At 44.4% G+C, this 63,387-nt stretch overlaps 2 protein-coding genes across 2 annotated transcripts; both read right to left on the bottom strand.

Moving 5' to 3' along the window:
- Positions 1–6,556: 6,556 nt before the first annotated feature.
- On the bottom strand, positions 6,557–49,019 carry syde2 (synapse defective 1, Rho GTPase, homolog 2 (C. elegans)). Its single transcript, XM_079267543.1, has 8 exons — positions 46,937–49,019; positions 40,693–40,985; positions 40,009–40,411; positions 29,169–30,310; positions 22,878–23,004; positions 14,113–14,294; positions 13,389–13,620; positions 6,557–10,360 (listed from the first exon to the last, which is right to left on the bottom strand). Exons 1-8 carry the CDS (start codon positions 48,981–48,983, stop codon positions 9,660–9,662), a joined length of 5,127 nt encoding a protein of 1,708 aa, XP_079123669.1. The 5' UTR covers positions 48,984–49,019; the 3' UTR covers positions 6,557–9,659.
- A 3,254-nt stretch (positions 49,020–52,273) lies between these two features.
- On the bottom strand, positions 52,274–60,510 carry LOC306776057 (dynein axonemal intermediate chain 3-like; the record flags this gene model as incomplete). Its single annotated transcript, XM_079266642.1, has 14 exons — positions 52,274–52,282; positions 52,376–52,462; positions 52,646–52,735; positions 54,569–54,681; positions 55,163–55,359; positions 55,803–55,919; positions 56,040–56,221; positions 56,864–56,968; positions 57,561–57,745; positions 58,244–58,451; positions 58,696–58,826; positions 59,211–59,271; positions 59,353–59,471; positions 60,456–60,510. The coding sequence occupies 14 exons, from the start codon at positions 60,508–60,510 to the stop codon at positions 52,274–52,276; spliced, it is 1,659 nt and encodes a 552-aa protein (XP_079122768.1).
- Between the last annotated feature and the right edge of the window lie 2,877 nt (positions 60,511–63,387).

Raw genomic sequence — 63,387 nt, 5'->3', positions numbered from 1 at the left:
TTTTGCCAGGTTTTCACACTGTGTCTGATGTGCCTCAAAAGGAAAGGGAGAGGATTGAGAGGACAGATGAAGAACTTCAATACATGTGGTTGAACGCTGGGTGAGAGAGTGAGAAAGAAGAAAAAGAAGATGGCAAGACATGGAAAACAGAGTTGTTCCCCTCAAGTGAATTGAGCTGTGGTCGACTTCAATCTGGCCATGACTCATTCACGTGGACGGTCCTGTCACGGAGGGGGTGGAGGAGGGTTGATGTGAGGGTGCACAGAGGCAGGCGTCCATATGGCCCCTGAGCCACCAACAAGGCCGGGGTGACAAAGGCAAGGCAAGTTTATTTGTATAGCACATTTCAACAATAAGGTAATTCAAAGTGCTTCACATGAAACCATTAAAAGCATGAAGGCAAAAGTAAAGGAGATTTAAAACATACATTGAAACAATAATCGATGTCTCACTGAGACATTACGCTGCACGCAATCAACCATACACTGCCGCAATTCTGCAATTACTCACACACAAACCACGTCTGGAGAAGATCTCTGCCGATCTGCGTTTTATAGACAAAAGGGGCCTCTGCACTCCAGTCGTCCCCTCAAACCTCTGGGAATTCTGTTTTGCAGTCCCTCTCTCCTCTGCGGAGCCTCTCACTTTCTCCCAGGCCAGCTCAGGAATGTGCCTTCTGCAAACCAACACCCACACACACACATACACAGGGAGTGTCCTCACCTTTGCTGGTTAGTTATTATTGTAATGAATGAAGTAAGCTTGCTAGCAACTTAAACACCCGAGGCATTTGAAGTTCCACATACATATGCAGAGACATTTGCAGGTTAAGCTCTGCTGATTAGCACTCACACCTCTTTAATGTCTTGGACAATATGCAACAGCACATTACCCAATACACAATACCCCCCAGCAATGAAGGGTATTCATGATGATGTCAGATTTTCCTCAGTTGATTTCTTCATCTAAATCCAAGAGATTACCTCAACACAAAAATAAATCTTTAACTAAGGGGGGGTGGGGGGGGGGGGGGGGGGGGGTCTATATGGGATAGATTGCCAGCAGTCCAATTTTTATCACCAGTTCTTCAAAGTTTTAAGCCAAATCCTGGGAAACAATGTGAGCAGATGCTGGGCAGGAGGGTCTGTAAATCTGGCCTGGCGAATTAAGCCATCGCCTTGGCATTGTTCTGGCTGGCCTCTCAGCTGCTCCTGCTGGGGAGGGTGTTAGGTGGGATGGGGTGGAGCGAGGGTCTGCTGTATAAATCTCCCAACAAGGGGGCACCCTGCACATTTCACACGTAGTCATCCAAGTCGGACCCCAGCTGCAGACGGAGAGATACAAGTCACACAAACACACAACGTCACAGGTCCTGCAGGAGAAGGAACAGGTTGTTGCCTCTGAGACAACAGTATTGCTCAGACATGTTTCTTCCTGTCTTGTCCATCAGAACAGCACATTTGCATCTCGTTAAAAAACAAACAAAACAACATTTCCTTTAACCTTAAAGCAGCCGCTGAGTTGCTAAAATGATTCCCAGTTAAATCGCTGCAAAGCGTAAAAGTCGTTTCTCTTTAAAACCTCTGAGAGGCTGTTGGTAGGTTTCATTAGTTGACCCTTGACCTCATAAGATATCAGGTGACCAGGGCACTGCTGTGGAATGTTCCCTTTTGACTCCTTTTCATTTTCTAATTTCAAAGCTCTCAACTGTTTGGATTCTTGTCATTGTTACCAGCCCCAACCCAACGTGCAGTTGAGAGCTCTGAAAAAAGCTAAAAGTACACCTTGAGTCAAGTCAGAAAAAGGACTTTCAGGCTCATTACAGTATCAACGTCCCTCACTATTTTTTTTACTACAATCTAGTAATGCATTCTTATTATTCTTTTAAATCTTTCCACTTTTAGTCATTATTATACTGCCCTTGTTTACATGTTCTCTTGTAAAGTGCCTCAGTTATTCTGAGTATTTACTTCCTCCCAGGCAGGAGAGTCTCACTCAAGCATGCGGTATGCTGAGCAGCATGAAGGCTTGATGCTCTGCCGCTTGATCTACTTCAAAAGAAGGTACTTCAGTGAGGAAATATCCACAATATTTCTACCAGAGGAATTCAGGTACAGATGCACATTGAGAAGTTTTTCATACGGTATCTTGGCACAAACCCAGACCAGGATGGTCCCTTCTGAGTGGGATCTGTCATCTAAACTATCACTCCATCAGAGCAAACACATGGAAAAACCTGAAGGTCTTTCCTATTGAAACTTCAAAGTATTTTTGCACATTCTGCCATCAGTGATTACAACAGACATACATAATGATTGAAAGATACTTTAACAGAACTTTGCTTCAATTCAATTAAGTACATTTGTTTGCAGGACACTCACAAAATAAGCCTCAGTACAAATTGTTGTGACATTTGAGAGGGAATTTTTGGAATAGTTCCACATATTGGGAAGTCTGCTTATTTGCCTTCTTGCGAGGAGATTAATACCACTCGTATGAAGCTACCACCAGCATCAGGTTAGCTTAGCTTGGCATAAAGACAGAAACACAGAACCGAGTCGCAAGTAGTCCGACACATAATGCCTATGTCATTTTTACACTTCAGATTTTGTATGGTACATATAAAGTGTAAATTAGTTTGTGTCCGAAATGCTAGTGGGTGAATATCGCCAGCTTTGGACAGAGCCAGGCTAGCTGTTTCCTCCTGTTTGCAGTCTTTGTGCTAAGCTATGCTAAATGGCCGCTGGCTGTATAGCTTCATATTCATCCTACAGATATAAGAGCGGTATTGATCTTCTCATCTACCTCTCAGCAAGAATCCAAATCATAAGCGTAGTACCCCTAAATGTGTAAGAAAAGAGGCTATCCTAGCTAGTAGTTAGCATCAGGGAGACTTCTCAAGCAGCAGGCAAACTAAGTTTTACTGTTGACAGCTGAAGAGTGCTCTGCTGACAAGAGGCAGGCGATAGCATACACTAAAATACCAACTGTGTCTCTCCACTTCCCCTGCAGAGAACAACGTTATCAGCGTGCTTCATTTCAGCATGATGTTGGAGGATGAATCACTACAAAAGGTGTGCCACCTGCAAGTTTATCAAACCACGGAGGCCTAAATCTTCTCATTGAGCCCGACCACAGCTGCTGTCAAGGCTTCTTTTCAGTCTCACCTTTCACATTTTTCTCTCCTATCAAGCGGAGCAAACCCTCACCCTCATCCTGTCCTCACGCTGAAAGGAGATTGCTCTCGTCTGGAGGCGCAGGAGGGGGATAGGTGATGAGCAGCTTACCTCTTGGAGGGATTAGCCTTATTAAAATGAAATAGTCTAGTCCTGACTGACAGAGCAATGGAGGTGGAGGAGGGAAGATTCAGGGAGGACAGAGGAGAGGGCCTACGTTGTGTGAGGCCCGGCCCCTGAGGATCTGAAGCACCGCTCCTCTGTGTTCTCCTTTCCTCCATTCCTCACTTTCACCTCTCTCCACATCTTCTCTCCCCCCCCCCCCCCATTTTGCCTCTGGTCCGCTCTCTCATAATCACCGCGGTCCAGAACAGGCGGATCTGTCAGCGGTGCGTCAAGAGATCTGCCCCAAGGCCCTCAGATGAGCTGCCAAGTACAGGGGCCGGACCGTAGGGGAATGAAAGACCCCCAAAAAAACACAGCAGAAAGGCTGGGACCTTGGTAAAATGTGTTGAATAGCCCTCCTAGTGAAGGGCACTGCATGTATGGAATGTGTGCCCAGGATCACAGGTTCCCAGCAATTACCCAGGCTTAGCTCGCCCAGGTTAAGGAGTGAATGGGTAGTATGTGTAGGAGAACATTAACCGGCCCGAGCCTCTCACAACACATCCAATGAAAGATGTACAAAAGGAGTGAACGTGCTGAATATGACTTTGTAATTTGTACCTAATGACATGTAGTCGGTGGTAATCCCTGTCATGCACGTAAAGCCACGCTTGAATCAGAGGCCCAGAGTGCACGCCATGGTTGTGTCATGTGCCGAGACTCATTGAGACACAATATGAGTCTCATGTTGGCCTGAGCACAGGATACATTTCTTCATCTAACGAAGAAAGTTTTCAACCCACCGAAAAATTATTGGAAGTGTGTTAGGCTGTGCAGCTAGATGTAGTAGGGTAGTAGAGAAAGCAGACTTCTTTGGATATATCAGTACATACATTCGTCAAATATTAATTACAGTTGAGCGACACAGTCCTAGTTGAAAGAAAGTCCACCACTGTCATAGGACCATTGTCAACATCCATTACAAACAATCAAACTCTGGAGACTTATAGGAGATCAACGAACAGCAGAGGCCGATCAGGAGGAAGGTGGTGAAAGGCAGAAGGTGTTTTCAATCGACTCATCAACCCAAAGGCCTATAGAAGGGAATCTGAATAAACACATTAACAATGCATGTAAATGCTTCCACACACATGCACGTCCTTTGTTCAAATTATGAATATATTCTTTTACACTTTGTCATCTTCCGGAATATGAAATAAATGGATCATTTATTTCATATCTGAGGAGCCCTCTTGTTCGGTGTGAGTGTTTGGTTGCTTTGAGACTGTTCACCTTGGCTACACACACCTGATACCACTTCTCGGTAAACTTGGAGCCGAGAGAGCAGAATTTGGCACTGTTCTTGTTTCCATAGGATGTTATTACTGCAGCAGACTGCGTGTTGACTGTCTGAAATACTGTAGGTAGTTGTGTACGACCAACTGCTGTACTTTAAAGCCACATGGATTTTAAATGTCTGCTACGTCTCATCTTGGATAACACACTACACTGAAAAAACAACTAAATCAAGTGTGTTTTTGTGGTGTGCTGGTTGACTTGCAGCCATGATACTGACTCAAAGAAGGTCAGCAGAGATTAAGGGAGCAGGGGAGCGAATAAGAAGAAGGGGAGAAAAGGTCTTGTTTCACATGCAGGTGGCTGTCAAGGATGTTTACCTGAAGACACCCATATCTCTTGTAGCTCCCGGATTAGAAATGAACAAAAGTTTAGTTCAGTTCAGACAGACGGCCTGATATCAAGTGGCTCCCCTGACTATCCAAACAGGCGCCGCTGTTATTATGTCTACCTCAGTCTTCATATGGGATTCCACTCTTGCTTTTAAAAGTACTTTTAAAACAGGCACCTGAGTCCCCCCCCCCCCCCCCCCCCCACAGATATTTAAGGATGGAATTCAGAATGTAAGAAACGAATATTCCATGTTTTTTAAAATCCTTTTTCGTCATCAAAAGACCCCAAAATAACGTTTTACTCACAGGGACATCATTCTGTGTGTTTAAAATGATATACATTTAAAACAGTCACTTAAATATTTGGCTCCATCGCCACAAAATTCCAGTCTGAATGTTTATGAGGGTTTAATGCTGACAGATGCTTTTTTCATGACTTCAGTGGGGATATAAAACAGGGCTTCAGGGTGCGGACAGGTATGTGTACATTCTGTACCCTAGAGCTTTCTCATACCTGTTCAAGGCAGCCATAAAAATGTGATATGAACCTACAGTCGCGACATCAAACAAGGCTTAAAACCATTTAGTGCTGAAAGGCCCACGGCTGCTCTGACTTCTCACGCTAGCTGCCAGAGATATGTATCACCTCAGCTGGAGCCGCATGGGCGGTTTTCATGGTCGTTATTTTAGATCTCATTTAGGAAAAAAACATAAAATGACATTTAACTGTTTCAGCACACTGCTTTGGAGCCTACCTGTGGTACATTTTGTTCTAAGTTTATATGCTTCTTGTCATGTTTTTTTCTCTTTCTGGGAGCCACAGTGAAAGTGCAACCTTCACTGACGGCTAAATGCAGCTGCATTCTGGGAATGTCCCTGAAGCTGGAAGTCGTTCTGGGAGATTCCCACAAGCCAGCAAGGGCAATTCCCCGACTTATTTATCCGTTCTCTGCTGAGGCTGGGTTACCATGCTCCCACAGCAAAGAGATGAATCTACAAAAAATAACAGAGTCCACTTTCATGAAGGGTCAGATTTTTCAACTGCGTTTCAATCAAAACAAAGATGGTGTTTAGAATAGTTTGGGAAAATGTGGCTGCAGTCATGATGTAGAGTCATTTAAACAAGAGTGATGTGATCTACATTTTTTTCTTTCTTTTATAACCCATTGCCAGAAGACGTTTTTATGAATGAATTCAGGCTCGTCTATGTTTGTAGGGAGATGTTAACTGTGCCTTAAACTGTACTATTCTGACTGTCAACCCAAGGTGTTTTGGGATTTCTCAGCGGACATGTTTTTTTGCTTTGTATACATCTCTGCATAATCAGATGTGTTAAATACTCTTCCAGTTCAAGCAGAGCTTTAGGTCAAGTGATTGTTTAATTCTGGGAAATAGTCATTCAAGGTGTAGTAGAAACTAGGAAATGTCACAGAGATGAAAGCTCAATTACATCCTTTGCAGATTATAGCTGAATCAAATGATGGACTGTGTACCAGTATATCTGCCAAAAGAAAGAGTCACAGTCCACATGTAAATGTAAAATAATATACTTTATTATGATCATACATTTCTCAGGATCAATACAAAATGCTTTTTTTGTATTGTTTAGTGATGCTTTCTATGTGACTCTCTCTCCAAAGGACAAACGGGACGAGACAGAAAAATGAACAAGATGTAACACAAACAATAGAAATGATGCAGCTGTTTGCTGATATGTTCTGTGAGAAGTTGGGAGCTAAGAGGACACTAAAGCAGACGGGAAGAGTACCTAATGTGTTGCCACTGCAAAGGAAAAACAATCTAAATGAGACCAAACTGCAGGTGATGCTCTCCCACATTGGTTTTATACTGCAATGGGGCCCTGGTTGTTTTTGTGTTGCCAGTACAGACAGATGGTTGGACAGGAACTCTGCTGAAACTCACTTTCACCAGACCGACTACAGCAGCAGCCACAGCTTCACCAATATGAAGCAGCAGGACTGTTAACAGACACCATGCTGGGGGTGTGGGATGTGGAAGAACAGCACAAAACAAAATTAAAAATATATAAATACAAAAGCAAACCTTACATCACCTGTCCATCTTCTCTTCAAGCCCAATATATGCGTCTCTTTCTTAAAACAAGTGTTCGATTTTGCAACTGGGTTTCACAATTGAAACTGTTTCATGCAACATATCTTTTCCATTTGTTTCAAGAAAAAAAAAAATGAAAACAAGACTGATGACAATTTGAGTTAAACAGTTTTTGATAGTGGAAATAAATGGCCATATTCTAAGATAACACTGAATATAATGTATAACATGGATGTTTCGCAAACCACATCACAGTCAGCATTCAAGTCCTCTGGAGAAAAGCTTGACCAGCGCAGTCATCTGTGTATTGAGGAACAGGGTGACGAACAAACGAGCATACATTACAAAATAACTCTTTTTACACATAAATATCAAATACAAAGGCTTTTGAGAAACAGCCTTGTTTGTGTCAGTAAAGCTTTTGACCATGCAACGTTCAGTACCTTAAAAAACACCAATAATCATCATGAACACACAGCTTAGTCCACCACAGACACAAAACAATGTCAAATATATACACAATACAATAAAAATATCACTTTTTTTCTGCAAGAGCACGATTTTATCATATATTTTACAGCTAAAGTTGTACCATTAGTCCAGCACATTAAGATGTGTACAGGGAGCTTGAAGGGAGTAAAAGCGACTAGTTCTACAACACTACGAGGTCATCAGAAGTATTTAAATACGCCATTGAAATAGAAGCTGTAAAAAATAATATACTCCGAATACATTTCTATAATTATATACACATACAGGTTAAATACTGATCATTCTGAATCCCTGGATTGCTAATAACGTCCTTTGTCGATTTAGGCAGCTAGCTAAGTCGTACGAACTGAAGCCCTCCGCCAACAGCTTTCACCGCTGCTTTGAAGTTGTGCTTCACATTTCAGCTTTGTGTAATTCACTGTTTTTGCCAAAAAGATGGGAGAAGCAGAAGGTCTACTGGTTGGTGGTATTTAAAGGAATAATTCCACATTTTGAGAAATGTAGCTTATTTGCTTTTTCTGCAGAGCGGTAGAAGATTGATAAATGAGCTAATCTAAGAATAGTGTAAAGACTCTGTGCAAACACAGGGATTAAACAACAAAGGGTTGTTGTTTCCCCCTGAACCCAGTCTTTACGCTAAGCTCGGCTAATGATCTGATATTTAGCATACAGACACGACAGGTCATCAATCTTCTAATCTAACTAACTCTCAGTAAGAAAGTGAAAAAGCTAATTTACCAAAATGTTGGAGTATTCTGTTATGCCAAAAGTAAATATGATGCCACATGAAACCCATTTTCTCCGTTTTAGTTGCCTGCTTATGATCAAACACATCTCTTCTGTTCAGAGATAGAGTTTTATTGTAGACCTTTACATGGGCGTCAACACATCTTGCACAATACAGAACGTAAATAAATGTATTTATTACTTATTTATCCTTTAACAGGAGGTTTCTCCCGTACCTCAGTCCACAGTCCATTCTACTGCATGAGCTATAATGACAATCTACACTCCTGCCTGCCTTATAAGTGCATTATTGTTGTACAACATTTAGTGTTTCATACCTCAATAGAAAAGCTCTCTGCTGCCTTAAAAAAAAAAAAAGGAAATCCACCCTCAAACAGAATGCACACAGGTTCCTCCTATGATCTTGGTTTGCATTGCTAAACACTGTGTTTACGTGCTCAAAAATACAAATACAATTGTTCTGGTCAATAACAGCAGGGTTCAATGAAACAGGGGAGCAGTTTTCATCCATAAGTGATAGAGGCCCTGTCCATGTCTGGAGAACCACCTTTTCCTTTATTAATCTAATTAACGAATGACAAACGTTTCTTGGAATCCAATTCTTAATTGAAAGGCCGAATGCATCCCAGATGTTTTTGCCTACCTCTGCTTAGTTGTGGAAGTGTCCAATGGCTTCAGAAGCCAGCCATCAAAATACTTATAAGGGAAACTCTGGAAGCACTGGGATGTTTTGAAAATGTTCAACGTTAAATGAAGTATATCAGGAATTTTGCCCTTAAAATGTTGACATCAGTATCGCTTAAATGATTACATGAGTACAGCCCCATAGTACCCTGTGTGGATTCGTACCTGCTAAAAAACACAACACAGTGCAGCCTTTGTCTGTGTAAAAACATATCTTCATAACATCACAGAGGTTATCAACACTGTATCGAGATCACACGAGGGAATGCATCGTATTTCAGGGTGGATTTTCCTCTTGACGTACCACCTTCACACAATTAAGGCACCGTTTAAACCCCTGAGGGGTCAATGGGTTCTTCTAATAAGAAGAGAAGCAACAATAACAACATGGAACACAGAACCGGACTGAAACAAACACACAACATGAAGTAAAACAGTCGACAAAATAACAATAAAATAAAAACACTGCGGAATGTCTATGGGTAAATTACAAACGCCAGAAGTGCCCCGTTGCATTTCTTCTCACCTCGTCCTTTAGGTTTGTACAGAAGCACCGCGCCGACATCACAGGACCTCCATGGAAACACTGTGGCTGTATCCCGAAGCACCTTGAACGGTAAAGAAGGTCTCTCCAAACACCATCAGTCCTTACGAGTGCGCGAGTGGATATCTGTGTGTGTCACTGTCGTAGGAGTCAGTATCCAACGTTGAGCTTGTTCTTGTTGAGCTCTCGCTCCAGGTTTCCTATGAGAGTGTCGATGCTCTCCTGCAGGTCTCTGAGGTTGACCCTGTTGCTCAGCACGGGGCTGATATCCTGGATCTTCATGTAAGCCTGGTAGGTGTGCTCTTTGGGCAGACAAGGGGGCAGGATGTGGACGCACATCCTCTCCTCCTCCTTGTCCTCTAATGGCTGCCCATTGCTCGTATCACTCTCTACTTGCTTCTCCTCCTCCTCCTCCACCTCCTCCTCCTCCTCATATTCCTCCTCTCTCTGAGGCTGCTCCTGCTCGGCAGGATCAGACTCAGGGCTTGTGACCATCTGCCCGTCATCTTCCTCTGCGTCCTCAGGCTTCTCCTGCACCTCGTCAGCTGCCTCTGTGTCCTCGGAGGCCACGTCGTCATAGTCCGCCTCCTCTTTGTTGGGAGGCAGCAGAATTTCACAAGGGAAGTAGCTCTCGCCGCAGTCGCTCCAGTCGCCAGCGTAGCGGTTGCTGGGGCTGTCCAAGCGGCCCGGTTTGGGCCGCAGAACACCCGCCATCTCCGCTTCAGAGAGGTTCAGGACCTGAGGGCGCTCTTTTCTCCGCCGTATGGGAGGAGCTGACAGCAGGCCAGGTGAGGCCGGAGCCAAACAGGCTGCAGGGGGCTGAAAGCAGGACCGGCCATGTGGGTCCACAACTGGAGGAGAAGACAGGAAGAGAGACGTAAGACAGGCAGAGGAATTCAATGTATAGAGGCCGTGTGAACTAATATCCTTAAAGGAACGGTTCTACATTTTGGGAAATATACTCGTTTGATTTCTTGCCAAGAGTTAAATTGGAAGATCAAAATCATTCTATCCATCCAGCAGCTGGTTAGCTTAGCTTAGCATAAAGACTGGAAACAGTGGGGGACAGCAAGAGGTGCTAGGCAGCTTTTATTTACCTTTGGAAAGAATATTTCCCAAAATGATGAAATATTTGTTTAAAGGGTTAGTTCACCCAAAGTATCAGGGAAAAAAACATTTGATCATATACCCCTCGTGGTGTCTAGCCATGCAGATATTTTTGGTTTCATTTGTTTTGCGATAACAGTCATTAGCTTTTTTTTTATCGCCACCCCAATTTTCAAACCCAATACTATCAGCAGAGCAAAATATCACTCAGAGTAAGTGACAAAATACTACTTTTGTAATTTGCGTGAAGTGACCCTTTAAGTCCTGTTCCGCAACGTCATTGTCAAAATGACATTTAAAAAAAACATGCCATGAAAACAACAAGTCTTTTTTTGTACAATAACTGAGACCACAGGTTTATGAAATGAACCTCTATCTTTGAAACAAAGATATCTGGATAAGCCGGCAATAAGTTCATTAAGTTGCGGGAGCCCTGACACAATAATGTGAACATGCCATGCTCAAAGTCAGACAAACATGCTGAAGTCACACCACCACACTCTGTGACTGTGATGCCATCCGTCTGTGCTATTTTCTATCAACTGTTGACTAAACCCAAACTTAAAAATGAACTAAACTGAAACCCTGTTTGGACATTATGAAAGAACCATCTGACTGTGCCACGAAAGGGAACAGCGAGCACTCCACCACAACCAGCACAGTCCGGTTACCTGTCTGTGTTTATCTCTGTGTGCCTACACTTGTTGACACCGCTAGCTCTCCCTTACTGGATTGAAAGGAACAAAACAAAAGCAAAAAAAGCGTTAAAAGTTATGGCTGTAAGTCATGTACAAGAGGTACAATACACAATACGCAAATGTATTTCATCTAGAGGTGTATGAAAAAGGTTTAAAATGTTATCTTTACAAAGACATGAGGACTTGTGAAGCATGTTGACTGCATTTCATTCAGCAGGACGGGTTGCCGATACAGTAGTGTTTATGTGCAGCCTTGCAACTCTCCTGAGCCTAAAGACTCAAGCAAGTATCACCTAAAACAAACAGAAATGATCCTCGTGTTATATGACTCACTGATGACCAGATTTAAGTTATTAGCTGTCAGCAGAAGAAATGGAAGGCAGGAATCAGACAAAAACACCGCTCCTCATGTTAAAAAAGGCTAAAAGTAATAATAACACAAACAAATCCCCACAGACAGACAGTCTCCTCTTCTGTCGGTGTAACCATCTGCTCACAGGTACAGAAAATACATAATTCACACCGAACACACAACACCCCCTCAGCCTCTTCAACACACATACGCTCATGCTCTCTCACGCTACCTGGAAATAGTGTCACTAGTGACAGAAGTCCTTGCATTTGCCCAAAGACATGCACGCTTGAGCAACAATGCCTTGGAGGGTCAGGTATGCGTGTGTGACAGGCTTGAAGAGGCGGCTGAAAATATCCCATAATGATTGTGAAATGTTAGGGTGACGCTTCAGGGGCTGAGGGCTAAGGTTAAGCCTGGAATGTCTTTAATTACAGTCCCGGCGTCCTACGCTCTGAGCTGGGAGAAGCAGACAGAATGGAGATGTTACTGAGGGTGTGAACAAAGGCTTGAACCTGGACTGTCACGGTTATTACAGATCATTATAGGCACTAACTGCGTGACATCAGCTGCTGACAGGAGTGCAGAAGAAGTGCAGGCTTAAAAACTATTTTTCTTTAGACCACTTGAACCCATCTTCTTCCTCCATTGGGAGGATAGAACATAGGATATGTGCACTTGTACTTCACCAGACTATGCCAGCAATTATGGGATTCACAAATGCTGACTTATTCAGTTGGTGTGCTCTCTTTTTCTGTGTGTTTCTTCCACAGTTGATGTAAAAGGAGGGTGGAGGGTGCTCCACTTCAGCAGTTTACACAGAATTTGTTCAGTGTGGGAGTCTGAGGATGCATTTAAATCCAGAGGCCAGACCAGACACAGAGTCACTTCTTCTTTGGACATCAATCAGCAGTTCTGGTTAAAGCTGCAGGTTACAGGGAAGAGCTCTGAGGATTTGAATTTTCCACAGTAGCTGAGATTTTAACTGCACCGCAACGGCCATTGAATGGCTCACACATTGATTAGAGATGCGATGAACACAATGTTTAAAAAAATGGAACGCAGAGGGTTGAGAAATATTAAATTAGTTGCCGTGACCTCCCGCACGCCTGGAGCTCTTTTCTTGATGCCCTTCTGAATCATTTTTTTTGTCGCTTCATATCTCACACTGAGCAGACAGCTGCAGCTGGCAGAGAGCAGCTGTGCAGGCAGACAGATGACCTGTGTGTGTGTGTGTGTGTGTGTGTGTGAGGCTGGTACTGGGTCTCTGTCCTTGGTTGGTGGTTTCTCTTAAGACAGGGTGCCACGCCTCAAAAGTTTGGTTTACATTGGGGCTTACTGGCTTGGCTCTGATTGGCTCAGTCTGCCACGATGAAGCACTCTGTGGAGAGCTTCATCTCTGAGGAGCAAACAGATGGTGGCCAATGGCTATCAGCTGTATTTGTGCCACTGGTGGAAAACCTCAAGCATCAAAGCAACCGAGCCCTTTAACAATCCTTTGTAGAGCTGAACCGCAGAGCTGGCACTGATTCATATAATACCCTTAAGCAGGCGGGGCAAGAGGCTGTGTTTACAGACTCACTGACGTTTGTCTGATGTATACTACCTGCTTGTAAAAACAGAACGTGTTTCAAACCGAAATACCTTGTAGAAGTGTATTTAACGTAACAAAATATTGTCCAAAAATGACAACATTTATTCACAAATCTAACCATCGCTCACCAGGCCAGAGCTGCAGCAGGTAGTGCAGGACTTCGATGTGCTTTTTGAAGTGCAGCGCGCTGGCCAGCTCCTCTGAGTCGATGAAGACTCGGTTGGTGTGGCAGGACGCATCCTGGCGCTGGCTGAGCAGCACCGGGCCGAAACACACCGCCAGGTTCTGGCACGTCATCTTGTTCACTTCCTGGCAGGACGCTACCAGCTTCAGGTGGTCAAGAAGCGTCTGCAGTGTCATCTGATACACACACACACACACACACACACACACACACGTGCAAAAACAGACAAATACGGCCGTGTTATTATTGTGATTAGTAGTTGCAGTCGTACAACTGGCAGCAGCAGAGCTACACTGCAAAATCCACTTCATCAAGCTATTTGTAGCATTACTGTGTGTATGTATTGTTTATGTCAGCAGATAAATAACAGGACATTGCAGTAAAGATATGTTTGAGGTAGCTTCGAAACTCTCACCATTACATAGTTTATCCTTGGTCACAATAGGATCCTCGTTAAAAATGCTGTTTGTGTGTTATGCAAAAAAAGGAATATTGGTTGATTTATCATTATTGGATTCTTAAACTCTAAATTATCGACATTGGTATCTGCCTCACGAAGACTTATGTTTTCATTTTGAGTCATTTATGATTAATCTGAAAATAGTTAGCAGTTGGCAGGCTTGTGGACTGTTCTCCCCCGATGTAAAAAAAGAGTTTGTCTTCCTCACCCTCTCCACGTCTGGCAGGTTGTCCAGCAGGCCGACGGTGTGCTCCGTGTCGGCCTGGTCGTTCTCGCAGCCCGCGGCTCCTATCCGCAGAGGCCTCGTGGCCATGGACTCCAACACCGCCTCGTACAGCTGCTTGGTGATCAGAGGGTAGGGCAGCTCTCGCAAGTAGTCCTTCAGTACTCCTGAAAGGTTGGAGAGAGAGAGAGAATACAGCGTGAGGAAAATGTGTCGGTGAGTAAATAAATTAGTTCTTTGCATCATAGCTGGGGGGGTCATTCATTTTCCCCACGCTTGAACTGAGAACACGGGCAGCTTTAACACCTGACAAATCACGAACAAGCTATCTTTAAAAAGCTTTTATTTCCCCTCTCTTTCAAACCACTGAACCTGGCACACTCTCTTGGCTGCAAATTGAGGTCCCAGTGTTCCCTCGGGTGATACTATGGCATCTGCTGAGATGCCTGATTGGAGTGTGGGGGGTGGTGGGGGGGGGGGGGGGGGGGCTGATGTCTGTGATGGCGCGTTCACACCTGTGACTCCTGCCTCTCCTAGGTTAGACAAAAGCTACGGGAAAACTTGAAACTCACGCTGTCTGTCTCCACTAAGCCCCTGAAATATCGCTGGCACGTCTTTTCATCAAAGGTAAAGGGGGGGGGGATAAATATGGGAATAAGAAAGGCTCATGGCAGCGTGACAGCTCTTTTGTGGTGAGTGTCTGCGTGAAGCTGTATCAGTTTTCAGAGACGGCTGGGGGCTGTGTAATCAGCAATGTTGGTTATGCTCCAAAGTAATACAGACGAATGTCTCTATGATGTTTCATAAGACCTCTGGGTTACTGTCACCACAATGATAAAATGACCAGCAAACAAAGCACACTGTTGATCAAACCTTTTAGAAATGCAAAGGACACACTTGACCAATCACCTTTTGTTGTCCCAAATACAACTTTAAAAGCGTACGCCACTGATGCAGCGTTGTTTGTTCACAAAGAAAGGTTTGACAGACTTGATGTCTGCCAATTAAAGGCAGACAATGAGCTACAAACGGATGGATGGCTGTGAGCCCGTTAACGCTGATCCCTTGTGATGTGACAAGGGACGGTCGTCAGCATGATGAAGCTCACCTGGGCCTTCCAGGCTATAAAAGCTGGTCCAGATGGTCGTTGTCTCTCTCCGTTGCTACAGCTGACTTCCACCATGCATTACAATCTTTTTGGTTTTTGCACCTTCAACACCTCCACAGCGCACACATGCACTGCTTCCATCACTGACTTTGCGCACTCCATTTTGTGTTTACCTTAGTTTAATAAGTTATGTTTGGTTTTAAGTGTAACCTTGCGTGGAATCCCTCCTTGTCACATTCCCTGAGCCAGTGTGAGACAAATGTGAAATACTTTACTCGACACACTATATCACTGCAACCACACTGAATCTATATTTGCACAGTGCACCATAAACCCAACACACATTTTGTTCTGCAATGCTACTGCTGCTACAAACACTTGATGCTTGAACAACATTTCATAAGCAACAGTCCAAAGATTTCCTGTCCTAGCTGTCTGCACCTTTGGACCCTGGCAACTCGTCCCAAAAGGTTTATTCTCCGCTGAGATGCCAGCGATTGCTGCTTTCCTACTCAACACTTGTGCCAACATGTTTATCATATAATGTCTTGGCTGTATTTGACACTATGAGAATGCTGTGATGCTGCAGAGGCGTACGGCTGTTTCATTGCTCTGCTGCGGATCTGCTTGTGGCCGATGTTTTGGTGTGTTGCTGGGCTGCTCATTTCTGCTCTTTAAGCTTCTTCCTTCCATGTGTGAAATCCTTGCATTGCTCAATTGTAGATCGAGTTTGGCACAAACATTATGATGCACCCCTTCTGTTTATTTATGCAGCGGTGAAATATGAATTTTCAGATTGTGGTGCAATGTGTTTTATGAGCTGAATAGGTTTTTTGCCGTAGGTTCTTGCATTGTTTTGGAGGTTGGATAGGCTTCCTACAAACACGGATCTCTGATTGTGGCTATGATTGTATATCAGCTTGAAGGATGTAAGCATGAAAACCCATTCACAATTGTTTCCCTGCATCCCAAAGCAGCGTCACAATCCCTTGGGCTTTTGCAACTGATTCTGATTCGGATGCTGTAAATAGGAGCTCCTACTTTATCACTTCTACATCGCTGGATTTCCTCCCATACACCCGACGTGGGTTGCCTCTTGCCTTTTATTTACAGCAAACTGCAGTAAGATTCACGGTAAATCTGCTGGCATCCCCTTTAGGCCCAGTAAGGAGAATGGAGGGCACAATTTAACATGCTCACTGTTTAATCCCAGTAAGTCCCCGCTCTGCTCTTTAAGGGAGCCTGAGGCTTAAAGCTTTGCAGTCTATTCCTAACTGGCATCGTGGGTCCATCACACAACAATCGAATAATTCGGATTGACAAATGTCTTAAAAAGGAACCTTGCATTTCTTTGTTTTTAGGTGATGACACACTTCAATTTCCCATTTTCCTTTCCAACAGCTACATGGACATACAAGCTTTTGGATAAAGGATTAGAGGGTGAAAGGAGGATCTAAATTCAGCTCAGTGTTACTTACCCTTACTCTTAAGTCTCAGATTAGCATGAGGTTCAGTATCTGCAGTGACATTCAGCAGAAACAAAACCCAACACTCATTGAGAGAATAAACTACTGGAAACTTTAAGTGTTGCATTTATTGGTCAAACCACTCATCAAGCACAATACCACAACAGGTTTCACAAGAAATTCAAAAGGTATAAAAAAAACTAAATGATTTGAATTCTCGTTAGCACTTATTTCTTTTCTTTCAAAAGTTAATCCACACTACTTCCTCCTTTTTATATGTATATTTCTGTTTAATATGACATTAAACAGTTTTGGAAGATCATGGTCATTGGTCCAGATATCTATGGTCTCCAGAGGACAAATCGTGACAAACATTTAGCTTTGGCCAATATGCTCAAACTGATGACCAAATACCTGCAAAATGAATGATATTACCAACAACTTCCGCCGTGCTAAGTGCTAAATATCAAATCAAATGCTAACACGCCAAACAAAGCTGGTGAACGTGGTAAACATTATGCCTGCTGCACATTGGCACGTTAGCGTTGTAAGCGTGCCGTCATTAGCATTTAGCTCCGTGCTGTAGACTCTTGTTCCACATGTTATGCTATTTTAGCTGTAATTTGTATAATTTATTGAATGTGTTTCATACAGTTGGACTTTTTTGCCTATTGCACTGTTTGTCTATTTCACTTCTGGTGACAAGCATTATAAATGAGCTTAGACTGTAAATGCTGACTATGATATGTTGAATTAGATTTGTTTTGGTGATTATCCAATGCTGTGAATCTGTCCCCACTAGAACAATAAATGCTTGAAAAATAATAGATATTGTACTGTTTGTGCCAGCTACCATAATAACAGAAAAACAGCAACTTTGCTATCTTGCTTTTGAAGCCCATCCACAACTCTTTCTTCTTAACTCGAGACTCATCACTACCACACACACACACACACACACACACACACACACACACACACACACACACACACACACACACACACACACACACACACACACACACACACACACACACACACACACACACACACACACACGGCTCTGAAGAAAAAAACAACTCATACCCATACAAGCACACAGGCGCACCATGTCAGCACCCCCCCCCCCCCCCCCCCCACCCCCGCCCCCACCCCCGACCAACGCGTTGACAGCTATAGGTCAGCGGAGTCAGACTTTAACGCGACTTCGGGAAAACATTCAAACTTCATGAAATGTCCCTGCTCTTGAAGGTGTCCCCTGAGCCCGGCTGATCTGTGGCGACATGTTTCCACGTTTGTTTTTTAGTTCTTATTCACTTCAGTTATCAGTTATCTTCATCGGGTTTGGTATGAAATCTGGTATGAGCAGAACGCGATAAGGACCCATGAACACACTCCCTCTCCTTAATGCTCCTCTACACATGCTGATTTCCAAATCTGATTACGCAGGAATGCTTTATGAACATCCTCCGGCTTCCTGTTGTCAATCTTTGCTGAGACTTTACTGAGATAATGATAATCAGCGCTTTTCATCGCAGGAACAACACAGACTGCCTGGAAGCTAAAATGAGCCATATGTTTCCACCCGTATCTCTGAACAGCAAGGCTTCTTTTGTTTTGTGTCGAAAATGAAAGACCCTTTGACCTTCACTTTGCTGTGAGGCAGATCATCTAGACACAACAACAGCAGGACCGGTTTGCGTTCGTGCTGCTTTCCTTCACAGCCAAGCCGACAACAAGCACAGCCTGAGAGTCTTGCTCTCTCACATTTAGACTGTTGGGGCTTTGGCTTGAAACCAGCAGAGATATGAACTACAGATACATATACCTCCACCCACACGCTTGGCGGATTAACACCAAACTGAAATGAGTGCTGAAATCAATAGCAGCTCCTTCAAAACATGCAATTAAAGCTACAGATTATAGTAGCAAAAAGTATTTTGATGTAAATTTGTGTGATTTTTTTTCTAATCAATTCAGACTTTCAATGTTCCAAATGTGCCACCAAACACTACAAGGCACACAATGCACTGGGGCACGGCTCTACCTTTGACCTCTTGTTCAAACAAAGCGGAAGGTCACTCCTCTTGTCAGTGCTGCAGTCAACGCCTCGCCTGGAGAACAAATGGGAGTTTGTTCTCCGTCCTGCCCGCCCCCCCCCCTGCTGTCCTGCACGCCCCCACAGCACTAGGGGGGGGGGGGGGGGGGGCAGAGGAGATGTGTGATGTGTGTGTGTGTGTGTGTGTGTGTGTGTGTGTCTGAGGTTTCTTCAACTTTTTCCGTAACCCCTAAAACCCAAGAGCAGCAAACCCCATTCCTGAATCTGGAAACAGCGGCGCTCTCATGCTACATGTGGATTCATCAGAAATATGTCTTAATGATTACCGACCGCATTGTAAGAGCTCTTCTGACACACACACAGGCCTGCAGCTCTTTGTGAAGTGGTTGCCTGCTTCCCCGGCCGGCCCAAGGTTCAGCTAATCCCCCATGCGTGAGCCAAATACCATCTGTGTTTGTTCGGCAACAAAGGGGGCACTTGTTAATGACTTTCCATGTCTTCACTGGTGTACTGCCGAGGGTGGGGGGGGGGGGGGGTCGAGAAATAGGCTATGGAAATGACGAGTCAGGCGAGGCAAATTAAAAGACCTCAAACAAGGATGAATAACTGGGCTGAGCTGTCAACCAGCCGGGCTTGGGACAGACGACAGATATCCGGACAAGTTTGCCATCATTGGATCACTTCAGAAGCTTTGTTTCCACACAAAGGCCAAAACAGGTTGAGCTGAGGGTTTAATCATTAGTTACGGTCGCTACAGTGGCCTTTCTCACAGTGATTCATTGTGTATTTGTTTTTTCCAACCAGGGTGACATGTAAGGAGGCGTGAATTCTAAAATATATTGTTTTCATTTTGTGGTTATGCTCTGCTTGTTATTATTTTTTTGTCATACTCTGCTTATGCTGAGTGACATTTGACGTCATACAGCCTTAGATTTTACCGACTGACCTCCATCCCCACTCCAAACTGGTGTGTGAAGCCTTCCTCACTGGGTAGAAAAACATCATCTGATAGTTTGAGTAAGTGAACTATTTGACAACACAAAGGCCGACTGAAAAGTGCAAAGATCCTGCTCCAATTAAACTTCTCCTACAGTATTAATAAGGGACACATGGGCATACTGAGTGTAGATTAAAGTGGCTGAAAATAAGAATAATCACTTCAAATGCCTATTTAATTAAATAGTTCAATATTTAGGGATATACACAAATTAGCTTGCTGAAAGTTAGATGAGAAGATCAGTATCACTCTCATACAGTCAATTTGAAGCTATCACCAACAGTGTATAGCTTAGCTTAGCATAAAGACTTGAAACGGGGGGAAACAGCTAGCCTAGCTCTGTCAGAAGGTACAAATAAATCCACTTCCTGTAAAGCTTGCTCATTAACACGATGTATCAATTTGTTTAATCCGTACAAAATAAAAAATTTAAAACCAACAAATTGAAGAGATATAGGGTTATAGGATTATTAAAGTTGTAGGTGTCCAATATGTGATACATACAGTGTAGGTACATTAAAGTAATTAAGAAAAATAAACAGCGTTTTCAACGCTTATTTAAATAAAAGTAGAGAACTGAACCACGACTCTGGTGAATTGTTCGATGATTGCCAGGAATCTATAGAGGCTGTGAATCCCTCTGGTCCACCACCACATCACAACATACTGCAGCTCAGACTCTTTCTATGGCCTCGAAAGTGTCGCACATGGACAGATCAACTACAGAGCAGAAAGACTATTTACAGAGCACAAACTGCTGAAGATAATACTGTTTGTCTTGATTTCAAACAGCATGGTGCTCTTGTTGATAACAGCTCTCTGGTTCTTTTGAGTGAACTGTGATTTGAAAGAATTGAGGGCCGCGCACTGAGCATGTTTTGCAAGCTTTGGATTGAACTCTTGATCTCTCGATAATCCCTTTCACTACCTCCGCTTTTAAATTAGCCGTGTGACACGCCAGGCCTCTTAGCTCATCCGTTTGCTGTTCGCTCATTAGCCCCGAGCCTGACTCGGCACTGCAGAGACTCCCTTTTAATCCACAAATTCAGCCTTTAAATGTATAAGACGTAGAGTATAAAACACGAGGTGACATTTCACTTCAGTTATGAATTCAAATTAGGAGCATTTCTTGTAACATGAGGAGATTACGTTTAGAAACAGTGGCAAGAAAAAGTAGAATACGGTCAGTCAAGTTTCAGGACGGTATGTTTTAAGATTAAACCCATGATTATGTCCCAGATGAACATTTTTGCAACACACACACACACACACACACACACACACACACACCATAAACCCCTCATCTGCCTCCCCTCCCCCACTTCTCTGCCCTCTCCCACTCACTCAGGCCCATCTGCAACAGCAACTCGCTTGGTGAAGCAAATTTAGGCAGCGAGTAAAAACCAACAATCCACGCTGGTGCTGGCCCTTTTTTCCTAACCCGCTCAACTGTTAACTGTGTTCTTTGGCCTGCCATGCAAATGCATGTGGATCAAAGCAGGCATGATAGGACGACGCCTATACGGGGCCTCTTCCCAAAACCAACAGCAGCTCCTACAGTGGCCAGGGGCTCCATTGGTCTTCCTCTTTTTGTGGGAGAAACAAAAATCATTTTCTACAACTTTGCCCGCCCCCCCTCATGTGTCGCACTGCTGCAATCATTACTCAATCCAATGACAAGGCTGTTTTTGTAAGCTTAAGACTTTGTGAGTTGTGCTATAACTCACTGTTATATCCATTATATATTTCACAGCGTCGGAGTGGAAGGAGAATGCAACTCACAGGAATCTGAGTGGCATTTCAATTACTGACTAAATAACAAATTGAGAGGAATCAGATTTTCATCACTACATGTGGAGCAATAAAACATCTTTCAAACTTCCATCATCAACCAGACTGAGTGCTTTGTATTTACTAAAACGTGTCCTATAATGGACAATACAGAGCATGTCTCAACCACAAACCTGAAGGAGAAAGAATGACCTGAATGTACAGCATGGTTTGATTTGTGTGTGTGTGTGTGTGTGTGTGTGTGTGTGTGTGTGTGTGTGTGTGTGTGTGTGTGTGTGTGTGTGTGTGTGTACCCTTGCCCCAGGCACCGGCTGACTGCTGGAATGCTTTTACTACAAACAGCAGACTCACACACGTACACATGTGCTGACCTATCTGCAGAGGACATGCCGGTTCAGACATGTTCACTGGGGCAAGGACCGGATCAATAAATCCAGCCTCCATTTAAGTCATGACCTTTTTGTTTTATTATTAATGTCGATTAGCAATAAAGCCTCAATCTCCTAATTAAGTGACTAAGTCAGTGTGTTTTTCACATCTATTTTTATATTCTTATTGTTAGGTTTTTCCATCTTGTGCAAAGCATTTTGTAACTTTTGCCAAAAACGGTGCTGTATGAATTAAGTTTCAATACTCTCATAACGGCAAAAGTCTACAATAGAGTGCACAACGCTCTGACAGGTGTATGATCTTGCGGTTTAACAATGTTTGATAATATACAATAAAATAAATATGTTTGACACGTTACTCATAAGATTGTGACATTTTCCACGGAAAAAATGTTTCACAAAATGTTTCAACTGTCACAAATTCTTCTCTTCTTGCGTTGCACGACAGAACCGACAACACGTCAAAGTGATCACAACCAGAGCTAAACCGATGAAGTAATTCATTGATTATGTGATTGTGAAGTATTTTAAGTATTTTCAGTATTGCTTAAGTAATTTTCAAATAAACAAATGTGAGTATTTGCTGCTTGTCTTCTTTTGAAGGGTAAAAGAAGACACCATTTGGGTTCAAACGTTTCTTCAGGATAAAAACAAACGGTTAGGTTCATTTGGGCTCTTGGACATTGTGATGGACATTTCACTAGTTTTTGACATTTAAAAAAAATCAATGGTATAAGCGGTAATTGAAATAGATTTCAACTGGAATCACATGTTTCATGGGTAGCCTGAGTGTATTTTGGGATATCACAATGAAGTACAGTCAAGAGGGTAGATCAGAGGGACACCAACACTCTTTGGGAAAGCCACCCAGTTAAATAATTATACTCAGTGTGTGTGGTGACCCTGTGCTTATGCGCTCTGTCACCAGCGACCTATTTACCTGTGATGACGTTAACGTCGGGATAGGTGTTTTCACACAGCTCCACGCCACAGCTGTCTCTCTCAAACGCCTCTCGCAGCTCCTTCTTCACGGCTGCAGATCCACATAGACGGTAGAGACCCACCACCTAACAAAACGCACATGGACACACACGTAGGTCAAGTCAACAAAGCATTTAAAAGAGAGGCATTTTTACAACAATATCGATCAAGTCTGCACTCAAAAAATGTGCTGGACAGAAGCCAAAACTTTGGTCTGTTTTACAAAAAGGTAGATTTAGATTATTATGTATTTTTGATTGGATGCTGGAGGTCCAGCACCACACCAGCACCAGTATTCACTCTTTACTTATTTTTACCAAACACACCTTGTATTCACCCTTCATCTGCTTACTATTGTAATCATATTTCTCCATATCTCAATTCTGCCTCAAACTAACTCAGTAATGCAGTTACACAGAGACGTTAGCTAACATTAACCACCATAAGCTACTAGTCACGTAAGGCGGTCGTGGAAAAGTTCCAGAGAAGATTGAAAGGAGCAACAGTTTGTTTTTGTTGATTATGAATTCTACTTCTCAATTGTAAGATGAAGATCTGATTATTTCATATTTCAAATGATATGTAGTCTTACTTTAAAATGCTGCTGTGCATTATTTGCAATACATCTGTGCGTTCCATCACTTGGTTTATTTGAAAATGACTAAAAGAAGGAATGTGCTGTGTTTTGCCAATCTACACTCAAGAGATGTGATGATATTGTCACATCTTTATGAGCATTAAAGATGGACCCGCTACGCAGTAAACCATCAGTGTTTCTTTATCTAAGCCTCCACAGTGTGACCTACAGGAACTCTGTAAATAACTGCTTTGATGTTTTCCAGTCAGGCTTTCGACAGCACCACAGCACTGAAACTGCTCTTGTTAAGGTTTTCAACGACATCCACTTAAACATAGACAATGGCAGAAGTTCAGTCTTAGTGTCACTAGATCTCAGTGCTGCATTCGACACGGTCGACCATGCCATACTCCTAGAAAGACAAAAAATCTGGGTGGGACTCTCTGGCACAGCACTTAACTGGTTTGAATCCTACTTGAAGGGCCGAGAATACTTTGTGTCTGTAGCTGATTACACATCAGAGCTGACTAAAATGACATGTGGTGTTCCCCAAGGTTCAATACTGGGGCCTCTTTTGTTCAACATCTACATGCTTCCACTAGCTCAGATTATGGAAAACAACAAAGTGTGTTATCATAATTGTGCAGACATCACACAAATCTACATAACTATGTCACCAGGGGACTATAATCCCATACAAGGGCTGGGTAACTGCATTGAACAAATCAACAACTGGATGTGCCAGAATTTCCTTCAATTAAACAAAGATAAAACAGAAGTAATTGTTTTTGGTACCAAGGATGAACAATTGAAAATCACCGCTCAGCTTCAGTCACTGATGTTAAAACCCACAAACCAAGCCAGAAATCTAGGTGTAGTTATGGATTCAGACCTCAACCTGAACAGCCATATCAAGACAATTACAAAATCAGCCTACTATCACCTGAAGAATATATCAAGGATTAGAGGACTTATGTCTCAACAGGATTTGGAAAAACCTGTCCACGCATTTATCTTCAGCAGACTGGACTACTGTAACGGTGTGTTTACAGGTCTCTGTAAAAAATCCGTCAGAAAGCTGCAGCTGATTCAGAACGCTGCAGCTCGAGTCCTCACTAAGACCAGGAGGGTGGACCACATCACTCCAGTTCTGATGTCTTTGCACTGGCTTCCTGTCCAACAAAGAATTGACTTTAAAATCCTGCTGTTGGTTTACAAAGCACTGAATGGTTTAGGGCCAAAATACATCTCTGATCTGCTGCTACCTTATGAACCATCCCGACCCCTCAGGTCGCCTGGGACCGGTCTACTTTCTGTTCCCAGAGTCAGAACTAAACATGGAGAAGCAGCGTTCAGTTTTTCTGCTCCACATATCTGGAACAAAGTCCCAGAAAGCTGCAGGTCTGCTGAGACCCTCAGCTCATTTAAATCAAGATTGAAGACCTTTCTGTTTGCTGCTGCCTTTAATTGAACCACATTCAATTTATATATTAATCAATTTCCTGCATTTCTGCATTTTATTTCTTACACTGTTTCTTTAATTGTTCTTAAATCTCCTTTTCTTTTGCCTTATGTTTTGATGCTTTTAATGGTTTTATGTGAAGCACTTTGAATTACCTTGTTGTTGAAATGTGCTATACAAATAAACTTGCCTTGCCTTGCCTTGAACAACTTCCTCCAGACGCTGACATTTGATAGGTGAAACTCGGCACCGATGGTCTCCTTGTTATGTTGGGATTAGGCCCGGCTACAGACATACCATACTTCCTCCTACATGTGTCTGTCTGGTATGTTGCATAGCAGAGCAACTGGTGTGGTTGCCCTGGTAATGTGTTAAGTCAGTGGGCTGTGAATGGCGGGTCGGGTCCAGTTGCACACAAATACACACACACACGCTGCTGGCCCTTCCGGGCTCCAGCGTAGGAGCACTATAAACTGTTTCCCCACCAGCTCTCTGTCGAGTCCAGCAGTGTTTTCTGAACCTCACACGAGAGGCAGAGAGGCGCTAAGATTAGGCGGGGACTTGCCTTTGTGTGAGGGTAAACAGAAGTCACTGGGCACAATGAACAACAAGTCCATTGAGAAAAAAACAAAACAGTCTCTCTTTGGATCAGAGTGCAGGCGGAGAACAGCTGTTAGCAAAAAGAGGACTTGCACTTATGCACTGCGGCTGCCACCGGGCAACACGACAGGCGGCACCAGCCAAGACCTACGTGCCGGATAAGGCAGACACAATGACCACGAAACCAAATGAGTTCCCCCGACAGGAATGTCCTCAGTGACTATGGGGTCAGTTCTTTTTTTCTTTTTTGATCTGGGATTAGCTTAAAGACTTTATAGAGACATCAAAGGAAAGTACATTTGAACATATTTAATGCTCTTGAGTGTTAGACCAATTAGTCCACCGAGTTGTTGACTTCCTCTAAAGAGGACTTCTCTTTGATCACCTTTCTAATCAACACTAGCAGGGAAATAATGATCTGTTATCAACTTCAAAACTTCCCACATATGTACGTAAACATGTGATAGGAGAGCAGACATGCATATGAGCAGTCCACGACTACACAAACACAATAAGAACAATGTCATCGTCGATTAATCTACCAATTGTTTTCTCAATTAATCGATACATTTTTTGGTCAATAAAATGCCATGTTTCAAATGTCTAGTTTTATCGAAGCATCAGTCTGAAACCCAAAGATATTCAGGTTACTATCCCACAACACAAAGAAAAACGCAGAGTTGATTCGATTCTTAATCACACATTGATCCATTTCTCCTCTTCTTTTGGACGCATAAACACAAAATATGTTCATCAAACCACAAAATACTTTGAATTATCCCTTTTGTGTCAGGTCAGATCAGTATATAAACATGTGTTCTCTTGTAAGAATATCCAGTGAACCAGGGGGAATTAAAGGGGAGCCACAACTAAGCGTCTTGTACTTTTTAACGATGTTTAGCACTATTGAGCTGTACTATCAAATCAGAACAGCATCAGATTTTATATCATTTATATAGTTTTAATCTACATAATAGTCAGATGCCACATACAGCCCAAATATGGCTGCAGTCCTGTCACGTTTGAAAAGAGCCATTTCAGAATATTTACGTAACAGAGACTTGTGTTTGTAAGCCCAAAAGCCATTCCTTTACTGATTCAATGTCTGACAATGGCTTCAGTTTGGAGGTCATGTATGGTAGTGTGTGGGTTTCTGGGATAGATCCTCTTTTTAATGGGTCCTGAGTGCTCACATGCATAACTCCAGTCTCTCACACAGGCATTATGTGCGGTCTTTTCAAAACACCCACAATCATCCAGCGTCTTAAAAGCCCTTAGGACACTGATTTCTAAGAGACTCTGAAAAAGAGTCCCCATCAAACATCCACATAATCATTTGTAAAGGCACACCGCTGCACGCCTGGCCGTGCGGGCTTTAGTGACACAACCTGCAAATTCCTGTGGGATCTGGTGTCGACCCGGTCCTAACCTCTGTCTGCCTGCAACCTGGGGGAGCCCTCACACTCGATCTCACACACTGATAGTCTGTACAAAGTCTACTCTGCAGAGAGTGGTTAGAAGAAGCACTGCGAGGGACAGGGGGCAGGCAGTGTCAGATACTGAGTAACAAAAAAAACAAAAAAAAGGAGGCAGAGGGAGAAACTGAGGCCAACAAGGAGAGACAAAAACAGATGGGAATCACTATATGGCAACACTAATCAGCATGTATTACACAAACAGAAGAAATCTGAGCTAACAGGTTGAAAACAATTGGTTCAGGAGAGCAACAGCTGGGCTGTGAAGAGAGCATTCTGGGGATTTTGCACTTCCATAGCAGGTATCTTTCCTTCTTTTCAATTGGAATATGAAAGGTCTTCGTGACATTCATGCAATGATTGGATAAAACTTCTGAAGGGAAATGTGGCTCAACCTAAACAATTCAACTGACAACTAATGGTACTCATACTAGGCCTGAAAGCCCCCTTTACTATTCATAAAGACAAGTCAACACTGCACTTATGTCTCGTACGGTGTTGAAATGATAAGTTGATGAAATCTTTCATCAAACACAAAGGCCAAACTGGTTCCAGCTTCTATTATTGGATAGATAATATATTTGAGTTTTGAACTCTTCCTCAGACAGAACAGACTATTTGGAGAGGTCGAAATGGGCTCTGGGACATGTGATGGGCATTGTTTAGCTTTGGCGATTAATGGAATAATAAATAAATAATCATCATATCAATTTAAAAAAATTGTAACTACTTGTGATTGACAAAACAAGAAGTCTGAAGTCACTTTTTTCTGACATTTTACAGACCAAAATGATTTAGTCTATAAAAAGTTTAAACAACTATAAATAACTACTCAATAGATGAACGGATGATAAAAACAATCACTAGTCGGTACTCTAGTCTCATGCAGTACCAACTATGCCATACAAGCTCATTACCTACCAACATGAAAGAAATGTAAAGAGACCTGAACTTTTAACTTGATATCAATGAATAACATCATTTGTTGTTACTACTCCTGCTAGAAGCCCGGCATGCTGCACTGGTGGCCGAAGGCGGGGTCTGATTTGACAGACAGGCTCTTTGTAGAGGCCTAATGTTTGTCTGCCGGCCCCAGGCACCCGCTTCCCCTTGGCATGCCCCCCTAGAGTGATCAGTCAGGAGCAGTGGCCAGACACTTTTACTGCCGCTGTCTCAGCTCTAATTAAGAGAAACGCCGCCGCCTCTCCCTTGACTTCAAAGACCACATGAAATGGGGGGGGGGGGCAAAACAAGAGATGATCACATGATCCAGGGGAACACTCCACCATCAACACCACTTCCACATCAGTCTCTTAAGTCTGAGTTTTTCTCCTCTATGAATAAAAGTGGCAGCCCCCCCCCAGGAAGTGCAAGACATCTCTTGTGTCCATTCTGCTCAGGCCAGTCGTCCAGCATTATAACTGGAGCACACTGAGCTAGAAGGATGCTATGAATGTGGGATTATTTCTCTCTCTATTCTCTCACACATCCCATACAGACATGCATGATATAATTGTATCCTACCAGCCTTCTTTTAAAACGAATCCACGTCTGTTTTCAATTGACAGAATAGGATTCGAATGGCTTACATGTACTGTGTATAGGATTTGCAAATTTTCTCCAGTTATATTTCATTGTAAGTTTGACATCTTTGGGTTTTGGACTGCTGTCACTTTGAGCTCTGGGAAATTATTTTCAATAAATGAATTACTATTCTCTGTGACGGTAATCAAGAAACAATCAGAAGATGAGATGATAATGAAAATAATCATATTTTGCTAGAATCATTGGTCAATTCATCAATCGAGTGAAAAACAATCAGCAAATTTGACAACTAATCAATCATTTATAGAGCAAAAAATGTTCTCTGCATGCATTTCCGAATATGGTTGGGTTTTTATACGGTTAGTCATAAATACAACTAGGAATTTGAAGATAATACGTTGGACATTTGTCACTCATTTCTGGCATTTTGTATCAATCGATTCATCACAGATAGAACAGATTGATGAATAAGGGAAACAAAAGCTGGTGAACATAGCTTGTCACGGTGTCACCTGATTGACTTGTTTATCTTTCTTTAACCATTTTTACTCTAAAAGCCAAACTCTTCGTTCGAACCGCACGCAGACTCACCTGGCAGCCTCTCTTCTCGATCTCATTGATGCACTTGCTTATAAGCAGCGGCACCATCAGTCCCGTGTTCTCCCTCTCCACCACCCGCCACGCCTCCACACCAAACACCTGTGGCTCCCTGTCTCCGTCTGGCCCACCATCCAGCGAGTTCTGCCACTGCTCCATCAGGGTCAGCTTGACGTAGATCAGGCCCCGCGGCTCCAGCTTCACCGCCAGCTGGTGGCAGCGAGTCACCCGGAAGAGCGCGGGCAGAACCACCGTGCCGTGGCAGCAGACGCGGTTGCGTCTTGGCATGGGCTCCCAGCTGAACACCACCAGCTTCAAGTGCTGGGCGTTCTCCAGCTCGATGTTGAAGGTGTGGTCCATATCTAGGAAGGTAGTTCGGCATGTGAGGAGGGCAGTTCGTGCTTTATTAACGGAGTCCACTTGGATGGCGCAGTAGACGTCTCTGGAGTCAATGCGTGGAGGTTTGAGGTCCTCAGCGCCATAAAAGTGCAGGCTCATCAGTCCGGAGATGTACTGGCTGCACTTGGGCTGCTCTGTGAAGCTGTAATGGCGGAAAGCATCGATGTCCAGCTCCGTGCCATTGAGTTTAGAGCTTCCGCCTGCTCCCTCCATCTCCTTGCCTTTCCCTCCCTTCACCTCTGCAGAGCCGTGCTTCCCAGATTTGGCCACAAGCTCAGGTGAGTCCCCATCACTGAGGTAGCCACCTTTACTGGCGGACTTTGAGCTGCCGCTGCTTTTCTTCTTGCTGAAGCTGTGCTGTGTGGACACACTGCTGTCCAGGTGGTAGCGTGAGATCACGTTACGGCTTGCCTGCCCACCCCCAGATGCAGCTAATCTAGGAGGGCCTGAGGAATGGGGGATGGCCTCCAACCCACGCATGTTGTTTCGGGGAGAATGGGCTCTGGGCTCTAAATGACTGCTTCCGTTGCCGTTGTTGCCGTTGCTGCTACTCGGGGTCCCCTTGATGCTGAGTTTCCGGCTAAGCTCCGGGAGTTTCTTCATCTTCATGGAGATCTTCCTCACGGTACGCGGGGACTTGATCTTGTCTGGGAAGGACCAGTTGATGGAGCTGCTTTTCTTCGCTGGGTTTGGGCTGGAGGGAGGGGAGCTGACAGCATTGGGCAGGTCAGGACCATCTAGAGAGGAAAAAACAGGGCAAGAGAAAAACGGATTAAAAGCAGAGCCTGGCGTATTTTGAATTCAGATTATTCTTTGGTTGACACTTTATGGAAACATTTTCACAGAAAAATTCTGTGGCAGGAAAAATATTTAGAAAGACATTTTTTGGATTACTTTTTGGAACAAATGGGTACGACCAGTCACAAGTTCTTACGTCTCTGTAATCACTGGTTTCACCAGACGAGCCACCTCACTTCCATGATTACAAGCAACTGTTCAAATGTCCATTGAAGACAGACAGGAAAGAAAAATACTAAAACCAAAAGCAAAGTGTGCATGAGGCATGACTTACAGTCCCTCAGATAAGCACTACACCTTCATGGCACATCATCAAGGGATTTGGTTTACATGCAATCGAGTAATCCAGCGACACAGACACACAACAGGCAGCGCTTCATAAACACTTTGTCACGCTATAATACAGTTAAAGTCCATATATGTAAACCTAGACAGTGATTTGGATAGTTAACGGTTTTCAAAGATGTAATTGTTCACAAAGAGTTTCCATGAGGCCCCTTTGGTTTAAGTGGGCTTCATTCAATCAAACACCAGGGAAATTGAAGTGGAATGTCATTAGCTGCAGCTCCAAGAATAACAGTGGTCTACAAGAAGGGAAAGGTCTGTCTAGAGACACCAACTGCTCCAGGGCTGAGCTAGAGTTACTCAGTCATCATTCAAGTGGAAATAAATCCATTTGGATTGGACCTTGTAGGCTGTTCTCGCCTAACTAGATGTCGACAACATGAAATGTTAGGGTCTAGAGTTCTACGCAGGAGTAACAGCCACTGTTTCGTCTACAGGACTGAGCTGTGACTCCAAACAGATTGCTTACCCAACAGGAGCCTTTCTGTGGCTGGGCTATTAATCATAGAATGTTGGAAGCTGCTATACTCAACAATTCAATTGAATAATGTCAATGAATTATCATAGTCTGCTGTTCCCCTCAGCTCCAAAGAGTATTTTAGTGTCTTTCAGTTGATTGTTTTGGTTTTAAGGACTGCAACCATCACGACCCATCCAACCAATTTCCACATTCTAATAATCTATCTGGCAAGAAAAATAGGAAGAGTTGGCATGGAGCCATTTGAGTAATTAAAGTGGAATTTGTCAAAATATGAGCATCCTGCTATTTGACCAACGGGAAGCTTGAGCCGATCTCAAACAGAAAAACAGCTGCTTTCTGCACTCAGCACCCTTTTGATAAGATTTCCTCCCTGGTTAACCACGTTATACGTCACTGCATGGGTCCATTGGAGATTAAGGCTGCACTACATGTCTCTGCAGGACGGGTTTACCTTCCGTACGCCTTGTGGGTAGTGCCTTTAGATCTGGCCTAGATGGTATACAAGACACTAATTCCAGGGCCTGATGACACATTTAGACATTTACTTTGATGATCATATAATCCATGATTTTGGATTGCTCATTTCAAATGTTTTTGTTGTTCTCATCGGCGAATTACTTTCTCTGAATAAACCTGAGAAGCAATAGAGCAATTCTGTCAGAGAGAAACAAAGAGATACAAAGTTGAAAGAAGAGAGGGAGAGATAAAGAGAGAGCTTGACCCTGCCAACATCACCAGCTCTATTTTCAGAGGGGACCTGCTGTGCTATTCTGGGGCGAGGGCCCACAAGTGAAAAGAGGGAGGCAGAGGAGGTCCAACAGGATGGAGAGAAGGGTAAGATGGGGGCAGGAGCAGGGTAGGGTGTAGCCGGCAGATGGGGGACAAAGGCGCCCCTTGTCCAGGCACTCTGAGGTCTGGATGGTCGACTGGAAGGCTGGCAAGCTGGCTGGTGAATGTACAAATGAACACGGCTGTTCTCTCACATTCCTCACCAAACCATGTTTAGCCTCCTTTTCCCCCCTGGCTGAGTAGCCTTCCCTGTCACAGCTTCTTGCCAATAATAGACACAGAGGCGCTCTGAGAAGGGAGAACATGGGTGGAGGGCACTGGAGGTGCAAATTCGCCAACATCATCTGGGGTGGGGTCGGGTACGCTACGAAACTGTAATGTATCAAAACTGTTCAAAGCGTTCAAATGTGGTTGTATAGTAGTAGGATGCCATAGCTTATTTATAGTAATGACACTCCTGTCTCTAGTTTAAACTGGTTATAATTCATTCATATGAAATCACTACAAGTCAGAGCAGAGAAATGGTATCATTCACCGATGTTCAATGGAATTTGATCATGTTGGTATGATCCTACAGCCATCGTTTTACAATCATTATGTGGTCCAAATGAATGTCTCAGAGCAAATCATGATCAAAAAGTGACAAAAGGAGTTTGGAGCACAGTTCATTGCGCTGAACATAAAATGTATTACCTTCCATATGCTTTTGCGTGTATTTGCCATACTGTGATTATGGTACGATAATGTGCGAAATTTATGCTAATACAATACTTTTAGTTTTCAATGCCAAAACAATACTTGTTAGTCGTGTTAAATAAAGACGTATTTTAGTCTTAAGTCTCTAATTATCTGAGTGAAGAATAAATAAAACAATTGTAGGAGCATGACCAACTATTATGGACCAACAATTAGTCCATCACACCTCATACTTTGAATATCAATTTCAGAAAAATACTATCATCTTATTTAACTGATTTCAATCAAACTGCTGGATCATACCTTTAATAATGCTGATGCAGCACACAGAAAATAAAACATCAATGTCCATTTACTTGATTATGTAATACTCTCAAATACTCTCATCTCACATAACCTGAAAGCCTTTAAGAGTGAGAATCAAAACAACTGCCATCGGTGTCCTGCTGTTGTGCAATTGAATTGACAATCAACATGAACTGGGGCAACGTCCACTGGCCCATGTAATGCAGATCAGTTCACGACTGTTGCATGGTTAATGACTGTGGCCACACACACACACACACACACATGCAGCTGTGTCCTCTGTAGCCTTTGGCCGTGTGGCAGCAGCCAGAAGAGTAACGTGACACCTCACTAGCTGAGGTTCAGGGGCGATGGTTTGACACCCAACCCTCCAGGGCCATGTTCCAGGGTCAAAGGGCAAAGGGTCTGCATTTCTCTGGGTGACACCTGAGCCGGGTAACTATGTGCACCCCCATCGCATTAAGACGCACATGCACTCACCATATTACTGTAACACAAAGAGAGAGTGCATGTCAATATGCATGCATCCAGACAAACACACACATGCCCTCGATGACCCTGCAGCCCTCCCTCAGGCACCCGGCCACTGACACCTCTTAACAAAGCCCAGGAATTTATGACGAGGGCTTCGCACAACGCTGGCACCAAACAGGTGCAGGAGAAGGGTGGGTGTGTGTGTGTGTGTGTGCGTGCGTGCGTGCGTGCATGCGTATGTATGTATGTATGTATGTATGTATGTGTGTGTGTGTGTGTGTGCGTGTGAGGGACAACCTGATCATTATCAAATAGCGCTGGTATTTGTATCGTCCATCGTGAGCCAAATTGCCCCTCTAGCCAACGGCAAGATGTAAATACTACTCGGATAATGGGAAATTTCCTCCTGTGATACAATATTAGGGACCTTGCCAACAACAATGTGTGTTTGTGTGTGAGAGAAAGAGACACACACACTGAGCATACTCTGATAAGCCTTGGAGGGAGACAATAATCTGCTGTCCCTGATTACCCCTGTAAAACCACTTGTATTCACTTGAGTGTGTGTGTGCGTACCAGCATGTACACCAAATGTGTGTGTTAAATGTAAAATCAGAAAAGACCAGGGTGTGCTGACAAACAAGGAGAGTGTAAATAAAGCGGTGAATGGCATACTTGTCCTGTAGTTTCTTCACTCGGTGACCGTGGCCAGGCTCTGTGCTGCTTCCTCTCCTTTTGGCTCTAAATCATTCAGTGCTGGAAGGCCTTTCAGGGGCCGCGGGAGCCCGGCCGTTTCATTACAATGGTTACAAAACCCCTGCTAATATATCCAAGCATGCCGGCCCTCTCACTAGCACAACATGGCCCCCTGCCAAAGTAGCCCTCACGTAGCCTAGCTCGCCTGTCACTGCAGGCATTCCTGCTCTGCTGTAGCTCAACCGACAGAGTGGCTGCTGATTCTGGACAACCTGCAGCCACACCGGCCTCGCTGCACTGCCACGATCTGAACAACAAGGCACTAACAGCTACGTGATGAGTGTTGGCGACTGACTTATCTTACCTCAAAACAAACCACATTTCAGCACTCAGCATTTCGTGGAGATACAATCTTAATTGAATGGTTTTACGAGTGGAATTTATTGTTGCTGGCACAAAGAGGCAGAGAGACACGATACCTTATCGGATAAAATAACAGCAGTGCGAAAACAACAATTAATCAAAAATAGTTTTTGACAAAGGATTAAAGGGTTTCTGTAGTGTTTAATAATGGAGGCACCCCACCGCATCTGAATCAACGATTGTGATCATTTACCTCGACTACACTGTTGTTGGTTCCAGACCTTCAAATGTGAGGATTTGCTACTTTTTATCAAAGTGAATTGAACATCTTTTGGTTTTGTCAGTCCAGAAACTGGCAACATCATTTTGGGCTCTCATGGGAAATTGTTGTGGGCATTCTTTTTACTTTTTTCCCCTGTTTTATTGAAAACAAAAAATTCAGAAGATGAATCAATAATGACAATAGTAAGTTGCAGCCTTATACTGATAGTGGTTGGGGGTTATAAACACCCCAAGAAAACCTCTCATTAAATACACGGTCAAGATCAGATTCTACTAAACTACAGATGCTATGGAGACAGAGCACAATTAAGTCCCGCCCACAACAGAGGGGGAGAACACTTCATCGCTCTCCATTGACTTCATATTGTGTGAAGGTGCCACACAACAGAGAAAATGCCTTAAAAGCTGCTGTGTGGTGGGATGCAATACCAACAGGGTTAAGAACCCAGAATTTAGGTTTTATCTGCCGAACCAAAAAACATGAGTATACAAACAATAGGTAGTTACGTAGTTATTTCGGAGTCCCTTTTGTCGGTTTATTTTCCGTTGAATCACAGCCAAATCAGTTTATGTTGTGTTCCTACAGCTGTAGTAAACAGCGACCCGGCGGCGCGTTGGACGCGATTTTGCAGTGCGTCAAAAAATCAACGCGACCGGTGTGAACGCAGAATCAGTATGCCTAATGCTGCGTTCACACCAGTCGCGTAGCGCCGGAGAGGGGGCGTGGTTTATCGACTGGAAGCCGTTTACACACACGCATGTATACACATAGTTTGGTCCGGTCTCTGTTGATATGAGGTATCGTAGAGCTCTGGGTGAACACAGACGGCTACAGGATTTATTTCCTGATTCAACAACGGCAGGAAGCCAGTGATGACAGGGGGAGCAACTCAACGCTGATAGGCTATCGCGCCACAGCGTCACGCGATTATGTCGCTGAAGTTGAAAAATTTCAACTCGCGCGTTGCAGATTTTGCGGCGTCCACCGCGCCGCAATAACGCGTCCAACGCGCCATCGCAAAATCGCAGCGCGCCAGTCTCATCGCGTCTGTGCATAGACTTTGTATGTAATCTCGACGTGCGTCAAAAAATAAACGCGACCGGTGTGAACGCAGCATTACACTAAAGCCTTTTGACAGTATGCAACTTGTGTTACAGTGGAATGTGGATAAATCAGATTATGCAGTATTATGTTTGCAAGTGCCATAGCTAACTACAGTAGCTAACGCATAGCTACCTTTAGCTTGCTAATAGCTAACCTTATAATCTTTACCATTATTTGGCATGCTTAAATCTGGTGTTCTTAGCTAGCTACAGGCTTTTTGTTAGTGTTTCAGCCCTTGGTTGCATATTGTGGTGCCGATTGTTTCGTGTTTTTCAGAATTTGACGTGTTCGCTTTCTCTATTGTGATCCCCAATGCATACATGACCAATTAAGGAAGGATTATGCATTAGTGTACAGAGATAAAAATCCTTCACTCATCAAAACAGAGACCAGAACAGTTTTCTCCAGCTGCTCTGGTAGTGAAATGAACAGACCAGAAAGAAAGAGCCATGAGAAAACTATGTGGCCCGAACTTCACATCTCGCGCCAAGCTCAGGAATCTGCTCTGGTTTTGAAGTGCTGCTCTCACAATGTTGCCCCTCCGAGTTGTTCTTCCTCCAAACCCAACCGTGCAACCGTGCAATCGTCAGCAGAGATTAGATTCCACGTTTGCGCTCAGAGGCTTGAACTCTCATGTAACTTTAGCAGGCCGGGCCAACTCTCAAACGCAGCAGGCAGCGTGACCAAAACAACCCCCAGAAATAGCTCTGATCCCATTCTGAGCACCGGCCAAGTCAGATTCCCCAAACAGGCGCTACAGAACAAGAGATTGGGAACACACCATGCTCACCACCCCCCAAAGTCCATCAATCATTATTCTCCATACAAATAGAGCATTCAGATGGACAAAAGTCAGTCAATAGGCAGCACACGAGGAGTCTGGAGTGTATCCGGTGAGGGTAAAAGAACCAGCCAGCCGGACAGAGGAAAGCCATAGTGGCAGAGAGTCATCTACATCTGCACTGCTTCATTAATTCAGCAGGCGCTCCTATTCGTGCTCAATCAACGAAAGGCCTGTCAAATCTTTATCCCTGCACATAGAGTGGAGTCTGTAAGGGCTCATATCATTTGTGAATAAAAGATTAAAAGATGGGACTAAAATAGTGGCGTTCAACACTGTGGCTGCACTCCTTGTGTTCTGTACTTAAAGCTTACATCAAAGGTAATTATTCCCGACGAGGCATCGGTACATTTCCCAAAATGTGGTGAGGCAACACGTGATGCGGTATCCTAAACATTCAGTAGATGCGGTAAAGATATGGCTCACTGTGGTGTAACAATGATGCTTCCACCAGCAAACGCATGTGTTTACTGAGGTTTAGCTTGGTACAGCATTTCCTAATCTGCTATTTCGGTACACGCATATATAAAGCTTTGAAATACTGTTGTATCATGATTTTCTTTGGCCTAAAAAAATTGATTTATTATCCACCAGCCAGAACCTGGCAAAGCATCTTTCTGAACAATAACCCTCCAATTATTTATTTGTATTAAATGTAAATCTTTTTTTTTTAAGGCTTAAAACAAACTTTCCTGTGAGCGAACAGCTCATCAGCTATTTCAGTGAGCTGAAGCCGTAAAGGTCCAATTTATCTGACAAATCAGTGGAAAATATACAAAATGTTGTCTCCTAAAAAATAGGCCCAGCTTGACCCTGTACTGTGGAGATGGGACACTGAATGAAGGGTGGAGTGAGCACCCACAGCAGGCTGTTGTCCTTTTCACTCCCAAAACCATCCTCCAAGCCTCCCAACCCAGAGTGGAGGAGGAGCGCAACGTCATTCTGCAACCAATACAAACTGAGTTAAGAGCAACCACAACACACACACACACACACACACACACACACACACACACACACACACACACACACACACACACACACACACACACACACACACACACACACACACACACACACACACACACACACACACACACACACACACACACACACACACACACACTTCTGTAGGTACAGGAGGCTTCTAACTAAAGCAATATTTTAGCTTCCTACCTTTTCTTTTGATTTGGCCCACTGCACCCACAACACACACAAACAAACAACAACCAGTAATGACGGTTTCCTCCTTGATGACGCGTCGCCGGGCTTGTTGCTCTTTTTAGTTGCAGCGATGTGTGGGATGGCGTCGCCAAACCCACAGGAATCAATTGCAAAGTCAACAGGCAGCAGAGAGGGAGGCAGTTCCGGAGCGGGAGGGAGAAGAAAAAAACCACTTCTGCTCCCGCTTGTCATTTTCACAGCGACCGCTCAGAGCACCAGTAAACCCACACTATCACAGAACTGCTACACTCATTAAACAGAAGCTTATTGCAGAATGTAAATGAGGTGAAGGTCTTTGAATGGTAGCACGTTGATGGAAAATTAATCACTTTTAAAAGGTAGACAGCTCAGTGAACATTAAAAAAAGCCTTTCTTTCCACAGAAGCTCAGAACTAAATTTCTTCTCCGTTAAAACTGCTGAGCAAGCAATGCAAGCCTCCAATTATGTCCACTCATCTGCTTACCCGACATAAAAAAAGGCCCTGATGACACCAGCTAATTTCACCTGTTCTGCATATTAGGACTGTAACATTAAAAAGGTGTAGGCAGAAATAGCCTAAATATAATTAGCTCCATGCGCTTTGATTCGTGCCTTTCCTGTGCCGGAACACCGAGACTAATTCGGGACTGGTTCAATCCTAATCCTACACGGAGAGTCTCTCAGGACGGAGAGTTTTGCTGAGCCCCACGTGATGTCACAGAGAGAGCCAGGGAGTTTGATGCCAGTCAATGAGGATCAAGGAATTTAACAAGCCAATCTAACCTGTGTCCTTGTACCGGGCAGATTTATTCTGGGAGATAATTCAACACCTCAAGAGGCTAGGAACTTTCCACTCTGTCAGATAAACCGTTTCTTTACATGTATGTGTATATATATGTCCGCATATGTACGGAAAACCGAAGCCTACATTATATTCTTTTATTGGTAGGAACAGGTTTCAATGACTTGTGGTTTCAACTTTTAAAACGGTTGTATTTCACAGGGGAAAAAAAAGACATTTCTGAGCTCATTTCATGCTCTATTCCTGCAGTAAACTGTGGCTGTGAAGACTAAAAGCTTAAGTGTTACTTCAGCCTCTCTTTGTGCTCCTACAACTGGAAATGGCTGTTGCGTGCCACAGAAAAGTGTTGTCAAAAGTTGTAATTATAGGCTCAGCTCAAGATGTGCCAATTGGTTCAAACTACCATGTTGCCACATCAGAGAGAACAAAAAGTCGGAAGTTAGAAAAAAGCAGACCGAGCTTATTAAGGGACAGGGAGCCGTGTGCTGGCTGTCATCATTACGCCGTCGCTGTAGACCAGAGTTGTCAACAATCTCCAGCACACAAGTAAAACAATTAACTTGTCTTAATTCTGCAGGTCTTTAATCTGTATTTTTGCTTCATCCGCATACACAATAACAGCAGTGTTAATGAGCAAGCTTTCAAGGCGAGAGTTCTTTAAAGAACCTTTAAGAACCATCAATTTACGACGTTCACAGTCCTTTGTGTGAGCTGCAGTCACAAGCAAGTAAATGGATATTCTTTCCTCTGAGGAATGCTTGTTGAATTACTCCTGGCCAATGTCTGTCTGAGTTTAACGAATGAGGAACACTGATATGGAGTGATATGATTCGACAGCCAAAGCTCCTTTCTGCTCCTATCAAACAGAGCAGAACAAGAAAAAGAACTAGGAGCTAGGATGGCTACATTTGTATTTTAAACTCAGCAATGCTCTATTTTTGGTGCCGTACCGTCCCAAACGTAACACTTAAATACTTTATATGATTCTAAATAGAGCTGTAGTAAACCAGGAATTACTTGCAGCTAAATAAGTCTGTTGATTGGAAACGATTTCAACAGCTGTAATTTCTGCTCACGGTGTGGGCAACCACAAAGATCTGAGCGACTGTCTGAGAGACAAAACGAATTGGCCCTCGAGCAGTGGCCCAAAGTACTGCGAGGGAAAGACAGAATGAAAAAGTCGACAAAAGCAGGGAGGGAAGGAAAGTAAGAATGAGTGGAGGTGTGCATGTGTCTTTTTTTGTGTGCCATACCTGTAGCTCTGCTGGTGGAAGGCCCCCCCTCCTCCGGTGGTTTGCACGCGAGCATCTGTCTGTGCAGATGTAGTGCCTCTGTGGAATGTACAGCGTTCCCCTGACTCCCATCTCCTGAACCACCACCGCCGAGGCTTTCCCCGAACGCCTCCGGCCCGACGGTGGCGCTGCCGCTCCCCGGGTTCTTGCCGCCATGACCCGCATCCCCTCCCCTGCTGGGCCTCCTCTGGGACTCTGCACCGGGGGGAACCCGCAATCGAAAGGAGGGTCGCCGAGACATCTCCAGTTCATCATCCTCAGGGATCGGGTTGTACCAGATCTCTCCTTCATCGTCCGCGTCATTCTCCTCGGCTGGGTCCACGCTCCGAGGGTGAGGAGACACCTTGGCCTGACCGACGCTGATCTAAACCGAGACAGCAGTTTCCTGTTAAACTTTTGTTGTTATATTTACAAAGGGAACCGTGGACTTTTGAGGAAAAGACATGATGTCACCTGAACTGAAACATTCAGCAACCACTGTCCCAAGTCACGTTTCTGTCTTTACGAGATTTAGATGAGACGCTCGACACCACTCTCATGTTTGTATGCTAAATATCAACCGACACATGACGCCACGCAACACAAAGAAAGCAAATGTGCATATTTCCCAAATCTCGTGCAAACACAGAGACCCTTGAAGCTGACCTGAGGCAGGTGCAGGCGGGCTGGCCGTGATGAAGCTCCCCCCGAGTGTCTCAGGTGGTCTGGAGAGGGACTGGGAGGAGGTGGCGGCTGATGGCAGCCCTCCTCCTCAGCTCCCAGCATTCCCTGCAGCTCGTCCTTGGTGCAGGGATTCTTCGCGAGGGAGCTCTGCTGCAGCCAGTTGCGCTTCTTGGAGACAGTGATGGTGGTGAGCGGTGGCCGCCATGACAAAGACTCACTGGCCCTGCCCACCTCACGGCCATTAGCACAGGGGGATTGGACATTCTCAATGAAAGCTGAGGGCGTGATGGAAAGAGAAAGAGTGAGAGTTACAACTTCTTGGCATAAACAAAACGCAACTAATCATCTTCATGATTTAAGTCATTATTGAAGTGATGTTGACGGCTGAATCGGATGTTTATTGTCAGACTATTCATGTTCTGTCAAGTTGAAGAAAACATCTGCATCAAGAAACCACAGGTGTGGAAACGCTTAATAATGTGATGAGGTTTGATAGTTTTCCTCTCTCATCCCTTCTCTCATTCCTGTCTGTCAGTCTCTGAGTGTGTGTGTGTGTGTGTGTGTGTGACGGGCAGAGCGAGGTGCTGAGGGCAGGGTCCTGCTCTGACATGTACAGCAGTGCTCGAGTAAAAGACTGTTTTGATCCTCAGCGGCTCCCAGACGAGCCCCTCCACATGCTATAATGACAACTTCTCCTTTCCTCAAGGAAATGCATTTTCATGCGCGCCAAGCTACAGCCACCAAATTACAGACTTGGGGAATATTTTCACTTTACAAAATCGAAATCTAACAGAGGGCCTGTATGTGCATGAGTAGCTGTGCTGCTAAAAAAAAAAAAAAAAAAAAAAAAGTGAATGAGTCAGAAAAAAACTACGATGCGTTTGTATTATCAATCCAGAGCAGTCCAATGGAAGAGAACTGAAGTACATAAAAAAGTCACATGGTTTCAAAGTACATACCGTAACTCCAACTCAGTCGATTGAAACAAAGGTTGTTTTTTTTTGTTTTTTGCTTGGTTGCTTTTATTGACGAAGCCCTGAAAGCGGCAGGGAGAGAGCAGAGGGCTCCACTGGGATTTAATTTTCTCTGGAAGTCAACCAGTCTCTCTGAAATCTGCTTCCCTGTGATCTACACGGCTTGACCAAAAATGAACTGTCACAAACTTGTGGATGGGGAAGAATAAATAAGTTGTAGGAAAAAGGTAGAGAAGAACATTTTGGGAAAAGATTTTTAAAAACCAAAGACGGATCCAAAAACTGCAGACTCTCCTGCTAACGCTCGATCTGGTAAGGCAAGACTGAAGAGAGGCGAGATGGTTACACATGGAGTTGTTGTCAGCATGCCATCGTCTTTCAGGGGTCTTTCATAACGGGAAGAGGAAGCGTGTTCTGACACGAGCAGCATTCCAGACCACAGCTCCAGATTTACAGCCTCGCCGCTGTCTCCTTCCACTGTCGCACTCTGCTTCACGGGAGTTACACCTTCCCCACAGCAACACAGACAGGACACTGGTTTTGACTTAATGAGTTAGAATTTTAGCCATTTTCACTGGTGTCACATGTCAAACCATCACAAGTCATGTCCGGCTCCTCTCAACTTCTCACGTCAAGTATGTCAGCATTTCCCCCTTAACTGCTTTTGATACCAAAAGCCATCTATGATTGATTCATCATTAAACGATAATGGAATCTCTGAGTCTGCTGTTCTTTTAAATAATATTTAATGTACAATAATATACAGTTAGCAAGGGGAGCAGTTTTTACAAGATAAGCTAAAGAAGTTCATTGAAATACTAAACTAAAAAGACATTTTCTTCGACACTTTGAGGCAAAACGCAAAGAACTAACTCGGAGCATTTAAGAGAGTTTCACACCTTTAACAAAGAAATTGGATGGGGGATGGGGAACAATGAGGAAATGGTGTTCGTATCAGCTACAAGAATTAGCCGATCGATTAATCGTTTATTGTTTCAGTGAAATGACTTACGATTTGGGTTTCTCCGTCTTATTTTTTGTCGATTGTAAACTAAAAATGGAGTTTTGCACCCAACAAGCCATTTAAAGACCTCATCCCGGGCTTTAGGAAATTGGGGTCTGTATTCGTCACAATATTTTGGCATTTTAAAGAACAAACAACTAATAGATTAATTGAGAAAGTAACCTGCAGATTAACTGATTATGAAAATGATCAGCTGATTCTATGAAGTTAAACTTTCATTTATGCCAATTAGTATGTTACCACATATAACAAGACAGCTTTCCAAGGAAGTAAAAGAAAGAAAACAGCTCCTTCTCCCGTTGGTTGTTGATTTGGCAGGAGAGGCCGATGACCATCACAAGATCCTACACTGAACCCTGATCGGCACAAAGCAAAGAAAAAGAGAAGAGAAATTTCCATAACGGAGCAAACACCGCCTGGCTCCCTGTGCAGCGATGGCATGAAGGCGATGTGTTCAGGGCACACACACACCCCTGACCTGAAGGTAGCAGATGGCCAGAGCACATAATACAAGGGTGCATGTCCGTGTGAGAACATAAAGAGTAAAAGAGAGGGAGAGGTGGCCGGGGAGGAGTGGTATGGGTTTGTCTGAGGTGCCGAAAGGAATGCAAACACATAAAGAGAAAGCGTATTTCCTGGTTGTGCTGGTATGGACCCGTGCCACATGAGCCTGACAGTAAACCCAATTATATTCATGTCTTAATCTTCTGAATCTTTCTCTGCTCTAAGACAAAACATTGATCCACTTTCCCAGAGGCTTTTCCTTTATTTCCTGAATTCCATCTCTTTTGATAAGTGCAAAGCACACACCAGCTAGTTTTCTCCTTCATAGACAACACTTTGTTGTGAGTTTCAGGCCCCCCCCCCCCCTTCAGAGGGAATCTTTTGCAGTGTGCCATGCATTCCTGTTGACGCTCATTCATATGGTAATGAGGATCCTCAGTGTAGATTTTTCGTTTTACACCCATGCAGGGCTGAGATCGTCCAGGGTTGCATCACATGTCAACACTTGCGTCCCGCTGAGGCATCCTGGCAGCACAGCCTGCTGACGCGTATTGCCACTTCCTACTCAAATTCTTTTCAATATTGCTTCAATAGGCTCTTCAACACAGCGCTGTGCAGGAGCTCCAGATAAAATGTTGCCACCTATTAAATACAATCCAAGGATAATCAATCATGTAAAGTCGTTAGTTTGCCCCACACTCTTTGCAGACACCATCATGTGACCTTTTCATATAATAAACCATCCTGGTATGAACCCTGGTGCCTCAAATGTCTCCTTCATCACCTGATGTGTCTTTAGGGCTACCATTCTGCATAAATCTGTCAGAGCACAGACGCTCCAGACAAAACCAATTTATGTAGAAAAAGAAAACTGACAACTCTGAAGCTCAGTAACAAGGTTTCTGGCACAACGCAGAAAACCAAATGCCACATCGTTCTGACATGACTTGACAGCAGTCAAGGAGGATCATATTACACCTGAACTTTCGACTCATTATAACTTTGAATCCACTAAGCAAGCAAGGATTAATGTAATCAAAATGTTAAGCGATACTGCACTCTGCCTAATCTTTGCGTCATATTTTGGCAAATGTGCATGTTTACTCGCTGTGATTTTGACACTTGAGACCTCTCTCGTGTCTGTAGGGGTAATATGAGGCGACAGCCAGAGGCCGGTTAGCTTAGCTTAGCACAAAGACGACTCTAAACAGTGGGAAACAGCTCGCCTAGGACTGTCCAAAGAAACAAAATCAGACTACCAGCTCTCGCTGATTAACATCTCATTACTTTAACTTATGTCTGCTGCCAATAGTTTAACATCTAACTCTATGACATTATGGGAGATAAGCTGAATTGGTTTCTGGTAAACTATTTCTTTAAAAGCTGTTGTGGGGGAGTTACAAAAAAAAGCTTTTCACTCTTTTTCTGTCTCTGCCTCCCAGGAGAGGATCTCACACTCCTCTGTTTGTGGTGTCTATGGCTCAGTCTCAACGTCGGCTTTGACTGACACACCACTCCTGAGTTCAGATCTGGCCAAAACATGAAGCCTGGATACTGCCTGCCTGCCGGGCAAGCCAAACCCCTGCCACAGCACTGCACAGCACAACACAACTATAAATCCTCCAACTGCAACTACAAACATGCATGTACACACCGGAGATGTGCATATGCATGCTCATGTGCACAATATCACTCACCCACACATATACATAAAAAGTGACACACACACACACACAGCTGTGGGTGATAATCGACTTTTTTCTTTTCACACAGCAATTAAAGGACAAGTCAGAACAGAAATAAATTAGCTGCAGTCTAATTCAGCCAATGTTGTTGTCCTATGACTTCATAGTGAAGTTTCATTTCCAAGTAGCACTCAGGCGGAGGAACAGGTCTATTTTTAGAAAGCCAGAATTATATAAATATTTGCATTCAGAATAAAGCCATAAACTCAATAAAGAGTTTCAAGCCAAGACAAGCAATTCACTGGAGGCTTTGAGAGCTTTGGCATTTCTTTTTTTTCTTCTTTTTAAATGGCTCTTTGTGAGGTGCTGAGAGGCCCACAGTGGCAAGATAAGCCCAGAGCTGACCTTAATAAATGCTTAATCGCCCTTCATTTTGTTCATTCTTGGCAAGGAATTAAGTGACACAACGCAAACAAGTTAAACAACGGGAATGGCATCCTAAATATTCCATCCAGAGTCTCTTTAGAATGCAAGTTACCAGGGAGCTGTCCGGTGCAAACGACTGGGGAGGAAGGCAACATGACAGCCCAACCCCCCCCCCCTACAAACACACAAATGTGTGTGTGTGTGTGTGTGTGGCCTTGATACCACTACCACAGAGAATAACTGCAGTGGCTTCTCCACTGCTTTGGATTCCTCTGGCCACAGCTGTGGAAAAGTTCAGTGGGGACAGGGAAGGGAAAGCTAAGCAAAATGGGGAAAAAATGAGAATTAAGTGGGGGAAAGAGGCCTTGGAAACTAATACCAAGAAGTGCCCCGACTTTATTTGAACTACAACACAGCAGAGGAAAGAGTTTGAGTCGTAAAAGATGGAGCTATGTTCGGGCCAACTGTGGCTGGAAGTCAAACACTGGCATTCCGCACAGCAGCCTCAGAGATCACACTCTATTTCTAGCAGCACAGCACACTGACAAGTCAACAACCGCCATCGATTCACTCTGGAAAACGCTGTCCGAACAACACACACACACACACACACACGCACACTGGCACTCACAAACACGCACACATACAACGCCATGAGCGGTAGAACAAAAAGGTGGTGACATGTCTTTGATCCACACTAGTCCGTTCCCACATCGTGTGCAACAAATGTCAATACAACGTTTTCCACTCAGACAGTGTCCGAATCCTGTGATGAAACGAGCAAACGGCCCTGTTCACAGTCAGTTCGGGGCAGCGTGGACAAAAGGAGCAACGCATGGAGTAAATCCATGCACTACACAGTGAAGTGGTGACTAAATGTATATGCAGCATGTGCACCCCTTGTAATGTATTGCAGGTTACCGTCACTGCAAGGCAGTGTAAAGCATCAAATGATGTAAACGCAATTAAATGTGTGTATAATAAGTTGGTCATTCGTGTCAACATGGATAAGAAGTACCGGGCAAACTCCATCTTGCAGAGGGAAATTTGGTGATATTGCCGACTCTGTAAAGCGTCAACGGTTTCATGACGCAGATGTTTTCTTTCACCACATCACAAAAACATCAGAAAATCATTTGGAATTTTTCGTACAAGTCATTCACATACACATAAACCAACCAACACCATGAAAGACACCACTGCACAGGAGAGAGAGAGAGAGAGAGAGAGAGAGAGAGAGAGAGAGAGAGAGAGAGAGAGAGAGAGAGAGAGAGAGAGAGAGAGAGAGAGAGAGAGAGAGAGAGAGAGAGAGAGAGAGTTAGTTGTCACTGAACTACACTGTGATGTGCGATTAATTTAGTGTTAAAATGCACCTAAATTAGTGTGAAGGACAGAACCCGCCACCGGTTAGAGAATCTTGAAAGGGAAAGCAAAGAGGTCTGAGGTGTCTCGTCCCTTTGCTTTGCATCCAGAAGAAGAAGTGCAGGGTGAACCGCCACCAGAGTTTACTATGAGTGGAGGAGGATGACAATAATCAGACGGGAGGAAGGAGGGAGAGGTCTCTGATTTAGAGGATCCACGGGAGTTGAGGCCACTCCGTGTAGCCTTCCTACCTGGCTGCTGGTGCTGTGGGGACTTGGCCTTGACAGATTTAACCCCTCGGCTGGATGTCGGGACCCCCGCTTTAGACACGCCGAGGTTACCCTGAGGACAGGGCCGGTCCTGGCTTTGGCCTCCGCCGCGGGGCAAAGATGAGCCCTCGATGCGCTGCTTCATCTCAGAGGACAGCAAACGCCCCTTGTGCATCCACTCTTGCATCTTGTTGACAGTGACGCCGTGGCCCTTGTTGACAGGGTGGGCCCCCTGTGCTCGGACGTCAGGGGGCTCCCGCTTGTCGTCGTGACCCTGGTTTGTAGACGCATCCGCGTTGCTGTCCGAAGAACCTGCGAGGCTGTTGACTGAGCCGCTGCGCTCGTCGAGCTGCCCGCCGCGGTCTTCGTCGCCGGCGTCTTGTAGCAGCTCATCGCTGCTGACGGCGTTGCAAAGCACCTGAGGTTCTGACAGCTCGGCCCCTACTCTTGTCTCTGCGGCCCCGTTATCACCACTGGTGTCTGCACCGCCAGGGTTCTGAACACAGAGCGAGGGGCCACCTGCACGCCTGACAGCTCCGTCACTCACAGAGCGCCGTAATGTGGGTCTCCTCTTGGTCAAGGACAGGTTCACCATACTCTTGCTGTTCAGCCGGCCTTCGAGGCCTGACGCGAGGTTCCCACTGAGGCAAAGCAGGAGTGAGTCAGTGTCAGACACCTGCTGGGGGCTGTGGTCGCCTCCCGAGGACCAGGAGTCACTGTCCATGTTTTTGGCGGACAACCTCGAGCACAGGCTGTCCCTGGAGTGGCTACTACAGGAGGAGGTGGCCTGCTGCTCAGTTAAACCACCGCTCATCTGTTGGACATCCAGGTTGATATCATTCATCGCATTGATAAGAAGGTAATAAGCTTCTTTCAGCTGGCTCCTGAGTCTGTCTGTTTCCTGTGCACTGTTGCTACCATCAAGCTGTCCTTTATCCTGACCAGGCTGTGGCAGCTCTGCAATATCACCTTTTGCTCTGATCGTCTCATAAAAAGGCAGAATTTCGTTATCATAATAATCCTCATCTTCACTATCTAAAGTGTATCTCAGTGACCCCTCTGTGGCGCAGAGGGACGCCACGTTAATGTCGCATATTTCTAACTCTGTGGGGAAAAAGGTCGGGCTCTGCAGACCGCCCGCAGGCCCTCTGATGTCCCCTGCGTACTCGGGCCCGTAACTCTCAACGTTTCTGATTACGATGTTTTCTTGCGTGTTTCTTTGCGTGCTGTTTGGACGCACAGGTTCAGCGCAAACGAGCGAGTCTGTCTCCGAAGTTTGGTTGTTGTCAACACTCCGGTTGGCGTTGTGTTCATGCACAGCCACTACTGTCCCTGCCATGTGCCGGCAGTGTCCCCCGTCTCTGAGCTCCGTCCCATCGCCATCAGCAGCAGCAACCCGGGCCTCTGGTGGTTTGCCTACCCCGGCATGCGGCTCTACCTGTGCTCGGTATAAAATGTGATTTGAATTGTCCCCGAACCCGATTGAATCCCCGACGCTGCACTGCCGCGGCACCGAGACGTAGTGTTTCCTCTGGACATGCGGTCCTCCGAGCGGGATCCCCGCAGATAACGCGATTTTGCCGGCGGATCTGGGCCCCCGGTGGCTCCTATCTGCCTCCCCAAACTCGCGCCCCCCAAAGCGCACGTCTCTTTGAAGTGAGACCCCCGGGAGCTCCTCATTAACCCGAACCCTGCCCCCGCTGCTCCGCTCATGAGGACTTGCGCCGGACAGCACTGCGGAGCGACTCTCCCGGACTACTACAACAACCCCCTCTGTTTGCACCATCGCCCCGTCAACACAATTCTCGTACGTACTCATTCTCTCTGTCGTGCAATCCAGCCCCGCGAGCGAGACTGCTACCGGGCGAGCCTCGTCGGAGTCGCGCTGCGTCTGCAAAACTTTTTCTTTACCTTCTCGGCCCCCATTCGCCGCAGCAGCAGCGCAGTATCCACCGCCGACCGTCGCTCCTTTCTTGGATTTCTTCCCCCGGAGTTTCGCTAATAAAGTCCTCCGCAGAGGATCAGCCATTCCTTTCCTTTGCCCCCCAGTTAAGTCCTCCCGGTTTCTTTCAGCACGATGGCTCCAGAAGGAAAGGGCCGAGTGGGTTCTCCTCGCTCGCCGCGGTCAAAGCTCGCCGGGCGGACGGACTCCTCTCCATTCTCCGCTGTCACCTCCGCTCTGTCGCCTCACTCACTCAGCTTAACTGCACCACCTCTCGCTCTCTCTCTCTCTCTCTCTGTCTCTGCTCCACACACGCCCCCTCTCTCTCTCTCTCTCTCTCTCTCTCTCTCTCTCGCTCGCTCGCTCTCTCTCTCTCTCTCTCTCGCTCTCTCTCTCTGCTCCACACACGCCCCCTCTCTCTCTCTCTCTCTCTCTTTCTCGCTCGCTCTCTCTCTCTCTCTCTCTCGCTCTCTCTCTCTCTTTCGCTCTCTCTCTCTCTCTCTCTCTCTCTCTGTCTCTGCTCCACACACGCCCCCTCTCTCTCTCTCTGTCTCTCTCTCTCTCTCGCTCTCTCTCTCTCTCTCTCTCTCTCTCTCTCTCTCTCTCGCTCTCTCTCTCTCTCTCTCTCTCTCTCTCTCTGCTCCACACACGCCCCCTCTCTCTCTCTCTCTCTCTCTCTCTCTGCTCCACACACGCCCCCTCTCTCTCTCTCTCTCTCTCTGCTCCACACACGCCCCCTCTCTCTCTCTGCTCCACACACGCCGCACATCATCATAATTGAAAATATGGAAACACGACATTTTTTATTGAGATTACTAATAATGAAGAAAAAAGTTGCACATTAATTTTCAAACAATCGACTGGTGGACTCATTGTCTCTAGCCTTCTTATCGTTATTATCTGTCTGTGGTTATAAGCCATGAAGTACTTTTGGGTTGCCAGGTTGTTGAAAATCCCTCTCGCTTTTGTTTCTTGTCATCAATAAATGTTTACGAATGTAACATTTTAATCACAAGTCATCAATTCTGCTGTTACAAATGTTGATAATTCATCAAAGCAAATTAAAAATCTTAATTACCGGTTCATCAATAATAAAAAATAATTAGTTTCAGACATCATCAATCATGCTGAAGTATATTTTACTTAAAGTTATGGTGAGGAACTTTAAACTGGTTATGAAACAGTCTGATTGTAATACTGATGCCTCAATATGATCTATAGGTAAACGAGAATTTGGTCTATTTCTATATTGTTCAGATGAAACTCCTTCAGCACATCCAACAGGACATCCGGCAGTGACCATGCAGCCCTCCGTGGACAGACCCAAAATCCGGGAGGAGGGAGGAGGAGAGCTCAGCGCCCAGTAGTATCATGTCCTCCTCCTGCCGGGAGGAGAGCTTTGGCTCAATGCTCCTCCGGTCCTCACTGGGAGCCACCACTGCCACCACGCTGCTGCTGGAGGCCTGTATTAGGCCGTATTACTGGGCCCGCAGGAGGGGAAGGAAGGGACTCCAGAACCAGGACTGAGCGGAGCAGGCTATCAGACCCAGACCAGTAAAATTAGAGGTTTTCGAAAAGGGAATCTGGTACTAAAAAACACGAGCACTTTTGTCCTCAGGACAGCCAAAATCAACACAAAATGAATGTTCCTTGCAGTAGCTTTAAGTAGCTTTAAGTATATATATATATATATATATATATATATATATATACACTACCGTATTAAATATTGCAATAGAAAAATACTCTTATGAGTAAGGTTGTACTGAAGAAAAACTACAAAATATCAGCAAAATGTACTATAAATTAAATATAGGTTATCATAATATTATGATGCATGAACACGTGTTTTAACTATACCTTATATATTTTGGGGTAGTTTTATCTACAACAATATAGAACAATATAACATATTTTAGAAGCTGATTGTATATTTTGGATGAAGCTTTTAATGTGAAAAACAACTTCTTGTCAAATGGAGTCAAAATACAATCTTAGGAATAGGAAGAAGCATTAAATACTTTTTAGTAAAACTACCTCAGAATGATATGCACTGGAGTAAATGTACGCATTTACATACTGCCAGTGTATTCAATATATTTCATTCAACCTTTAATTAAAAACTGCAAATGTGTTTTAAGGATGAGGAACGCTCCGATTATTATCTGAATGTTTCCTTTTTAGTAATGCAGCTCTATAAATGTAATCTCATACCCAGGATGAGAATGTAACGTTGGGTCTGGGTGATGGTAAGCGAAATGTAGCTGCAGCCTCTCTATTGAAATTCAACACATATTTGTCCCCGAAATGTGAAATAAATTCTGCGTGAGTGCAGGGAGCCAGGACTTTAAATTACCACCTTCACTGGTAGCTGTGAAGGCATTCCAGCAAACAGCAGGGAAAACAACTCTCGTCTCAGGAGAAAAAATGTGCTCGACCCTCTGCAGAGAACAACAGAGAAGCAATAAGGAGGATGCCGACAACCTAGCGGCTCCGGATCGTCTCTTACCATTTACAAATGAGCAGGATTGTGTATGTCATGAGGAATGTGTCTTTTCATAGTTTCATCTTCATTATTACACACCCGCAAAGGCTATTTTTCATCCTCCAATGGCAACGGCAACCTAAAAAGCGCAGCCTGCCAGATGATGGATCACTGCCGATTATCGGGCTGACACTTTTATCTGAAGTGTATCTTGAGTGATCTTCTCCTCTTTGACCTTGCAGCTAACCCATGTCCCTGCTCGCAGCCAAACACTTTGAGAGCGTCCGAGACAGCAGAGAAAGAAATGAAACATACTTCACTTGAACCTTAAATACAGCCGCCGAGCAGAAGATGTCAGTGGAGGTCAGGCTTTAAGCGACAGAACTGCTTTAATATTTGGTCTGTGGACGTCTCAACAGGCTATGAAGGAGTTTTTGTGTTTGTTGTCACGTATCATTAACTCCCTCTCTTTATTATTCCACATAATGCCATGTAAACAGGGCAGCCGTGATAATATTAGTTTACTATGATGTTAAGCCACAAGAGAAGCCCTCTTTGAAGTTCAAGCCAGGTCACTTCAACCTGACTGTGGTGTTTGCCGAGGCCTTCCGGGCTGTTTCTGTTGAGCAGTGGAGTCACTTAATGGTAGAACCTTCTTTGAGATTCACTCCTGGCTTTAGTACGTTTGTGGAACTGGTTTTGACAGCTGTGGCTGGCTTGAAAAGGACCATTAGGCCACTTCATTCCCATCTCATGAAAGAGTGAGGATGAGGGGAGAACTCAGGAGTCAACATGTCATCGTCTCACTCTGTCATACAGCAAATATGCTGCTTTGATACACTGAAGACCCATACTTGAATAAACCACGCTGACATCATTACTAGCCGAAGAGTTACGGTGACTGATACAACATGTAATACACCAACTCAGATACAGAACACCATGTGTTCGTGTCTCAACATTGTGCACATTAGAGAAGGATATGGGTACTTACACATGTGTCGGTGTTGACAGAGACCTTCTTAACAGGTTGTGTTCCCTGTAAGTGTGCGACGTGAGCAGAAATGTCCCACAACACGACCTGAGAGAACAGCAACGACAGACGAAACATTTCATTGGAATTATACAGGACATCGATTTAATGATCTTCCCTTATAATGAAAGGAGGGGCATGGAAAAGTGATAGGATGCAAAAACTACTACGAGGCAGAAAAGGAAGCAGATGCAGCAAACCAGAGATGCAGAGCAGAGTCAACGTCAGCACCTGGCCATTCTTGCAGCCGCCAACGATAATATTTGGATCAGAAGGGCAAAACTCAAAGGCAAAAATGTCATCTGGGCACTCCAGTAGCAACTGCAAACAACAGAGAAACCCACGTACACAGGGCAGAAATATTACATTTCGAAGTAGACATTTCCATGTTTTGGGTGCCTGCCATCCTGAATATTTATTTATTCCAGTCTCGCCATTCAAAGTTCAGCGTTTAATCCACAAAACCCCAAGCGTACACTGTGTACAGCAGATTCCATTTCATCAGGCATAAGGGGAAAAAAGACCCATGAGGGGCAGCATGGTATTACAGAGAAGTCATTTTTCGGCATCATGTTTGAATCTCCTGGAGTTTAAAATGAGCTGCAACACTGAACTACAGCACTTTACTCCCCACACTAAATAAATGTCTTTATTTAAACTATGCGATGTCTCTGGTTTCCTCTACACAGCGGTTCCCAAACTTTTTAGGCCACGCACCCCCTTCTACATCCCGACCGGGTTCACGCACCCCCAACCCCCCCCCCCCCCAAACACACACACCTTAAAAAAAAAAAAGCAACAGAGCCGCATAAAAATTGGACTAATGAGAGAACAGTTTGCTCGCGCGTGGCGTTTGTTTACAAGATAAAAAACACAAACTCTTCCTGCACCGTGCCTTCGAAAAGGTAACGGACATAACGTTACGAAGGTAACGGACGATTGGCCAGATTGGCCACATCTGTAGACTCGTCTACTTGCAGAGAGTAAAACTCACTCTTCTTCACGCGACCGACTAATGTAGCCAGGATGTCTTCGGACAAAGCATCGATGCGCGCGACAGTGTTGTTGGACACCGGGATCACGTCCAACTTTTTCGCTTCTCTCTCTCCAATCATACATTCCACCATCTCTTTAACATTTTTCCCTCTCCTTCTCCCTATTACGCGGTCAGAATACCACCACAACACGCCGCCTGTCTCCGGCAGAAATGCCCTCATCCACGCACGGGAACAACACCGAGTTGTAATATATACCTCCATAACACCCCGCCACTCTCGGCTCATACCGCCCCAGCAACGAGGCACATCACCCGGTCACAATACCTCCAGAATGTCCCCCGGGTGAAATCCGGGACTTGGTGTTATGGTTCCGAGTGGCGGGCGCTCACTCGTTGGCGCTGGGACGCGAGGTCTCCAGCCGCCCCGCCGCGAGGCACCCGATCGTCAGGTCTGTCAGCCCTCGGAACAGGCCGCGGGTCAATAACTTGTGGGTGGCGGGGTAGAGGCGAGGCAGATCACAGAAAAATAATAAAGACTAGAGTACAGCAAAGATATGTTGATGAGAAGCGTATTTGTACGTCAAACACAAACGTAATCAGGGAGAAAATACGTTCGTGGTAAAACGTAATTGAGAATGCATTTTAGTTTTGGGGGAACGTAATTTTTAGGAGACAGGACTGCACCGCCATTACACTTTTCCTCTCGCGCACCCCCTAGAGGCAGCTCGCGCACCCCCAGGGGTGCGCGCACCCCACTTTGGGAATCCCTGCTCTACACAGTACCCTTTGCCCCTTTGATCACTGCTCCAGCAGACAGTGAAACCAAAGCATGACACATGCACCAGTGAAGGCATATCATGCAGAACTCATATTACTTTTGAGTGGTTTAGCAGCTCAGTTTCATTGATTTAGCTCCTCTGTCAAATCAATAGAGCCTCTCAAATGTTGCTAAAGCAAATAAAAGACTTAAATGACAGCAGTCAGCAAATCCTTTCAGCCATGAAATCAAAGTGTGTCTCAAACAGATATGAGGTGAAAATGAGCTTGTGTGCTGTCAATGAGAGACATAGAAATATGGTCTTTTCACGCTCTTTACCAGCTTGTACACTCTCCACATTCACTCAGGTGGTCCCAACTGCTGCTATACGTTTCCATACCTGGGCATTAGAGGGGTCGGAGAAGCTGTAAAAGAGAATGAGAGAATCTTCGGAGCCAAACGTTGTGGACTCCTGCTCCTGCCTTTTGGCAGTCAAAGCCACAGCGATCACACCTATCACATCAAAAAAACACATCACACAATGTATCAGCGAAACATTAAGTCGGGTTTGACTTTACTGGATTTAACTCTGATCCCCCTTTGAATAACACATGTTCACAGTGATCATGGTTGTGACACTGATATCATAATTCTTGATCTTGCTGGAAGCCGACTCTGAGGGTGATGACAGCTTAGCAACATGACAAAGCAGCGCTGAAGAAGATGAATGCTTTTACAATGGATGGAATGTCAAATGTAAATACTTGTCAGTGACAGATTGCAGAGAGAATGAATGTCATTTATTTGTGTTATATTTGTTGCCAACATTGTCCATCAACACTATCTTTGTCAACATTTTTCTACCAGATAGACATTTAAAACCATTACTGGCTAAGTATTGAGGGAGTTAATGCTATAAAGTATTTTGGTGTGGGAAAATGTCTACAAATCTTCTGGACAAAACTTTCCTCTGACTGAGATTTTGTCACTTTACCGTAGATGGTAGGGTGCCAATTGACGCTGCTGATCTTCTTGTCCTTGGTGTAGTGCTGGTCTGAGAAGGCCTTATGAAGCTTGAAACCTTTGAAATCCTTCCCAGACCAGTCAACGTCTTTAGCTGCTGTCCCCAGAGCCTTCCAGTCATCAATGAACACATTCATGATTCCTTCCTGCTGAAGGGCGTACAACATTCTGCAAAAAACAAACTAAATGTAACGATGTCAAATCTGGCAAAACCTGTGCATTATGTTTAGTTTTCATCCAGCAACTCTCTTCATAGCTACAGTATAACGTGTGCTAATACTCCTTAGTGCTTACCTGGACACAAAGGAGGGTTGAGGGTAGCGTGTCAGATTACAACGTATAATTTAAACTTTCATTTGAGAACCAAAGTCTGCGCTGTGGAGGAAACTATAACATCTCAAAATCTAGCACATTGACAAGGTGAATGCCTTCTGAAGGTATTGTTCTGGAATATTCGAATGCTCCCACAGGTGTAATAATGGATGGGTTTGAGAACCCTGAGGCTGATACAGGAATTTACGAGTTTGTGTTGACTATCAGTCGTCATTATACAATACACCCTTAGACAGCAGACAGAAGACACCATGAATTTCAGGAATATGTCATCTTACCTTGGGGTCACTGACTTGCAGAAATCCTTCATACTGTCAGACTGGAGGATGTTGTCTTCTTCTTCAGAACTCAACTCTCTTGGCGTGTACTGGGTCGACATATTCCTCGGCAACGTCCTGTAAAGTGAACAAATAACTTTACAATAGGTTGGTGCAGGTGGAGTTACTATTCAAATAATAAAGAGATGTCCCCCCATGGAACAAGTCAGTTTTATGTGTACTGATTTGCTGGCATACCACTGTGTCTGAGCACTGCTGCTTTGCAGTCTGGAAACAGCCTGAGTCCCGCAGTCCCTCTGCATCAGTTTGATGCTGAGTCTGCGGTCTTGGTCGGAAGGAAACCCTATGACTTGTGTGACGGAATCAGAGAAACAGACTGGTGCCCCAAACTTCCTCCTCAGTCTGAACTTGAAGCACAGCTGATGAGAAAACATAGACAGAAAAGAGAGGTTTAAAGAAAGGACAAGGGTGAATGGGAAACATGCAGAAGTCATGTGCAAATGTGATGTGTTTGTTATATACTGCAGCACCTTTTCTCTGGTCTCCTTGACTGATTCTGCATCTATTTCCTGCTCACTGCTAAGAGATGGCTTTGGTTCTGGCTTTGGTTCTGGGGTTTTAATGACTTCTGGTGTCTCAGGCTCTGGTGACTGCACAACCTGGAGAGCATTACAAGATGATCCAGTATGAAGAACATGAAACACGCAAAAGTCAGACTTTTTTTTATTGCTAAACATGAAATCGGCCCACACAGTCACAACGAGCCATGACTGATAGCGTGACTGATAGAATAGTGTACATACCTCGAATATGAAAGGAAAGTAAACAATAGTGAACATTCCTGCCGACAGGATTGAACCAGAATAAAATTGAAACAAAATATTGGTGCCACACTGCATGCTAAATGACTGGCACATGTATTCTCATAATTAGTCATATTTACATATTTAGTTGGTGTAGTGTTACTGCACCACACTTCAAAGACCAAGTCGTGGACAGAATGTGAGTAACAACAGGAAAAAGTAAACCGTGTTACCCAAACCAAGCCTACGTCGACCTACGTTTAAGATTCTTACCTTAGCTTCGGGGGTCAGAACCAGGTAGAAGCTCTGGCCATAGATCAAGTCCCTGTCAAAAACCAGCAAGAGCTCATCCTCTGGGTAGTCCTGTCAGATACAGAAATGAAGAATTCACAACATGCAGCTTCTTCATGGCAATGTGTCTGTATACATAATGAATGGAGTGTATTTTAATTGATTCTGGCAACTTTGTCATTTGGTCGAGATAGTAGATGACAGAGTGAGATGTAGATTTCAGACTTGAGAACTGATGTTGTGGACTTCATAAGAAAGAAAAAGACAGAAAACCACACACACACACACACACACACACACCTACACACACACACACACACACACACACACACCCGGTAAGACCTTGGCTTAGTCCCAAATAAGAAGAGAACATTATAAAGGACTGAGAACAGATGAGCCTTTATGGCTCCCTTAGGGTGCTCTCTGGTCTCATTACGTTTTAACTTTGAGTTTAGTTTTTGAGAGTAGTGTTGTGGCAGAATGGACACAAATGCTAAAAGCAAGAGGTGGTGGTTCTCATATCATTCATTTTGCTCAGAGACAGAGGGGGAATGAGGCTGAACTGGTTACTCTGTCTGTTCCCTTAACTTGGGGTCTGTGTAACATCACAGTGTGTCGGGGGGGTATTGTCTGAGTGATCTCTATGACAATGGATCAGCCTCACCAGCACAATCTGCTTCACGGGGCTGAAATCGGACGCTTTGGCTCTTGTCTTAAAGTCCCGTATGATCTCGTCTTTTTTCAGCAGCTTGTAAGGGCTCTCCCCTGTGACGTCCTCATCAGCGCGGCAGCCGAAGAGCTCCTGGGTGGCTGATGTCAGGACCAAGGGGACGATATCGTCGGGGTGACCTTGGTGAGAGAGCACACAATCGATACAGACAAGAACGATGGTAGAGAGAGGAAGTATACATAAAAATGAGATAGATTCAAACCTCAGTGAAGACAGAACATGAGGAACATCGGATGAAGTACTCAATAATAACATCACTTGTTGGTCACTTGTCAAGATGCTGATACTCACATTTCAAAACACCATTTTTTCCACGAGGGCTAGGAATGTTTTGATGTTTTGAGACTTTTTACTTTTATAAATACATTTACACGTTACTATAATAATACATACACATAACGTATGAATGATATATCCAGCACACTCAGGTTTAATGCCTCAACTAGGTCACAGGCTTACTTCCATGTATTTCTCATTCAGGCAAACCTTTGTGCTTTGGGTGTGAGACCCACACGTTGGAATCAAAACATAATAAAACAAGTCATGCATCTTTAAGGGAGCCACACATACATGTATGCTAACTACTCGACTGTGCACCAAAGAGGCCAAGAACTCACGGGAGGCTGTCCAGGGTTTGATGAGGGTAATCTTGGCGTTGGTGACGTGTGGGTGGACCTGCGCAGGTTCATTGGTGTTTTCCAGAAGTTTCCACACCTCAATGCTGCCATCCTCTTTCCCAATGAAGAAAACAGCGGGTCGGGACAGGGACCAGCATCCCGCAGTGCACCACTTCTCAAACCTTGGTGACTCAATGATGGGGCCATCCTGGATGTCGCAGTGCAAGACATCAAACAGAGTCAATGGATTTAAAATGCAACTATTCTGGTCTGATATATGTCTTATATTATGCTTGTTATTGTGCTATGTGGCATTGATTATGTTTAAAGTCTAGGATAACTTTGATCTTTGGTGTTTATTCCATTTTCGTTGTAATTCAATCGAGTATGTGGGCGTGCTTTTTACTGGTTGCATTGTCTGCTACGGTAATTTAAGTGACAGGTGTTGTTACCATGACTCCCTCCTTCCAGATGGCAAAGTTCCAGCTTCCTGTTGTCAAAACAATGTCTGTGAAGAAGGGCGACAGCTGTACCGTATTCACCAGCCAGTGATGGATGCTGAAGCAGTGGAGGGGCTTGGCACCTGAGAGAGAGGAGCACAGAAATAGAAGGCACACTTTATATTTGACAGTAATTGCAATACAAGGAGCAATTAACCCTCAGTGCTCTCTACGTCCACGGTGATTACATTCACATTGGCTGCCAAACCAAAGAGTTGCCTTACAGTAGTCTATTTCAATAACTTTTATAATTTGTGCAGACTTGTTTCTAGGATTAAATCTATTATTGCCAATTGCTTCATTTGGCTCAAGACTTTGAGGATACAATTACCATTGTTGATAATGTTAAACTAATAAAAAAAACACATGCTGGTGTGTTTCAAAGAAAGCCAATGAGGCATGATTTACAGTTAATGAGCTTATGTTTCTTTAAACTGACTTTAATGACGGTAAAGCAGAATACTCACTGTGCAGCCGTCCAGCGTCGTCCTTTACCAGTTTCCAGTCGATGTAACAAATCTCCCCTAACTGGAAGTGAGAACAGACACATCATGGAACATGTTCAAAATGGTACACCTCTTTTTAAATATCTTTCTCACTTCTGTTTACCTCTGTTCCAATGAAGAGTTTGGTATTGACATCTTCCAGAGGAGTGAGGGTCTCAGCTGAGGGCACTCTGAGCTGTCTGAAGTCTGGGACGACCTTTGAGCTGCCATCATCAGCTGCTTCTGTCAGTGGAGAGTGTAGAATGTAAGTAAGTCTGGGTCTTGTTTGCAAGGAAAGATAATCCCAAACCAAAGGAAAACACAACCATAAGGGAATGAACAATAGACAAAGAAAGACAAGGAACATTAAAAACATATATTTAAAGTAAAGGGAAACAAGAGAGATTGTGCAGCCTGCTCTGTAATCTGACCATGAACAAGACGATGGACGGACAAAAGAGGAGGAGGTGGGGAGGGGTATGGCTGAGGTGAATGGGTTGGTAAGAGGGGAGCGGGAGACAAAAGAGGTGGAGGTGGGAGTTGTGGGGATTGTGGCAAGAAGGGAGACAGTAAGGGAGAAGGGTGGGAGGGGTGAGATCGGCAGGACTGGTAGTGATGGAAGAAGCCTTTTCCATCACAAAAGCCCAACTGTCTGTCAGGGACAGTACAGGACTATCCGTCCACACCCCCTTATCAGCGGGACGCTCCCAATCAAGGCTCAGCTTCACTCTGTTAGATTAGCTCTTGAAGGTCAGATCAGATTACCCAATCACACATCTTCCAAATCCACTTTCCCCCAGTTGAGATGTGTGTAAAGATGTGAGACAGACGACACCGCACAGCAACAGATGTAGACATTGTTTCACTTTCACCACACTGCACTGCTGCTCAACTGTTGCTTAATCCCCACGAGGGGAAAATAACCATGTGGTACTGTTAAAAGCGCAGGGTGCAGCTTCTTCTACAGAGGCTACTGCTGTATCGGTGCAAGGGACTTCAGCATCAGGGACAACAAAAGGCAAAGAAAATATAGGGCTCAGAGGCAGGCAGTCTAGACTCAATAAATATGAGTCAATTATTTGAAGTAGCTTAGTATTAATCACACAGGGATTAATTAAAAGCTTAATAACAGACTGCCTGAGGGCTGCAACAGATTTATTGGCTGAGTTAGTGAACATATTATGTCTATAACCGCCAGCCACTAAAGCTGTGTTTATAAAGGCAGACCTTCAGCCAGACAAAGACAGGTCTCTTCATGAGCAGCCAAGACACACACGATCATCTTCTGGCCCTAAAGGAGCCTGCGCATATTGCAAAGAGCTGACAGTCAGCGAGGCTCGTGCTCTGCAACTATGAGGGCCTTGTTTTGGAAGTATCACTGAACTAGAAAATGCATTTCCTGCTGAAAATGCGTTGGAAAGCTGCAAAACAATTGTAAAACAATTGTTGAAAATTAAGAAATGGGAGACTACCTGTCTGAAAAAATGTTGACGCCCGAAAGCATTTAAACTGCACTGCTGAAAACCCTTCTAGTTGAAATGTCTAACTATGGTGCCTGTAGCTGAAAGTATGAGGAAGAAGAAGGCTTTGAAAGTTGAAGAATTTTAACAGGATTTGAAGATTTTCTCCATAGAGATCCCATTCAAAATTGCAAAAAGCTTAATAATTCAAAGTTTAAAGATTAAAAATATGAAGTCATATCACCCCTCTCCTGAAACAGCTGAACATTTTGATATTTGAATGGTTTTTGTAGCTTAAACAAATGTCAGCAGTAGTGATATTTGTAGTAGTAGTAGTCGTAGAAGTTGTAGTTGTATTAGAAGTATTCGATAGATCGATAGAAAGACTTTATTTCAGACTCAGGGTCCATAGAGACAAATACATAAAAAGACAGACAAAAACAATGAAAGTATTCTGTGTGTTCTCTGGAAGATGTTCTTGAAGTGAAATTTAACATTGGTCTCTATGGAGCAGAAAGTTGGTTTTCCTCTCAAGGCTTCTGTACCAAATGTGTAAATCTGTGGGATTCCAGTCATTTGTCTACGACAAGGACAAGATCAGCTACTTTTCCATTGTAGTAACAAGCACCACAATAGCTTCAACGAAGATGTAGTTAAAGCACTCAGGGAGAGCTAACTTCAGAGGAGCTCACTGCAGCAGAAGTGTATTGGGTGAAGATGACCCAAGAGCAGCGCTTCAGCCAAGAAATCGTCCAGCTGAAGTCTGGACAGGACGTCAAGAGAAACTCAAATACAAAGACTGTGAAAATGAGCTGCGCATCATGAGAATTAGAAGAGTGGTTTTTGGAGTGTCACCCAGCCCGTTCCGGTTAGCTGCAACAATAAGAAGTAGTAGTAAATAGTAGCGGGCCCCTGGTTGCCAGGAAGGCGGAGCCTTATAGTGGGAGCGCACCGGGCCCAGGTGCCTCCACTTCGGGCGATCACCACCTCTTGTACCTGCTGGCTTAAAGGAGCATACACAAGTAACCCAGATAGGGAACCGTCACCGGAAGGAAACATCAATCAGCCACTGAATACTTTGGGTGATCCTGTAGAAACCTACAGGGCCACAGCAGCTGCGTCATATTTGTTTGTTTTTTAAGGTTTTAGGTATTCTCTGGGTAAGTAGAGACAGATCTGTTGTCAGCCTGGAACTGAGAGCCCGATAGCTGACAACCAGCCATCAGCCAAAGTGAATATTCACTTCCCAAAATTCATCTCAAAACCATACTGAAGTTTGGACATGATGCGTGCAAAGAAATGGCGAGTCACGCCATCACCAATTGCCGGATCTCCTGAAAAAGCAAAATACACACTACAGACATCAGAATATATGATCATTTTTTATCTTTAGTTTTGCGTGTGTAACCAATTTACCCTCGAGTGTGCATGTCAAGGGGCAAGCCCACTCAACATTAGCCATCTTATAAAAAGAAAGGACTGCCCTCTGCACTGTCTCCAAGATCGCACGCAGTAGTTTCATTCCATTCAAATTCAACTTTCCCTCAAGACCAATATTCAGGATCGGTTGGGGACTCGGTAGGCCGCAAAAAGCTTAGTTATTAGTTATTACGGACTTTCAAGAGATACCAGAAGGACTACAATGGAAGGAGGAATGATAAATATGTATGAGGCCAAAATGAATGGCCTTGAGTAGTGTCTAAAGGAGGCTAAGCGTGACAGTGATTACAATTCGAGCTATTTGGATCACATTGAGGGGCTTCTCGATAAGGTCCAGCATGTCAATAATATCAAGTCAGACGAAATGAATGGCCTTGGGCGGCGTGTAAAGGCGCTCCAGCATAACAGTGATGACAAGTCGGACAGGATTAATGACCTTGGGCAGCGTCTAAAGGAGAAGAGTTGTGACAATTTTTTTTAAGTCGCAAAAAATTGTTGACCTTGAGCAGCGTCTGAAGGCGATCCAGCACGACACTGCTGTCGAGTCAGACGACATGGATGGCCTTTGTCAGCGTCTAAAGGGGACCGAGCATGACTACAACGCCAAGGCGGACGAAATGGATAACCTCGAGCAGGATCTCAAGAGGGCTCAGGATGACAATGATGTCAAGTCGAAACTAATTATTGACCTTGAGCAACGTCGAAAGCGGGCCGAGCATGACTATGCCAAGTCGGACGACATGGATGACCTTTGTCAGCGTCTAAAGGGGACCGAGCATGATGTCAAGTCGGACAAAATGATTAACCTCGAGCAGGATCTAAAGAGGGCTATGGATGACAATGGTGTCAAGTCGGTCCAAATGAATGACCAGCAGCTGCCGGCTCCAGCTGCTGAGACTCAGACCAGGCCTTGGTGGTTTCCCTGTGCCAAAGGTCTACTGACAGCAGGATTGTTTGTTGGTGTCGCTGTCGCTGGAGTGGGAATAGTGAAAACTTTGTGTGGGACTGGATAGTGCAGTGTCTCCCACTCTCCCACTCACTCAATCCATCTAACGGAGCTGTTTGAAGCGCACAGGAGCAGATTGGAGCTGCGGTTGTCTCACGGAGGAAATAGAACGTAAGAACAACTCTATGCAGTTCAACGCCAAGGTATGTGTATCGCTACCTCCAACAAAGGAATGGTCATCGTTGTAATTGAGTGCACACATGACTTTGCGCGTAAACTCCAATGAATTGGTGGTGACAGTATAAATGAACTG

The sequence above is a fragment of the Melanostigma gelatinosum genome (assembly GCF_949748355.1).
Source record: "Melanostigma gelatinosum genome assembly, chromosome: 4".
Lineage (NCBI taxonomy): Eukaryota > Metazoa > Chordata > Actinopteri > Perciformes > Zoarcidae > Melanostigma > Melanostigma gelatinosum.
This window is presented reverse-complemented; position numbering and strand designations above follow the sequence as displayed.

Excerpts from the sequence above, each read along its gene's own strand:
- syde2 (XM_079267543.1), bottom strand. The coding sequence starts at position 48,983 with ATGGCTGATCCTCTGCGGAGGACTTTATTAGCGAAACTCCGGGGGAAG. Across the intron at positions 14,295-22,877 it reads CGACGTTAACGTCATCACAG|GAGTACTGAAGGACTACTTG; the intron begins GTAAATAGGTCG and ends CCAACCTTTCAG. Across the intron at positions 10,361-13,388 it reads CCTGCTGCAGCTCTGGCCTG|TTGTGGACCCACATGGCCGG; the intron begins GTGAGCGATGGT and ends CTTCTCCTCCAG.